Genomic DNA, 72,089 nt, shown 5'->3' on the forward strand with positions numbered 1-72,089 from the left:
CTCTCCCACTGTTAGGAGTTATCCTACAACCCCAAGCTAAACAACCACAACATAAATGCAGGGAATCTAGCACGGACACATGCAACCTCTATGACTGTTGTTTTACTCTCTGTGAGCCCCTCTACTTAGTAGATTCTGTGGGCCATGTACTCCTGGTATCTTCAACCCTCTGGCTCCTGCTCTTTGGACACTCTCCTCCTAGTGGGTTGCCTAGTTTAGCCTTGAGATGAGGGTTTGTGCCCAGTCTTCTTTCTTCTTCTTCTTCTTCTTCTTCTTCTTCTTCTTCTTCTTCTTCTTCTTCTTCTTCTTCTTCTTCTTCTTCTTCTTCTTCTTCTTCTTCTCCTCCTCCTCCTCCTCCTCCTCCTCCTCCTCCTCCTCCTCCTCCTCCTCCTCCTCCTCCTCCTTCTTCTTTTTTTTCTTTTTTTAAGATTTATTTAATTCAGGTATGTGAGTACACTGTTGCTGTCTTCAGACACACCAGAAGAGGGCATTTGATGGCCATTATAGATGGTTGTGAGCCACCATGTAAACACTGGGAAGTGAACTCAGGACCACTGGAAGAGCAGTCAGTGCTCTTAAGAGCTGAGCCATCTTTCCCCCACCTTGTGCCTAGTTTTATTGCATCTTGTTATTCTGTGTTTGGTTGATATCCCTGGGAGGTCTGCTTTTTTCTGAAGGGAAATGGAGAAGCAATGAATCTGAGAGAGAGGAAATGTGGGGCAGCATTCGAGGAGGTGCAGGGAGGAGTAGAAGTATGAGAGAAGAATAAATAAAAATATTTGGGGGATTATAATAAAATGTCAACATTTCTTCCTTTCCTTCTTCCAAACTTTCAAATTTAAATATTATTTTTATTATTGATTATTCCTAAATATATACAGAACAATTCTGTCTTTACCATGAGTTTTATATATATGTTTTTAGGGTTGACTACTTGGCAGTGATCAACCAATTGGTGTGCCTTCCCTGGGCACAAACACTTCTCCCACTTTCCTCAATTGCCTATATAGCTCTTTAAGGCCTAGGCATCGTGGGCTTATCCACATCTAGTTTGGCATGTTTAGTGTTCAGTTCACATTTGTGCAGTCTTGTTGTTGAGGCTTTGTAGGCTTAGCTTGGAATACTGTTAGATATAATCTCAGAGTAAACTCCTTTTGGTTTTTACCATCTTTAGGACACCTCTTACACAATACTTCCCAAGGAAGAGAATCCACAACCAATAATTTACTAAACCAGCTTAATTTCTAAAACATTTGTCTTTCTTTCCATAGCCAAGTACAGTCTTTGCCCCTTATCAAGAAAACTGCTCTCTGCCATGGATGGAATCACTGAAGAAAAACAATGAATCAAAATACAATGTTTTGGGAGTCATTGCCAATCTATATCTACACAACACTATTCTAACTAAGTTCACTTTTAATAGCCATCACTATTAAATAGTTCACTGTAAATAGCCATCATTTTTTACTGATTCTTAATAGACAAGGGGATGAAACATGAAGTGATGAAATACAATTATTTGTATTAAAAGATTAAAATATGTTATGTGCTATATTGCCCAGCAACATTTTGATATGTTTGCTACCTATCGGTCTGATACACAGACAGATTTAAAATTCAAATAAACATATTCTATGTAATGCTTTGAACCTACTGATATAGGAACTTTCAGAAGAGATGTAACTTTGAAGACATACACTCATACATGCAAGCAAGGAAATGCACATGCACACAAACACAAACACACACACGCTAACACATACAAGATTAAATGAGAGAAGGGATTCAGTGATAGAAAAAATCAATGACAAAATATACATTAATAGACTGCAATAACCATCTCAGTTAGGACAACTTGGCTAATTGAACAATATAAAAATATTTCTATACTGCATTATGGTAAAGAACATATCAAAATACTTTAAAGTCCTAAATCCTAAGAAATACTTCTCAATACATTTAGTTCATTTTGTATATAAAACCAAATATATTAAAATTAATATCAAAATTCTTCTTTGTAGTGCAGTTTAATTTTATGTTATTTATTACATTTAATTAATATCTCCAGAAAGTTGTCATTCTAGAGTGAATACATACTGTTCTACAAATAACAACATATTGTTATCCTCATTTATAAAGTACTGTTATGGAATTTTAATTTGTGAACTGCAGTTCCTGGGGCAGAGGAGTCATACGTACATTAAACATTCTACAAAACTGATTAAATCACTCCCTAGCTTCCATCAACAGCAGGCCAAGAATGTCATCAGACAGTCTCAGAAGACAGAGATGCCCCCACTATGTAATTACCCAGTTACCTGATGTTAGCCATGAATTACAGAAGTGTTATTATTTATGACTTCCTTTGTGCTTTTACCATAAAAATTTCATGAAGCCGTTGTCATTGGAACAGGGCGTTATGGTAACTCATTCCTAGATTCTGTTTATTACATGTGTTTGGTTACAGAAAGAAAATATTATCTTTGAATTGAAAGTTGTGATTTTGTATCACTTTTACCCAACACAAATGACAAAACTGAGAATTTTAACTTGTAGTTCTCTATTTTTTCTTATACCAGGTTCTGATCTTGTTGCTATTGGCCCTTGGGAAACATGACCTGAGATAGTCTAGTTTTCTGCTTCTATGACATCCTAAGTACATAGCAATCATCACAGATTGGGAACATGATCTCCTTCCTCTAGGAGAGTCTCAGTCACAATTCCATTGAGTTTCTTACTCATTCACTTGATTGTGGTAAGGTCAGTGAGGTAGTGCATGCATGCCCATAATCAAAGCAATTAGCAGTCAGGCATAGGACAATTGTATATTTGAGACCAGTCTGTACTACATAGCAAGACTCTAAGATTCTATTTAAAAAAGAAAAAGAAATAATTGTGATATATATGTGTTCATGAACATATATATCATATATATCATGTGAGTATATACATAAATATATGCTTCATGGGATGAAATTTAAACGTGGTAATTTTTAAAAACCACGGATATTGCCCCAAATAATTGAGACAGAGATTTGTAGATTTATTCAACAAGCTTTAAGCACAGTAACTAAGCAGATATTCCTAATGCTCTATGCTACCTAGCAATTTCTCAGCCATATGCCCTAAGTTACTTGCTCTCTCATTGGCCTGCTCTGCTGTTACTTTCTGTCTTCACAGAAAATTCTCTTGGTGACCCTTCCTGACCTTGTAGCTACCTCCTCCCCCCCCTCCTCCTCCCCCTCCTCTTCCTCCTCCCCCCCCTCCTCCTCCTCCTCCTCCTCCTCCTCCTCCTTCTCCTCCTTAAGTGGAGGCCCTTTTGCCGTGTACCCTCACCTGCCTCATAGAGATAAACCCCTTCTCCCTGTCTCTTCTCCCTGGGACTCCTAGATGTTCAGCCTTTTACTAACCAATCCAAGATAATTGGGGAACACTCTTTATACTACTTTGATAGAGGAGACTCTTCAATTTCGTGACAACTAGATCTCAGGGCATATTAGTCAGCATCTGAATACACAGTGCATGAGACCCTCCACCAACACATATGTAAATAATTAAATTTATAGTTCCGTGAACAATTTAATTCTGTAATAACTGTAGCTAAAATGATTTCTAAATCATCCAATTTTGCCTCCATTTTTTTCTAATAAACTTTTTTCATGAGTTAGATTTGATTAAACAAGTCTTAGCTTTTGTAATTTTATTTTTTTTGGATATTTTATGTATTTACATTTCAAATATTGTCCCCTTCCCCTCTCCGAAAACTCACATACTACTTACCCCCTCACCCTGCTTCTCTGAGGATGCTCCCAATCACACGCACCCACTCCAACTTCTGTCATTCCCCTTGGGGAAACAAGCCTTCACAGGACCAAGGGCTTTTCTTCCATTGATGCTGGACAATGCCATCATTTGCTACTTATGTGGATGGAGTCATGGGTCCCTCCATTTGTACTCATTGGTGGGTAGTTTCGTCCCTGGGAGCTCTGGTGGGGTCTGATTGGTTTATATTATTGTTCTTCCTATAGTGTTGCAAATCCCTTCAGCTACTTCATTCTTTTTCTAACTGTTCCATTGGGGTACCCATGTTCAGTCCAATGGTTAGCTGCAAGCACCCTCATCTGTATCAGTAGGACTCTAGCAGAGCTGCAGTTCTTGGCATCAGCAATAGTGACTGGGTTTGGGGGCTCCATATGTAATGGATCCCCAGATGGCACAGTCTCTGGAAGACCTTTCCTTCAGTCCCTGCACCATTCTTTGTGCCATTATTTCCTCCCATCAGTATATTGTTCTCCCTTCTAAGAAGGAATGAAGCGTCCACATTTTGGTCTTCTTTCTTCTTCAGGTTCATATGATCTGTGAATTTTTTCTTAGTTATTCCAAACTTTTGGGCTAATATCCACTTATGAGTGAGTACATATCAAGGGTGTTCTTTAGGTTTCCCACTAGGTATGATATTTTCCAGTTCCATTCACTTGCCTAAGTATTTCAGGTAGTCATTGTTTTTAATAGCTGAGTAGTACTCCATTTTATAAATGTACCACATTTTCTGTATCCATTCCTCTGTTGAAGGATATACTGGTTCTTTCAGGCTTCTGGTTATTATAAATAAGGCCATTATCAACATAGTGGAACATGTGTCCTTATTATATTTATATTATATTTAGAACATCTTTTCGATATATGCCCAGGAGTAGTTTATCTGGGTCCTAAGGTAGTACTATGTCCCATTTTCAGAGGGAAAACAAGACTGATTTCCAGAGTGGTTGTACCAGCTTGCATACTCATCAACAATGGAGGAGTGTTCCTATTTCTCTACATCTTTGCCAGCATCTGCTGTCAACTGAGTTTTTTATCTTAGCCTTTCTGATTGGTGTGAGATGGAGTCTCAGGGTTGTTTTGTTTTGCATTTCCCTGATGACTAAGGATGTTGAACATTTCTTTAGGTGCTTCAAAGCCATGTGGTATTCCTCAGTTGGGAATTCTTTGTTTAGCTCTGCACCCCATTTTTAAATAGGATTATCTGATTCTCTATAGTCCAACTTCTTGAGTGCATGGTATATTTTTAATATTAGCCCTTCATTGGATGTAGGACTCCTAAAGATCTTTTCCCAATCTGTTGGTTGCCATTTTATCCTATTGAGAGTGTACTTTGCCTTAAGGAAGATTTGCAATTTTCTGAGGTCCCTTTTGTTGATTTTTGATCTTAGAGTATAAGCCATTGGTGTTCTGTTCAGCAAAGTTTTCTCTGTGCCTATGTATTTGAGGCTCTTCCCCACTTTCTCTTTTCTTAGTTTCAGTGTATCTGGTTTGATGTGGAGGGCCTTGATCCACTTTGACTTGAGCTATGTACAAGGAAAAAGTAATTGGTCAATTTGCAGTTTTCTAAATGCTGACCTCCAGTTGACCCAGCACCATTTGTTGAAAATGCTGTCTTTTGTCCATTGGATAATTTTAGCTCCTGAGTCAAAGATCAAGTTACCATAGGTGTGGGTCTTCAATTCTATTCCATTGATCTACCTGCCTATGTGTGTACTAATACCATGCAGCTTTTATTACAATTACTCTGTAATACAGCGTGAGGTCAGGGATGGTGATTCTACCAGAAGTTCTTTTATTATTGAGAATAGTTTTCTCTATCCTGGGTTTTTTGTTATTCCAAATAAATTTGCAAGTTGCTCTTTCTTTTTTTTTTTTTTTTTTTTTTTTTTTATTAACTTGAGTATTTCTTATATACATTTCAAGTGTTATTCCCTTTCCCGGTTTCCGGACAAACATCACCCTCCCCCCTCCCCTTCCATATGGGTGTTCCCCTCCCAAACCTCCCCCCATTGCCACCCTCCCCGCATAGTCTAGTTCACTGGGGGTTCAGTCTTAGCAGGACCCAGGGCTTCCCCTTCCACTGGTGCTCTTACTAGGATATTCATTGCTACCTATGGGGACAGAGTCCAGGGTCAGTCCATGTATAGTCTTTAGGTAGTGGCTTAGTCCCTGGAAGCTCTGGTTGCTTGACATTGTTGTACTTTTGGGGTCTCGAGCACCTTCAAGCTCTTCCAGTTCTTTCTCTGATTCCTTCAACGGGGGACCTATTCTCAGTTCAGTGGTTTGCTGCTGGCATTCGCCTCTGTATTTGCTGTATTCTGGCTGTGTCTCTCAGGAGCGATCTACATCTGGTTCCTGTCGGTCTGCACTTCTTTGCTTCATCCATCTTGTCTAATTGGGTGGCTGTATATGTATGGGCCACCTGTGGGGCAGGCTCTGAATGGGTGTTCCTTCAGTCTCTGTTTTAATCTTTGCCTCTCCCTTCCCTGCCAAGGGTATTCTTTTTCCTCATTTAAAGAAGGAGTGAAGCATTCACATTTTGATCATCGGTCTTGAGTTTCCTTTGTTCTAGGGATCTAGGGTAATTCAAGCATTTGGGCTAATAGCCACTTATCAATGAGTGCATACCATGTATGTCTTTCTGTGAGTGGGTTAGCTCACTCAGGATGATATTTTCCAGTTCCAACCATTTGCCTACGAATTTCATAAACTCGTTGTTTTTGATAGCTGAGTAATATTCCATTGTGTAGATGTACCACATTTTCTGTATCCATTCCTCTGTTGAAGGGCATCTGGGTTCTTTCCAGTTTCTGGCTATTATAAATAAGGCTGCGATGAACATAGTGGAGCACGTGTCTCTTTTATATGTTGAGGCATCTTTTGGGTATATGCCCAAGAGAGGTATGGCTGGATCCTCAGGCAGTTCAATGTCCAATTTTCTGAGGAACCTCCAGACTGATTTCCAGAATGGTTTTACCAGTCTGCAATCCCACCAACAATGGAGGAGTGTTCCTCTTTCTCCACATCCTCGCCAGCATCTGCTGTCACCTGAGTTTTTGATCTTAGCCATTCTCACTGGTGTGAGGTGAAATCTCAGGGTTGTTTTGATTTGCATTTCCCTTATGACTAAAGATGTTGAACATTTCTTTAGGTGTTTCTCAGCCATTCGGCATTCCTCAGCTGTGAATTCTTTGTTTAGCTCTGAACCCCATTTTTTAATAGGGTTATTTGTTTCCCTGCGGTCTAACTTCTTGAGTTCTTTGTATATTTTGGATATAAGGCCTCTATCTGTTGTAGGATTGGTAAAGATCTTTTCCCAATCTGTTGGTTGCCGTTTTGTCCTAACCACAGTGTCCTTTGCCTTACGGAAGCTTTGCAGTTTTATGAGATCCCATTTGTCGATTCTTGATCTTAGAGCATAAGCCATTGGTGTTTTGTTCAGGAAATTTTTTCCAGTGCCTATGTGTTCCAGATGCTTCCCTAGTTTTTCTTCTATTAGTTTGAGTGTGTCTGGTTTGATGTGGAGGTCCTTGATCCACTTGGACTTAAGCTTTGTACAGGGTGATAAGCATGGATCGATCTGCATTCTTCTACATGTTGCCCTCCAGTTGAACCAGCACCATTTGCTGAAAATGCTATCTTTTTTCCATTGGATGGTTTTGGCTCCTTTGTCAAAAATCAAGTGACCATAGGTGTGTGGGTTCATTTCTGGGTCTTCAATTCTATTCCATTGGTCTATCTGTCTGTCTCTGTACCAATACCATGCAGTTTTTATCACTATTGCTCTGTAATACTGCTTGAGTTCAGGGATAGTGATTCCCCCTGAAGTCCTCTTATTGTTGAGGATATCTTTAGGTATCCTGGGTTTTTTGTTATTCCAGATGAATTTGCAAATTGTTCTGTCTAACTCTTTGAAGAATTGGATTGGTATTTTGATGGGGATTGCATTGAATCTGTAGATTGCTTTTGGTAAAATGGCCATTTTTATTATATTAATCCTGCCAATCCATGAGCATGGGAGATCTTTCCATCTTCTGAGGTCTTCTTCAATTTCTTTCCTCAGTGTCTTGAAGTTCTTATTGTACAGATCTTTTACTTGTTTGGTTAAAGTCACACCGAGGTACTTTATATTATTTGGGTCTATTATGAAGGGTGTCGTTTCCCTAATTTCTTTCTCGGCTTGTTTCTCTTTTGTATAGAGGAAGGCAACTGATTTATTTGAGTTAATTTTATACCCAGCCACTTTGCTGAAGTTGTTTATCAGCTTTAGTAGTTCTCTGGTGGAACTTTTGGGATCACTTAAATATACTATCATGTCATCTGCAAATAGTGATATTTTGACCTCTTCCTTTCCGATCTGTATCCCCTTGATCTCCTTTTGTTGTCTGATTGCTCTGGCTAGAACTTCAAGAACTATATTGAATAAGTAGGGAAAGAGTGGGCAGCCTTGTCTAGTCCCTGATTTTAGTGGGATTGCTTCAAGTTTCTCTCCATTTAGTTTAATGTTAGCAACTGGTTTGCTGTATATGGCTTTTACTATGTTTAGGTATGGGCCTTGAATACCTATTCTTTCCAGGACTTTTATCATGAAGGGGTGTTGAATTTTGTCAAATGCTTTCTCAGCATCTAATGAAATGATCATGTGGTTCTGTTCTTTCAGTTTGTTTATATGATGGATCACGTTGATGGTTTTCCTTATATTAAACCATCCCTGCATGCCTGGGATGAAGCCTACTTGATCATGGTGGATGATTGTTTTGATGTGCTCTTGAATTCGGTTTGCCAGAATTTTATTGAGTATTTTTGCGTCGATATTCATAAGGGAAATTGGTCTGAAGTTCTCTTTCTTTGTTGGGTCTTTGTGTGGTTTAGGTATAAGAGTAATTGTGGCTTCATAGAAGGAATTCGGTAGGGCTCCATCTGTTTCAATTTTGTGGAATAGTTTGGATAATATTGGTATAAGGTCTTCTATGAAGGTTTGATAGAATTCTGCACTAAACCCGTCTGGACCTGGGCACTTTTTGGTTGGGAGACCTTTAATGACTGCTTCTATTTCCTTAGGAGTTATGGGGTTGTTTAACTGGTTTATCTGTTCCTGATTTAACTTCGATACCTGGTATCTGTCTAGGAAATTGTCCATTTCCTGAAGATTTTCAAGTTTTGTTGAATATAGGTTTTTATAGTAAGATCTGATGATTTTTTGAATTTCCTCTGAATCTGTAGTTATGTCTCCCTTTTCATTTTTGATTTTGTTAATTTGGACGCACTCTCTGTGTCCTCTCGTTAGTCTGGCTAAGGGTTTATCTATCTTGTTGATTTTCTCAAAGAACCAACTTTTGGTTCTGTTGATTCTTTCTATGGTCCTTTTTGTTTCTACTTGGTTGATTTCAGCTCTGAGTTTGATTATTTCCTGCCTTCTACTCCTCCTGGGTGTATTTGCTTCTTTTTGTTCTAGAGCTTTTAGGTGTGCTGTCAAGCTGCTGACATATGCTCTTTCCTGTTTCTTTCTGCAGGCACTCAGCGCTATGAGTTTTCCTCTTAGCACAGCTTTCATTGTGTCTCATAAGTTTGGGTATGTTGTACCTTCATTTTCATTAAATTCTAAAAAGTTTTTAATTTCTTTCTTTATTTCTTCCTTGACCAGGTTGTCATTGAGTAGAGCATTGTTCAATTTCCACGTATATGTGGGCATTCTTCCCTTATTGTTATTGAAGACCAGTTTTAGGCCGTGGTGGTCCGATAGCACGCATGGGATTATTTCTATCTTTCTGTACCTGTTGAGGCCCGTTTTTTGACCAATTATATGGTCAATTTTGGAGAAAGTACCATGAGGAGCTGAGAAGAAGGTATATCCTTTTGCTTTAGGATAGAATGTTCTATAAATATCCGTTAAGTCCATTTGGCTCATGACTTCTCTTAGTCTGTCTACATCTCTGTTTAATTTCTGTTTCCATGATCTGTCCATTGATGAGAGTGGGGTGTTGAAATCTCCCACTATTATTGTGTGAGGTGCAATGTGTGTTTTGAGCTTTATTAAGGTTTCTTTTACATATGTAGGTGCCCTTGTATTTGGGGCATAGATATTTAGGATTGAGACTTCATCTTGGTGGATTTTTCCTTTGATGAATATGAAGTGTCCTTCCTTATCTTTTTTGATGACTTTTAGTTGGAAATTGATTTTATTTGATATTAGAATGGCTACTCCAGCTTGCTTCTTCTGACATTGGCTTGGAAAATTGTTTTCCAGCCTTTCACTCTGAGTTAATGTCTGTCTTTGTCTCTGAGGTGTGTTTCCTGTAGGCAGCAGAATGCAGGGTCCTCGTTGCGTATCCAGTTTGTTAATCTATGTCTTTTTATTGGTGAGTTGAGGCCATTGATATTGAGAGATATTAAGGAATAGTGATTATTGCTTCCCGTTATATTCATATTTGGAAGTGAGGTTATGTTTGTGTGCTTTCATTCTCTTTGTTTTGTTGCCAAGATGATTAGTTTCTTGCTTCTAGGGTATAGCTTGCCTCCTTATGTTGGGCTTTACCCTTTATTATCCTTTGTAGTGCTGGACTTGTAGAAAGATATTGTGTAAATTTGGTTTTGTCATGGAATATCTTGGTTTCTCCATCTATGTTAATTGAGAGTTTTGCAGGATACAGTAACCTGGGCTGGCATTTGTGTTCTCTTAGGGTCTGTATGACATCTGTCCAGGATCTTCTGGCCTTCATAGTTTCTGGCGAAAAGTCTGGTGTGATTCTGATAGGTCTGCCTTTATATGTTACTTGACCTTTTTCCCTTACTGCTTTTAATATTCTTTCTTTATTTTGTGCGTTTGGTGTTTTGACAATTATGTGACGGGAGGTGTTTCTTTTCTGGTCCAATCTATTTGGAGTTCTGTAGGCTTCTTGTATGCCTATGGGTATCTCTTTTTTTAGGTTAGGGAAGTTTTCTTCTATGATTTTGTTGAAGATATTTACTGGTCCTTTGAGCTGGGAGTCTTCACTCTCTTCTATACCTATTATCCTTAGGTTTGATCTTCTCATTGAGTCCTGGATTTCCTGTATGTTTTGGACCAGTAGCTTTTTCCGCTTTACATTATCTTTGACAGTTGAGTCAATGATTTCTATGGAATCTTCTGCTCCCGAGATTCTCTCTTCCATCTCTTGAATTCTGTTGGTGAAGCTTGTATCTACAGCTCCTTGTCTTTTCTTTTGATTTTCTATGTCCAGGGTTGTTTCCATGTGTTCTTTCTTGATTGCTTCTATTTCCATTTTTAATTCCTTCAACTGTTTGATTGTGTTTTCCTGGAATTCTTTCAGGGATTTTTGCAATTCCTCTCTGTAGGCTTCTACTTGTTCTCTAAGGGAGTTCTTTATGTCTTTCTTGAAGTCCTCCAGCATCATGATCAAATATGATTTTGAAACTAGGTCTTGCTTTTCTGGTGTGTTTGGATATTCCGTGTTTGCTTTGGTGGGAGAATTGGGCTCCGATGATGCCATGTAGTCTTGGTTTCTGTTGCTTGGGTTCCTGTGCTTGCCTCTCGCCATCAGATTATCTCTAGTGTTAGTTTGTTCTGCTATTTCTGACAGTGGCTAGACTGTCCTATAACCTGTGTGTCAGGAGTGCTGTAGACCTGTTTTCCTCTTTTCTTTCAGCCAGTTATGGGGACATAGTGTTCTGCTTTCGGGCGTGTAGTTTTTCCTCTCTACAGGTCTTCAGCTGTTCCTGTGGGCCTGTGTCTTGAGTTCACCAGGCAGGTTTCTTGCAGGGGAAAAATTGGTCCTACCTGTGGTTCCAAGGCTCAAGTTTGCTCGTGGGGTACTGCCTAAGTCCTCTCCGCTGTGGCAGCAACCGGGAAAATCTGTGCCGCTCCTTCCGGGAGCCTCCGTGCACCAGGGTTTCAGATGATGTTTGGTGTTTTCCTCTGGCGCCTGGATGTGCACAGAGTGCAGTCTCTTCTGGTTTCCCAGGCGTGTCCGCCTCTCTGAAGGTTCAGCTCTCCCTCCCACGGGATTTGGGTGCAGAGAACTGTTTATCCGGTCTGTTTCCTTCAGGTTCCGGCAGTGTCTCAGGCGCAGGGGTCCTGCCGCTCCCGGGCCCTCCCCTACGGGAACCCAGAGGCCTTATACAGTTGCCTCTTGGGCCAGGGATGTGGGCAGGGGTGGACAGTGTTGGTGGTCTCCTCCGCTCTGCAGCCTCAGGAGTGCCCACCTGATCAGGCGGTGAGGTCTCTCTCCCACGGGGTTTGGGAGCAGAGAGCTGCTGCGGTCCGGGATCCGCCGGTGTGGGACTTCCCCAAGTTGCTCTTTCTAACTCTATGAAGAATTGAGTTGAAGTTGTGATGGGGATTGCATTGAATCTGTAGATTGTTTTCAGCAAGATGGCCATTTTTACTATATTAATCCTGCCAATCCATGAGCATATGAGATCTGATCATCTTCTGAGATCTTCTTTGATTTTTTTTTTCTTTAGAGACTTGAAGTTCTTGTCATACAGATCTTCCCCTTCCTTGACTAGAGTCACCCCAAGGTATTTTATATTATTTGTGTTTCGTGTGAAGGAGGGTGTCATTTCCAGAAGTTCTTTCTCAGCCTGTTTATCCTTTGCATAGTGGAAGGCTACAGATTTATTTGGGTTAATTTTATATTCAGCCACTTTGCTGAACTTGTTTATCAACTGTAGGAGTTCTCTGACAAAATTTTAGAGTCACTTAAGTGTACTCTCAGATCATGTGCAAATAGTGATATTTTGACGTCTTCCTTTCCAATTTGTATCCCTTTGACCCTCTTTGTTGCCTGATTGATCTGGCTAGGAGTTGGAGTATTATATTGAATCAGTAGGAAGAGAGTAGACAGCCTTGTTTAGTATCTCATTTTAATGGGATTACTTCAAGTTTCTCTCCATTAAGTTTGATGTTGGCTACTGTTTTGTGGTGTGTTGTTTTTAATATGTTTAGGTATGGGTTTTGTATTTCTGATCTTTCCAAGATTTTTATATTGAAGGGGTGTTGAATTTGGCAAAGGCTTCCTCAGCATCTAATGATCTTGTGTTTTTTTTTTCCTTGAGTTTGTTTATACAGTGGATTATGTTGATGGATTTCCATTTATTGAACCATGTTTGCATTCCTCGGATGAAGCTTACTTGGTCATGGTGAATGATCATTTTAGTATGTTCTTGGATTTGGTTTGGGAGAGTTTTATTGAGTATTTTTTATTGATACTCATAAGGTAAATTGGTATTAAGTTCTCTTTCTTTGTAGAGTCTTTGTGTGGTTTAGATATAAGCATAATTGTGGCTTCAAAGAGTGAATTGGGTAATGCTCCTTCTGTTTGTATTTTGTGGAAATAGTTTTTATTTTTTTTTTCTTTTTTTCGAAGCTGGGGACCAAACCCAGGGCCTTGCGCTTTCTAGGCAAGTGCTCTACCACTGAGCTAAATCCCCAACCCCATTGTGGAAATAGTTTTAAGACTATCGGTATTAGTTTCTCTTTGAAGATCTGATAGAATTCTGTACTAATTCCATCTGGTCCCGGGCCTTTTTTGGTTGAGAGAATTTTACTGACTTCATTTACTTCTTTAGGGTTTATGGGACAGTTTAGATGTTTATATGATTTAACTTTGGTTTCTGGTATCTGTCTAGAAAAATATCCATTCCCTCGAGATTTTCCAGGTTTGTTGAATATAGCCTTTGGTAGTAGGATCTGGTAATTTTTTCAATTTCCTTAGTTTCTGTTGCTATATCTCCCTTTTCATTTCTGATTTTGTTAATTTAGATACTCTATCTGTGCCATCTTTTTTTTTTTTTTTTTTTTTGGTTCTTTTTTTCGGAGCTGGGGACCGAACCCAGGGCCTTGCGCTTCCTAGGTAAGCGCTTATCTGTGCCATCTTGTTAGTCTGGCTAAGTGTTTATCTATCTTGTTGATTTTCTCAAAGAACCAGCTCCTGATTTTGTTGATTTTTTTTTTGTATAGTTCTCTTTGTTTCTGCTTGGTTGATTTCAGTCACAAGTTTGATTATTTCCTGCCTTCTAATACTTTTGGGTGATTTTGCTTCTTTTTGTTCTAGAGCTTTCACGTGTGTTGTCCGGCAGTTAATGCCATTTTTTTTTTTTTTGGAGGTACTCAGAGCTATGAATTTTCATCTTAGCACAACTTTCATTGTATCACATAAGTTTGGATATGTTGTGCCTTCATTTTCATTAAATCCTAAAAATTCTTTAATTTCTCTCTCTCTCTCTCTCTCTCTCTCTCTCTCTCTCTCTACCAAATTGTCATTGAGTAGAGCATTGTTCAGCTTCTATATGTATGTGGGTTTTGTTTTGTTTTGTTTTGTTTTGTTATTGAAGACCAGCCTTACTACATGGTGAATTTTTAGAATGCATGGGATAATTTAAATCTCCTTATATTTATTGAGACCTGCTTTGTGACCAATTATATGGTCAGTTTTGGAGAAGGTACCTTGCGGTGCTGATAAGAAGCTATATTCTTTTGTTTTAGGATGAAATGTTCTATAGATATCTGTTAAAACCATTTGGTTCATTACTTCTGTTAGCTTCTCTGTGACTCTTCCCATGATCTGTCCATCGATGAGAGTGGGGTGTTGAATTCTCCTACTATTATTGTATGAGGTGCAATGTGCAGAATTGAGAGTTAATTTTCATAGATTTTTCCTATGAAGAGTACGAAGTGTCATTCCTCATCTTTTTTGATAACTTTGGGTTGATAGCTGATTTTATTCCATATTAGAATGGCTACTCCAGCTTTTTTGGGGGGTCTTCATTTGCTTGGAAAAATCTTTCCCAGCTTTTTACTCTTAGGTAGTGTCTGTCTTTGTCTCTGAGATATGTTTCCTGTATGCAGCAAAATGCTGGGTCCTGTTTATGTATCCAGTTTGTTAGTCTGTGTCTTTTTATTGGGGAATTTAGTCCATTGATGTTAAGAGATGTTAAGGAATAGTGATTGTTGTTTCCTGTAATTTTTGTTGTTAGAGGCAGAATTATATTTTTGTGGGTATCTTCTTTTAGGTTTGTTGAAAGAAGATTAATTTCTTGCTTTTTCTAGGGCATAGTTTCTCTCCTTGTATTGGAGCTTTCCATTTATAATCCTTTATAGAGCTGGATTTATAGAAAGATATTGTATAAATTTGGCTTTTTTTTATGGAATATGTTCTTTTTTCCACCTATGTTAATTGAGATTTTGCTGAATATAGTAGCCTGGGCTGGCATTTGTGTTCTCTTAGGGTCTATATGACATCTGCCCAGCATCTTCTGGCTTTCATAGTCCCTGGTGAGAAGTCTCATGTAGTTATGATAGGTCTGCCTTTATATGTTACTTGACCTTTTACCCTTACTGCTTTTAATATTCATTCTTTGTTTTGTGCATTGGGTGTTTTAATTATTATGTGATAGGAGCAATTTCTTTTCTGGTTGTTTTAGTTAGGGTTTTATTGCTGTGAACAGACACCATGATCAATATACATTTTGTAAAGGACAATATTTAATTGGGGTGGCTTACTGGTTCAGAGGTTTATGGCAGCATTCAGGCAGGTATGGTGCAGGAACTGAGGAACATCTTCACCAGAAGGAAACCAGGAACAGATTGAGCATTGTTAGGTAGCTAGGATGAGGGTCTCCAAGCCCACCGCCCAGGGGCACAATTCCTCCAACAAGGCCACACATTCTAATAGTGTCACTCCCTGGGCCAAGCATATACAAACCATCACACTGGTGTTTGGAGTTCTGAAGGCTTCTTGTATGTTTATGGGCATCTCTTATTTTAGGTTAGGCAAGTTTTCTTCTATACTTTTGTTGAAGATATTTACTGGATCTTTTAACTTGGAAATCTTTTTTTCTTTTTTATACCTAATATCCTTAGGTTTGGTTTTCCCATTGTGTCGCAAATTTCCTCGATGTTTTTGGTTAGGAGCCTTTTGCTTTTTGTGTTTTCCTTGACATCATGTCAATATTTTCTATGGTATCTTCTGCACCTGAGATTCTCTTTTTTATCTCCTGTATTCTTTTGGTGATACTTGGGTCTATGACTCTTTATGTCTTTCCTAGGTTTTCTATCTCCAGGGCTGTCTTGTCTCCTTTTGTGATTTCTTTAGTGTTTCTATTTCCATTCTTAGATCTTGGATGGTTTTGTTTAATTCCTTCACCTGTTTGGTTGTTCTTTCCTGTTATTTTGTTAAGGGATTTTTGTGTTTCTTCTTTAAGGGCTTCTACTTGTTTATCTGTGCTCTCCTGTATTTCTTTAAGGTAGTAATTTATGTCCTTCTTAAAGTCCTCTATCATCATCCTGAGGTGTGATTTTAAATCCAAATCATGTTTTTCTAGTTTGTTGGAGCAAACAGTATTTGCTGTGGTAGAAGAACTGCGTTCTGATGATGCCAAGTAGTTTTGGTTTCTGTTGCTTAGGTTCCTGTGCTTGCCTCTGGCCATCTGGTTATCTCTGATGTTAGTTGGTCTTGCTGTCTCTGATTGGAACTTGTCTCTCCTGTGGGCCTGTGAGCCTGTGAGCCTGTGAGCCTGTGAGCCTGTGAGCCTGTGAGCCTGTGAGCCTGTGAGCCTGTGAGCCTGTGAGCCTGTGACATTAGGAGTGAGAGTGCTCCTGGCACATAAGCTCTCAGAGGGCAGTTTTTGGGTCAGAGGACTGTGGATCAGACCCAGCTCTGGGTACAAATGGAAACTGGCAGTGTCCTGTCCTAGGCTCCTGTGTGCTTTAGGTGGGTCTGTTTTTGGATAGTCGTTGGAGAAAAATTGTGGTCCTACCTGTGGGCTTTGGAGTGAGATCGCTCTTGGCTGATCAGCTCTCTGCAGTCAGGTTTTGGGTCCGAGGGATATGGGACAGCCCCTGCTCTGGGTACAGATGGAAACCAGAAGGATCCTGTCCTAGGACGCTCTGTAGCTCCTGCACCCTGTGCGCTCCAGGCGGGTCTCTCTTTTGACAGTCAGTGGAGAAAAAGTGTGGTCCCATCTGCGAGCTGTGGGCTTAGGAGGAAAAGTGCTCCTGACAGACCAGCTCTCTGCTGGCAGGTTTGTGGTCAGAGAGCTGTGGGACAGCCCCAGCTCTGGATGCAGATAGAGATCAGGAGGAAGTCCTAGCTTTTAAAAAACTTTCTTTAGCTTACTGCTTGCGAAGTTTTTCACATTTGCAAATAGGCAGTTGATTTGACTCTAGGGCACTGAGTTACAAAGTTTTGTTATAATCAAAAGTCTTAATTTGAATTATTGGGCTATTATTACTTTAAAACCAGATGAAATAAGTTGTTTTCATAACACCTAGAATTTAACAGCTTAATGCTTTGAATTTAATTTATACCCCTAGATAATCATTTTTTTCCACATTGCTTTAACAAACTATAATATAAATAAAATGTTTAACTTAAGTATTAATGAAACAAATTTAAGGAAATTCAACTGTATAATTCATATTTGTATTCCCCTATATATATTTAGATGTGTCTATATGTTTAACATAATGTACATATATGTTTTTACCAAATATCTACTGGCTCAGAATGTAAAATTCCCAAACATTGTCTGAGATATTCTAGAATTCACACTCCATCATGTTTTCCCTATGCTTCTTGAGCCTTTCCCCAGCATTTACAATACCTTAGTTTGTATTCCTTTGACATGTGCAAGCATCCGTGTTTACCTGAGCTTTGTTCTCTCCTGAGAGATAGGAAATATCATCCTTTTTCCTTTAGTGTTTTTTTCCCAGAGACTGCAACAGAACTGTAAACATGAAAGTTGAATAGATATTGTATGGAATGGACCTGTCTTTTGTCAATTCCCTGATTCAGCAGGGCATGTCACATTTTGACTGATAGTTAACTGTTTTGATGGAGTACTGACATCCTATGTACTATGAAGGCAAATGGGACTGGCTTCAAGTTTGGAGTTCAGTATCCATTGTATTAAATATTAAAATGAGCTCTCTGTAGAGTACTGCCTCTTACTGTCAGTTGATTAACTGCCCTATAAAGTTATTTTATAATGCCAGAGAAAGTGCTAAGTATTCAAGACATCAAAGACTTTTCCATGGATTTTATTGCATAGAGGCACTTTGATTTTAAAGCTAGAATGAAATTAACCGTGGAGACAGAGAAGACAGAACACTTTTCCACATACTGGTCTCTCAAAGTTTTCTACTCTCTTTAATTTATCCGTGTTACAATATAAAAATCCAGTCTTTTTTTTAATTTTAATTTCTCACATGTACTCAATGCAGAAGAATTAATAAAAAATATAATAAGTTACACGGATCCAACAAGACCATTGCTAAAACAGGCCAATTAGGAGCAACAGAAGCATGGTTTTCTTATTCCTTGTTTACAAATAACTTTTATATTGAATATCTAACCTTTCATTCTTCAATGTTTTATCCCCATTAAAACCTCATGTGATAAATAGTTCTATGTTAACTTGACACAAGCTAAAGCCATCTGGAAGAAGGGGAAATCAATTATGGAAAAGCCCCCATAAGACTGGGTTGTAGGGTAGGCCTGTAAGGAATTTTCTTAATTAATGTTTCTTGGTAGAGGGCCAATCCCATTGTAGATGGTGCCATCCTTGTGCTGCTAGGTCCTAGGTTCTATATCTCCAGATTCTTGTCCCCCTTGAGTTTCTTTCTTGACTTCCTTTGGTTATGAGCATCAATACTGAAGTATAAGGCAACTAATCTCCCCACAAAGTAGCTTTTTGGTCATGATTTTTCATCATGGCAATAGAAACCCAAGTAAGAGACCTCATATGGCTATTCCTGGCCACTGTTTCTTGAAGGTTTACTACAGCCTACTTTAGACCTTAAGTTGTTGTCACATCAACAAGTTGCTCTCCCTATTGTCGGAAACATATTTATTACTCTCAGTGTACTCAGTTAAGCCAACAGCCTCTTCAGGCTCTCTGAAACTCTATTTGAATATCTTCAGTATTCATCCTCTATTCCTGGGGTATATTTCTTTTCAATTTACTTTGAAAACATTTATTAAACTCTTACTAATTGGTGGAAAAAGATTACATACTTGGTTTATTGGCTTAAATGACACAACATTCTTTTTCAGTCTTTGCCTTTTTCCAATATAGAAGCCAAGATATTTCTGAGCTTTTATCCTTTATCTGAAGGTGTTCATTCCTTTGCCCCACATTCCATAGACTTTGCTTTGTTCATCAGTTGTACCTGTGATAAAAGATTATCTTTGTGAAATGCTTTGATAATGTTAAGATGTGATACATATGTTCAAATTTCCTGAAGTGATGTTATTTGATATGCAAAAAAATCTTTGTGCTGAGACTTTTTGGATGTTTAACTGTTAGTGTACCACCTAAAAGCTCTAGAACAAAAAGAAGCAAATACACCCAGGAGGAGTAGAAGGCAGGAAATAATCAAACTCAGAGCTGATATCAACCAAGTAGAAACAAAAAGGACCATAGAAAGAATCAACAGAACCAAAAGTTGGTTCTTTGAGAAAATCAACAAGATAGACAAACGCTTAGCCAGACTAATGAGAGGACACAGAGAGTGTGTCCAAATTAACAAATCAGAAATGAAAAGGGACACATAACTACAGATTCAGAGGAAATTCAAAAAATCATCAGTTTTTACTATAAAAGCCTATATTCAACAAAACTTGAAAATCTTCAGGAAATGGACAATTTCCTAGACAGATACCAGGTACATCAGGAACAGATAAACCAGTTAAACAACCCCATAACTCCTAAGGAAATAGAAGCAGTCATTAAAGGTCTCCCAACCAAAAAGAGCCCAGGTCCAGACAGGTTTAGTGCAGAATTCTATCAGACCTTCATAGAAGACCTCAAACCAATATTATCCAAATTATTCCACAAAATTGAAACAGATGGAGCACTACCGAATTCCTTCTATGAAGCCACAATTACTCTTATACCTAAACCACACAAAGACCCAACAAAGAAAGAGAACTTCAGACCAATTTCCCTTATGAATATCGACGCAAAAATACTCAATAAAATTCTGGCAAACCGAATCCAAGAGCACAACAAAACAATCATCCACCATGATCAAGTAGGCTTCATCCCAGGCATGCAGGGATGGTTTAATATACGGAAAACCATCAATGTGATCCATTATATAAACAAACTGAAAGAACAAAACCACATGGTGATATCATTAGATGCTGAGAAGCATTTGACAAAATTCAACACCACTTCATGATAAAATTCCTGGAAAGAATAGGAATTCAAGGCCCATACCTAAACATAGTAAAAGCCATATACAGCAAACCAGTTGCTAACATTAAACTAAATGGAGAGAAACTTGAAGCAATCCCACTAAAATCAGGGACTAGACAAGGCTTCCCACTCTCTCTCCCTACTTATTCAATATAGTTCTTGAAGTTCTAGCCTGAGCAATTAGACAACAGACGGAGATCAAGGGGATACAGATCAGAAAAGAAGAAGTCAAAATATCACTATTTGCAGATGATAGTATATTTAAGTGATCCCAAAAGTTCCACCAGAGAACTACTAAAGCTGATAAACAACTTCAGCAAAGTGGCTGGGTATAAAATTAACTCAAATAAATCAGTAGCCTTCCTCTACACAAAAGAGAAACAAGCTGAGAAAGAAATTAGGGAAACGACACCCTTCATAATAGACCCAAATAATATAAAGTACCTTGGCGTGACTTTCACCAAGCAAGTAAAAGATCTGTACAATAAGAACTTCAAGACTCTGAAGAAAAAATTGAAGAAGACCTCAGAAGATGGAAAGATCTCCCATGCTCATGGATTGGCAGGATTAATATAGTAAAAATGGTCATTTTACCAAAAGCGATCTACAGATTCAATGCAATCCCCATCAAAATACCAATCCATTTCTTCAAAGAGTTAGACAGAACAATTTGAAAATTCATGTGGAATAACAGAAAACCCAGGATAGCTAAAACAATCCTCAACAATAAAAGGATTTCAGGGGGAATCACTATCCCTGAACTCAAGCAGTATTACAGAGCAATAGTGATAAAAACTGCATGGTATTGGTACAGAGACAGAGAGATAGACCAATGGAATAGAATTGACGACCCAGAAATGAACCCACACACGTATGGGCACTTGATTTTTGACAAAGGAGCCAAAATCATCAAATGGAAAAAAGATAGCATTTTCAGCAAATGGTGCTGGTTCAACTGGAGGTCAACATGTAGAAGAATGCAGATCGACCATGCTTACCACCCTGTACAAAGCTTAAGTCCAAGTGGATCAAGGACCTCCACATCAAACCAGATACACTCAAACTAATAGAAGAAAAACTAGGGAAGCATCTGGAACACATGGGCACTGGAAAAAATTTCCTGAACAAATTAACAATGGCTCATGCTCTAAGATCAAGAATCGACAAATGGGATCTCATAAAACTGCAAAACTTCTGTAAGGCAAAGGACACTGTGGTTAGGACAAAACGGCAACCAACAGATTGGGAAAAGATCTTTACCAATCCTACAACAGATAGAGGCCTTATATCCAAAATATACAAAGAACTCAAGAAGTTAGACCACAGGGAGACAAATAGCCCTATTAAAAAAAAATGGTGTTCAGAGGTAAACAAAGAATTCACAGCTGAGGAATGCCAAATGGCTGAGAAACACCTAAAGAAATGTTCAACACCTTTAGTCATAAGGGCAATGCAAATCAAAACAACCCTGAGATTTCACCTCACACCAGTGAGAATAGCTAAGATCAAAAACTCAGGTGACAGCAGATGCTGGCGAGGATGCAGAGAAAGAGGAACACTCCTCAATTGTTGGTGGGATTGCAGACTGGTACAACCCTTCTGGAAATCAGTCTGGAGGTTCCTCAGAAAATTGGACATTGAACTGCCTGAGGATCCAGCTATACCTCTCTTGGGCATATACCCAAAAGATACCCCAACATATAAAAAAGGCACGTGCTCCACTATGTTCATCGCAGCCTTATTTTTAATAGCCAGAAGCTGGAAAGAACCCAGATGCCCTTCAACAGAGGAATGGATACAGAAAATGTGGTACATCTACACAATGGATTATTACTCAGCTATCAAAAACAACGACTTTATGAAATTCGTAGGCAAATGGTTGGAAGTGGAAAATATCATCCTGAGTGAGCTCACCCAATCACAGAAAAACACACATGGTATGCACTCATTGATAAGTGGCTATTAGTCCAAATGCTTGAATTACCCTCGATGCCTAGAACAAATGAAAGTCAAGATGGATGATCAAAATGTGAATGCTTCACTCCTTCTTTAAAATGGGAACATGAATACCCTTGGCAGGGAATAGAGAGGCAAAGATTAAAACAGAGACTGAAGTAACACCCATTCCGAGCATGCCCTACATGTGGCCCATACATATACAGCCACCCAATTAGACAAGATGGATGAAGCAAAGAAGTGCAGGCACACAGGAGCCGGATGTAGATCGCTCCTGAGAGACACAGCCAGAATACAGCAAATACAGAGGCGAATGCCACCAGCAATCCACTGAACTGAGAATAGGACCCCCGTTGAAGGAATCAGAGAAAGAACTGGAAGAGCTTGAAGGGGCTCGAGACCCCATATGTACAACAATGTCAAGCAACCAGAACTTCCAGGGACTAAGACACTACCTAAAGACTATACATGGACTGACCCTGGACTCTGACCTCATAGGTAGCAATGAATATCCTAGTAAGAGCACCAGTGGAAGGGGAAGCCCTGGGTCCTGCTAAGACTGAACCCCCAGTGAACGTGATTGTTGGGGGGAGGGCGGCAATGGGGGGAGGATAGGGAGGGGAACACCCATAAAGAAGGGGAGGGGGAGGGATTAGGGGGATGTTTGCCTGGAAACCGGGAAAGGGAATAACACTCGAAATGTATATAAGAAATACTCAAGTATTTCTTATAAAAAAAAAAGTGTGAGTGCACATGTATAAATGTTTGTATTTGTGTATTCAGGTGGATGTGTAAGCCCAGAATTAATGTAGGGTATCTTCCTCAATTTCTCTGCTGTAGCAAGAACCTTTCTCTAATGAATATAGCTTTCAGGGGACGAATCACTGGGTGAGGAGAATGCTTGGGGTAGAGGATATAATGAACTAGAGGCCCCAATTAGAGGAAGATTTAAATTAGTATGGTTTAAAGTTAGGATGTTAGCAGTTGTGCCCAGTGATTGAGTTTCTGGTTGATTCTAAATTTAGTTTGTGTGGTGTTTTCCTTCACCCAATGACTCAACTGAATTCAAGAGAAAGGTATGGGGCACACGGAATTTGGATGCGTGGGGCTGGAGTGGTAGTGACCTGCCAAGGGAACTTAGCTAGTCAGGTGGAAATGTATTGAGAGCAAAGGTTCAGAGTCTATGGAGATGAGAACATGCGGCTGTTGCCATGTGGCCTGCTGGTGCCCAGCGTAGCGTGGGAAACAAAATCCTTTTTCGGTATTTACCACTACATGCTGCACTTTAGTGAGGCAGAATCTCCTATTGAACCCAGTGGTCTCTGATTCTAACTAGTCTCATTATCCAGTTGCCCTTGGGATACTAAGTCTCAGCCTCCTTAATCCTAGTGTTAGAGGCAGCCTCCATGTCTTTCTAGTTTTGCATGTATTTTAAGTATCTTGTCTCCTGTCCTCAAACTTGCATGGCAAGGAATTTTCCTACCAGGCCATTTCTTCATTCCTTATTCAGTGAAAATTCCACACATAAAAATTATATACTAACTAATTTCTGGAATAGATTAAGTCAATCCATGGTGACATAAGCATACCAGTACTGGGGTTGGGAGGGGGGACTTCTCTGAGAAGACACATAAGGTGGATTCTGGATTGAGGCAATGCTCTGCATCTGACTTTCTATTATACTGGTCTTTGCTTATGTTTAAGGTCACTGCCTATAAATGTCTACTTTTTTTTTTTTGTCTGCTCCATTCCCTCAGTCCTTTTACCATCAGGAAAATCTACCCTTATCCAACTTGTAATTGCAAAGATTATTGTACTTCTTTTTTCTGTTTGGAAAAAAAAAATCCCTTCTCTATTCGTTTTTAGTTGTTTAGTTTCTAAATCAAGGAATGTTTTCTGCTGTATTTACAAATGTTTCATTTAATTTCATATTCTTGGCCACATTTGCAGTGTTAGGTGTAGGTTCCACTTAAAGGAATTAGTCTTAAATACAATTTTAAAAAGTGGTCAGTGACTCGCATAGCATTCATGCCTTTATTGCACCAGTATATCAGAGACATGTCTTTGTTGCAAGTTTCAGGGTTTACAGGTGTGTAAGACTGATGTTTGTTCAGTAGCATTGAAAATACCTTCAGCACAATGAAATTTTGCCAGTAGGCCTGAAGCTTATAGTAGGACACCCACTCAACTACTCCTTGTTTTATAATAAATTAAAGTAAGCAATAGGGCCTTACCCTCATGTTGTGGAGGTTAACCAAGTAGTGGCAAGTCTGTGTTGTTTGGAGGAGGTCATTCTACAGGACCCCTTTGTTCAACAACTCAACAAAATATAACCCATTCCTCACACTGTGATAATGGTTGGGACATCTTTCCATTATATGAACTCCACCTAAATCCTTTCACACATGTGTAGAATCTATAATACTGGGTTTACATGTGGAAATTCGCAAGTGCTTTAATGCTAGTTGTCTCTCCCAATCTCCCTCTTACTCTGTCTCCTATTCCTTCCTCATTCAATCCTACTCCAGTTTCTTAATCTCTTTATAATTATATTCTATTTCCCCTTCCTTGGAAGTTACCTTCCTTGCTTCTGATCTCTGTGATTGTTGGGATTGAAACACACATATCTAAAAGTTTAAAAGCTAATATTCACATATAAAAGAAAACATGCAATATTTGTCTTTTTTACTTTGTTTTATCCATTTACCTGTAAATTACATAATTTTATGTTTCCAAACACCCGAAGAGTATTTTATTGTACAAACATTTCATATTTTCATTATTTACTCACATATTGATGAATATTTAGGTTATTGCCAAATTCTCGCTAATATGAATAGAGCCTCTAAGGACATGAATGGCATACAGTAAGTGAAAGAAGTTAGGGTTGAGATGTGAATCCAATAAAATTATCAGCATGTGGCCTTTTCTCTGGGAATCAACGAAGGAGTGTGAAACTTTCTTCGGCAGTTTATATCTTCTTAGAAGTTTTATTGAAATCAGTATTTGTCCTTAACACAATTTATCTAAATTTATTTGTTGAAAACCCAATATTTATTATGATAGCACATTTTAACTCCAGCAAAAAAGGCACACGAAGCTTATACTAAAGTACACAGAATCCTGTTAAAACCTTGGATAACTTTCATCTTTCACTGGATCAGAGAAACTTGGGAATGGACATAAATTTTTGAAGGAATAACAGAAAAATTCAGTTAAAGTAACTACCGAGGAAAGCAAAACAGATATGCATTGTTTGCTAATATACCAAAAATCACAGTATTAGAAAGCCAGTGTATGCTGCTATGACGTTGTCACAATGAGAAAGGAACTTATATTTCTAATTTTTATAAAGGGGTCCAATAGCGAATAGGGTCTGTGAAAATGAAAGAGTAGCAAATCCTAATAGCCGCACCTGAAACAAAAACCCCTTGAAAGTCCAAGGCTATTTACCCTCCATGGTTCTGACTCCTATTCAGAGACAGAATGTTTAAGAGGTTTTTCCTATCTCTGATTTAGCCTGCTGTGCTTCCTTAGACGTAATAAGAGATACTTACTTTAAATTAAAAATGGCCTTGGGGATCTATTTGCCACATTCTGTGTTGCAGAAGTAGAGAAGTAAAGAAGCTGATCTCTTAAAAGGAAACCCCATAGATTTATAAACAAATGCGTTCTTTGCTCCCTCCATATATTTAACAAAAAGCCCTACTCTCTACTCTCTCTCAGAGACCTAGACTGGTGGAGACTTACTTCCCGAATCAGGAAGCTGAACAGTGCATTGCCTTTCAACAGCCTGTTGAATAGTTCTGTTCTTATTTTTCCTTTGCCAAAACAAAGGTAGAGTTTGTGTCTCCCATATTTATAAAAAGTCCTATGGACCTACCTGTAAGTCTGGGACTGATCAGGTTGCTTGAACCCATATTTAAATATGAACTCAAGTCTATCCAAAAGCAGCTTTGTCTTATTCTAAAAAACCCTTCCCTTTATTAACATAGATTGCACGTTTTTCTTCCTTTTTGTATACAAATTATGAGAACAATTTGCTAATATATCAAACTTTTAAAGATTTTGATGTGTTGACAGCTAAAATCATAGGAATTTCAGTTATGGGAAACCTTAGGGACTCACTTTAAAATTTTGTATACATGTGTATAGTGTAGATAACTACACAAAGGTCAGAGGACATTTGGTGTCTTCTACTGCACTCTGGCTCATTCCTTCGAAGAGAATTCTATTGTGGCTTTTGTTTGGGCTGGCAACTCAGAGAGCTTCAGTGATGCCCCAGTCTATTCAGCTGTAGGTTCTTTTCTTAGAATAATATCAATCTCTACCTTTTGTCTGCCAGAAGATAAATCAATGTATCTTTCTATCATCCGTGAAGTTCGGGCAAAGAAAATTAAGTGAAATGGAATAAACCATACACTCATAAGCTACATTTTGGTAAAAATCCTTTGTTTCCAGATTTGAATGATTTCAATAAATTCATTTTGGGAGACCCTAGTTCAGTTTTGGGGGACATTTCTACTTATGGCACATTGAAATACAAAAGCTGTGAATTTGTCTCTTAAGGGAGTTATCACTTCTGGTTCTGATTCTCTTAAGATGTTCATTCACCACAGATCAAATACATGAACAAACCTCTTAGATCTCAAAAGATGACAAATTTGTATGGAATACCCACACACTGAAATGAATAATTTCAATAAATGGCTATTATAAAACTATTGATAACAGTTGGAGACTTAATGTGTAATGTTTTGGAGTACGGAAGGCCTCTACAGAGACAAACTAAATCAAGACATTAGAGTGATACAGAAACCCTGAGCCAAGGTGCTAGCATGAGGCTGAAATTACTGGGATGTGACTAAATGCTATGTATGGTTCATACTGGATTTTTATTTTCAAGAGGATCAGAGTACATGAAAGTACACCACATCCCCTTAAGACATGGTAAGGTTTAAGTGTCATTCACAGTATGAACTCAGGCACATGTTGGAAATAACTCTTGTACAAAAGTTCTAGGACCACTTTCAATAATGCATTTAGTTACCCACCCCATTTCAGTTTTCTATACCCAAATCCTAGAAATGTTTTCATTCTTGTGTATGGATGAATGTGGGTGCCAAGACTTTGAGACACGCCTCTAACTTGAGATTCAAAAATAAAAAGGTAGGTTGGCTGTTCCAAGAGCCCGAGGGATCTATTCTCTGGCCAGCATTCTCTTCCCTCAGCTTTTACAGGGAGCAGCCTTCATGTAGGCTTTGGATGGATTCTAGGAATCTCATGCTTGCACGCCAGGCCCTATACTCATATACCAGTCCACATTTTCTTGTTATCGCAAGCTAGTAGTTTTGATACTCATACTTAAACCTTTAGCCCCTTGCTAATACTGAGTTTGATTTTTATTTTTTAAGCCATGCATGCCTTTATGCCAAATCTACATTCCTTCTGTTCTTCCAGACTACCTGCTCACTTAATATCTGTTGTGGAGTCTGAGAAACACTGCAAGTCTGTTTACTTGTTTCTAGTGAAATGCAATTTTTTCTGAAGTCAACTTAATTTTAGTTATTAAAGCCATCTAATGGCAATTATACTAATCACAAGTATATGCGAAATTAATGTTAAGTTACTGAGTATGCCTCCTCACCATTTTTTCAAATACAACTGTAAATGGTATAATGTAGACTTTGGAGGTTAGACAGTGTACTATGCATTAAACTGCATCATATGAGCTAAAGACTTTTAACTGTTCAAGCCATGAATCCTTTCAGGTATGGATGGATTCTTCCCTCCAATCGTCCTTAGGCATATTCAATATTTTGGACTAAGTAGTCTCAATTATTTTAAGAATGCAGCAATTTTTACAGACCTAATGTTTTTGTTTTAAATACTATTATGGTTCAAAAATAGTGAAAACACTCTTTTGTCAAAACCTCTGTAAGTTTATTTTTTCTATTTTTCCATTGGTGGTATTCCAACACTGAAACTAGGGTCTAAAATATTCAGTAGCTACTCCTTTCCCTGCCAACAAGAAAGCCTTAGAAAGTCACTATTGCATTTTAAGTGCTAGTAAGTATTTTACTGCTAACAAATAATATTCACTGACAGAATTACTAATGGGAACTCTCTCTTACTTCCCACCCAGGATACTGCTGAAAAATTATTTGTGCTATATGTGTTGGTATATTCCCTTGGAATTATTCTACTCCTGTTCTAAGCAACTTATTGGTTAGCAGTACCATCAGGTACAAAATCTTCAATTTTACATTACAAATCTAGAAAGAAAATAGTCAAAGTACCCAATTCACTAGAACTTGTTATTTGTTCTTCAAATGATTAATCACTAAGAAACCAACTTCTATCTCCAAAGACTATTTTTAAATTCCTTTAAATTAGGATGAGCCTGTATATTCAAATTGTTACCTACATGTTCCTGATTTAAGAAACAAGTTAAATGAAATCAAATAATTTAAAATTATAGTAATGTCTAAACCATATGTATTTGTTTTTATGCACATGCATGTGCACCCTCATTTTGGAACACAAGTTTGAGCATGCACATGAAGTCCATAGTTACCTCAGGTATCTTCCTCTATTGCCCATTGAAGCAAGGTCTTTCACTGAACCCAGAGGTCACTGTTAATTCTAGCTAGCTTAGCTAACCAGCTTGACTAGGGATTCTATGCCTTCTGGGTGCTGGGATTAAGGGCAGGCTACTATGCTTGCCAGCTTTTCATCAGGGCCCTCCAGGATACAAAACCAAGCCTTATGTTTGGCCTGTAAGTATGGTATACCCATCACTCCAACCCCCATACACAGTTCTCAATAAAACAAAAGTAATTAGTATCACATTCCTTATGGCAGAGAAGAGGCATTAAATATTTATATCATTAGTTTATTTACATTTTTTTCTAGTATAAGAGTTCAAGAGTTTAATCCAATTTCCAGATCATATCTCTTAAACTTTCTTCATTCTGCAAAATAAAAGCAAAATTAATGGCATTAGAAGCTTGACTTTACAGGTTACAACAATTTCATATCATCTACCAATTTGATACATCAGAAAGCGTTTACAGTATCATTTTATTCATACTGATTTGCTTCATCACATGTACCAAAATGCTGGATAAATTTCGCTCAATAAACCTGTATGTATATGAAGGGATCTAGGCTATCACTATGCAACATTTCTGTGGACATGGAGGAACTTACTATTTCTCAACTTCAGCAGACTAACTTACTAATACCGCAGAACAGACACTAGCATTGGTAGAAATGAAACACCAGAACACTTCACGGTTTCTTCCCCATCAACTTTGTGGATGTCAATGACACTTGGTAATGTTAAAGGTTGGATATCCCTAGTGCATTTTTAATCCCAGAAGATTCAGTTATTTTTAGTAGAAGACACAAGACTGATTATGAAGTGTGATACACAGAACAAGGTTACCCCATGTAGGAAGCCTACACCAGTGCAATTAGCTATGGAACCTCAATCAACTGTGTGTCTTCCATGGGGTTTTAATATTACTTACCTTACAGGTGTGTTGCACAGATGTTCAGATCGTGTAAAGGAGTACTTGTTAAATACTGACCTTTACTGACCAAAACTTATTTTTTTATAGGTTTCCCAAATTGCCTCTACCAATATTTATACAATATACATTTATACTCACCTTCAGGAATCAGCAGACAACTATCCACTTTTATGTTGTAGGAGTGTATAGGGTACAGAACAAAAATTACTGTTGTAGAAAAATTAGAAACTTAATAATTACCTGTTAATGGGATGAATTAAATATCCTTATTTTTTAAGTAGCTGGTGCCTTACTATAAAGAAAGGAGCAGCAAATCCAGATCCAAAGTACACGGTCATCATAAGCAGTAACCGCCACTTGTTTTCCACTGAAAACGGCAAATTCTGTTAGGAAAGAGAAAACGCAGCAAAGACATTCGCCAAAAGCATTAGAACTTTAATAAAGGGGGCAGGAGCAATCGCGTGTTTTATAATCAGGTGCATTTGACAGAACATCTTAAATAAACACCCAGGTTTTCTGAATACCAGTCGGTAAGCCCTAGTAAGGGTCTTCTGTTTTTAATATTTGAAAAAAAATTACTTTCCAATGTAGCAACTTTAGAAATAAACACACCATTCCAGTTCGTTGTTATTAGAAATTCTCCACTCAGTACAGCGCCGTATCAATCACAACTACAGTTTCCCTTTTTCCTTGGTAGCTATTCCACATCCTCCCTCTTCCCTTTACCAGGCCTCGCTTAACAACTGCGGGGCAGAAACCACTAATTACTCGGTTCACTTACACTTGGGGATAAAGCTGCCTAGCTGAGGATGGCCGCTTCTAATGTAGCCTGCAGGTTTAATCGGCTAACCCACAGCCTCAGGCCCTTTTCTTTTGTTTCCAATGACCTTCACTCATCTCTGACGCCGCCCAGGTCCAACCTAACCTTCCAGGCCTGGCTCTGGGAAGAGGTGGCAGGCAGGCAGTGCTGAGGCAGCAGCTAGGCGCTGTGCTTCCCAGCCTTCACGGGGATGTGGACCAGAGGGCCTGCGCGTCGGCTGGCTAGGCACTTCCCTCCCCACACGCTCTAGGCCGGCCCTGAGATAGGCGGGTGGCGATTCTCAGCAGCCAGGCCTCACTCACCTTCCCCGGACCCTCCTCATAGTGGCTGCGACGCACCACGGAGGTGGTGAACCTCCGGATACTCTGGCCCAACATGCTGCTGCTGGAAGTTCTCCGAGAGTCGCAGAGACGAAAGGCAGAAGAAATGACCGTACCACCTCACCCTACTTTCTTCACGACCTTGCTATCCGGAACGAGAAGACCGAAAGGGAAGATGGGAACTACAGCACGGACTTCCTGGACGCAATCAACTGGCGGGCTCTGAGGATTGTGGGATTTGTAGTTTAGATAATACCTGGCCCCATATCGGTTCCGGTGGATTTTGGGAAATGTAGTCTGAATGAGCGCGCTCCCCCACCAAGTGATAGCTAGCTTATCATCTGTGTTTAGAACCTGAGCTGTTTTCTGAGTTCAGATCTCGGATTCTTGGGATTTGTTTCCGTAATCAATTTATTGAGGTAACTAAAGTTGTTTAACCGTGTGTGTTCAAGTTTATGGAACAAGAAATAAAATTATTTTCATGTATCACTCATTTTGATTATGATTTTTTGCCAACATTGAAAGATGTGCATTCTATTCCGAGGGGAACACAGGCAACTAATCAAACAGTATGTAGCACAAGGATGCCATGGTGAAAACTGGACTGAAGTGCCAAGAGCTGGATGTTTTTGAAAATACAGAAAATGGATATTTAAGAACATACAGATAAACGATATGTGAAGCATGATTAGATTATGGAAGAGATGAGTACCTTCTGACAACTGGAGCTACCCTGGATTAGGAATTGGTTTATTCCTCTTGAACATAACAATTTATGGACCGTCAACATGAGACAAGGCCACTAGACATTGATAGGTTATTTTTTAAAGGGGGTTACTGTATATCCCTAAATACATAAATATAACCTTTTCAGTCTGTATAATGTTACTTACATATGTAGCAACACCAAATGAAAAGAAGAAGTCATGAATTTGAAAGAGAACTAGGTAGGGTATATAATAGGGATTGGAGGGAGAAAAAGAAAGGGAGAAATGGTGTAACTATAATTAAAAATAATTTTTAAAAGGACACCATATGGACTTGTTAAATTAAGATAAGTCTAAACATGTTCCATGTTTGATGATAAAATCAAGCTGAAAGTACCCTCTATACATAGTGAAGTATATCCTAAGGGGTGTGTAAAAATATTTCATTCAGTCACTAAGTCTCAGCAAGTAACAGGAGTTAAGCAAATCACAGGACTACACTCTGTCATCTACCTCTCTGTCAGTCTGTTGGTCTGCCTATCTATCTATCCATCTATCTATCTATCTATCTATCTATCTATCTATCTATCTATCTATCTGTTGTCTACATATCTATGTCAAACATAGTTGCAAATTCTATCAAAAGTGCAGACCACCCTTACCTAATTTACATGAGTATTGTCACTAAAAGAGTAAAGCAGAAGTATCAGTGTGCCATTGTCTTGCCCATATATAATAGAAAGAGAGGTGGAGGGAGGGAGGTGGGTGGTGTGTACCATGTATGTAGTCTGTTCCTCATAAAAGTCAGAAAAAGGTATTAGATCACCTGAAACTTGATTCTTCTGCAAGAGTAGCAAGTACTCTTAACTACTGAACCTTCTCTTCAGTCCTCTCTCCAATTCTTAGAAGGGTTTTGTTCTCTCCTTTTCTACATTAAAAGATTTGTAATAATGTTTATATTTAAACTATGAGAATTCTATATATGTATGCATTTATTTTGCTGATGTCTATGTCCTCCCTCCAACTCCCTTTATACATCCTTTAACATGTTCTCCATCCAACTTTATGTCTTCTTTGTTTATGCTATCCCACTGGGTACATTGAGTATTGCCGACATGAAAATTATAAATGGGTTTTTAGCCATCTACTTGAGCATTGAAAGCCTATCAGTGGTGACGAGCTCAAGGCAAATTGACTCTTCTTCCCTCAGGAGTCATCCATTGTTAATTGCTCCTCAGTTAGGGCTAGGCTTTATGACCAGACCTTCACCCCTAAGCTAGAATTTGACTAGTTTAATCTTTTTCAGGTATATTCAAATAGCCATATCTGCTGTGAATATTCAACTGTAATGGTAATGTTATGCTGGGAAGAGAGCATTTCAAAGTATTTCTCCACATCCTCCTGTTCTTATGTTCTTTCCACCATCTTCCGTGGCATTCCCTGAGGCTTGGGGGAGAAGGTGCAGTAGAGGTTTCATTTAGGCCCTGAGTACTCACACTTGTTCTCTATGCTTTGAATTGTTAAAAATCTGTACTGACTAGTACTCACCGAAGAAAGACTTATCTCACCCAGGTTGTAACAGCTCAGTTCTACTGGTATAAAAACAAATATTCAGAAGGGAGTTTAACAACATCGCCATTTAGTGAAAATAACAACAGCAGTCTCTTCTGCCACATCCCTAGGGCCTAAAATCTCCAGACTATAAACAGGAACATTTTCTTATTCTGAATTCTACTTTTTAATCTACTATAAATACTGGTATATGTAGATTGATCTGTCATTGAATCTAATTTACATCAATGAGTCTTCTCTGTAATTCACACAGACCAATGACTAGAATTAGCTTTAGAACTGTAGCAGATTAAGCATAATTACACAAATTATTTCATAAGAATTGGGTGGTATCCTTCCTGGGACTTCTTTCACCAAGAGAATATGGCAGAAATTGGAATGTGTCAGTGTCCTTCCCAGATGTGATAATATTGAGAGCTGCCTTTCCTACCTCTTAAAACACTAAGCTCTTAAGGTAAAAAGCGTCCTCTACCCAAAAGCCTCCTGGGAAGTTCCTTAGAGTCCACAAATGGGGAGGACATTCATGGAATAAACAAATGAATGAAACCATCTTGTCCCCAGAGTCCAGTCCCACCACCCTTAAATAGCACTACCTGGCTGTATTCTGTGTGGAGTTGCACAGAAAAGCTTCTCTCAGAATGCTTTGGTAAAAATTTGTGGTCTATAATAATATGGTTATTCTTACAAACTATTAATGATTATGGGGGATGGTTAGAAATTAATAAATTATTACCCAGGTCTAACAACTGCTTGAGACTTCAAGCAATTGATGGGAGCAGATGGAGAGTACCAATGTCAAACACTAGGCTGAACTTCGGGAGTCCTGTGGAGAAGAAGGAAGGATAGGTGGAACCGTAAGAGGTCAGGGACATACCAAGAGAACATGGCCCCCAGAGTCATCTAACAGAAGCTTATGGGAACAAGAAGAGATCAGGGAGCCAGTAGAGGTCTAACCTTGGCCTTTTACATATGTATTATGACTTAGTAGTTTGGTGTGGTGGTTTGAATATGCTTAGCCAAGGAGTGGCAATATTAAAAGTTCTGACTTTGTTAGAATGGGTGTAGTTAAGTCAGTCTTTGCTGTGGATAGTCCTGGTGCTGTTTGTATTTTGATGTTGCCTGGGACTAGGAGTGATACACATACTCAGGTACTTTTATGTGAACCTTCTCCTAATGAAGAAAGATTTCTAGGAACCAATAACTGGGCAAGGGAAAGGAGTAGGCAGGACTTCCGGGTCAGAGAGAGGAAGAGGGAAGGCAGGAGAAAGAGACTTTCCTTTTGGACTGGAAAGACTATGTGGTCAAAATGTAAATAGGGGAAGCCCCCGGTTCAGGTGATGGATCCATAGGGATCCTCTACTGGAGGATTTATATCTTAGAATGGTTTCCAAATTAGGATACTAGTTGCTGCACCGAGCAATCATTACCTGTTCATTTTAAACTAAGATTGCGTGGTGTTTTCCTTCACGAAACGACCCAGCTGGGCTACAGAGAGAAAAAGTACGGTGGCAGGGCAACCCAGCCAGCCACGGGAATTGAAAGCATGGGGCTGGCGTGATAGTGACCAGCCATGGGAAAGTAGTGAGTCAGGTGGAGAGACTCAGAGATATGGGATCAGAGTCTGAGACCAGTCCGCTGGTGCCTTGCTGGCAGTAGCATGGGATGGTGCCTTTTTATATTTCACGCTACAAGTCTTCGCTTAGCTGCCTTCAGAACAAGAGGTAGAACTCTCAAGGTCCTCCAGCATTGTGCCTGCCTAAATACTGCCATGCATCCTGCTCTAATGATAATGAACTGAACCTTTGAATCTGGGAGCAAGCTCCAATTAAATCTCCTTTGTAAGAGTTGCCATGGTCATGGTGTCTCTTTATAGCAATGAAAACCCTAAAACACTTGGTGCTCTTGTGTAAATCCTAGCAATTGGAAATAGGGTTGTCCCAGACTCTTTGGCCTACTTAAAGGATTCCTTTCCTCCTACTGGGTTGCCTTGTCTAGTTTTGATGTGACTGGTCTTATTGTAGCTTGTTATATTGCATTTGGCTGATGTCTTTGGAAGGCCTACTCTTCTGTGAGGGAGGACAGAAGTTGTATAGAGGTGTGAGTGTTGGAGGAGGTGCCGGGAGTAGGGAAGTAACAGGGAAGGGAAACTGATATGAGAGAAAAATAAAATAAAATAGAATAAGAATAGAGATTAATCCTTTTTCTTTTTAAAAAAATTGTTTTATTAGACATATTTCTTTATTTACATTTCAAATGTTATTCCCCTTCCCCGTTTCCTGTCCATAAGCTCCCGTTCCCCTCCCCTCTCCCTCCCCTATACAGGTATTCCCCCCATACTTCCCCTGCACTGAGAGTCCAACCTTGGCAGGATCAAGGGCTTCCCCTTCCACTGGATCCCCAACAAGGCTTTTCTCTGCTACATATGCAGTTAGAGCCCTGGGTCAGTCCATGTATAAATCTTTTGGTAGCAGTTTAGTCCCTGGAAGCTCTGTTGGTTGGCATTGTTGTTCTTCTGGGGTTGCAAGCTCCTTCAACTCTTTCAATATTTCCTCTAATTCCGCCCCTCCCCCCCAGGGGGTTCTGTTCTCAGTTCAGTGGTTTGCTGCTAGCACTGACCTCTGTATTGGACATTCTCTGGATGTGTCTCTCAGGAGAGATCTATATCCGGTCCCTATCAACATGCATTTTTTAGCTTCATCAATCTTATCTAGTTTTGGTGGCTGTATACACATGGGCCACATGTGGGGCAGGATCTGAATGGCCTTTCCTTGAGTCGCAGCTCTAAACTTTGCTTCCATATCTTGTTAGATAATATAAAAAATAAAACGGTAATGTTGGTCTTTTACCCTGCTAGGTCTGCGCCGCGGTGCCCCAGATATCTGCTAGATATCTTGGCAGAAACACAACCCAGCCCCACACTTTCCTACATTCAAACCCTCATATAAAAGAACACACAACACAGTAATCTTAGATCCAATTGATAAGATATAATTGCCCACTTAAACATACAAAGCCCAGTACCATCTATCCCTTGCACCTTTTATTTGCCAGGTCTCCAGCTTCTTCTCCCACAACGACTCCTCGATTCTCCCCTCTCTCCATCTCCTGTCTCCTCTAACTTTTCTCCCAACTCATCCTCTCTCAGTTCCCCATCATGTCTTTAAACAGTCCCTTTCCCACTTTTTTCATTACTAACTCTCCCAACTATATCAACTGTTCCATGCTTCCCCCCCTGCTCAGGTTCTACTGGCTCAACTGTCACCAACTGTCTTCTCTAACCCTATTCTCTGAATCTAATCCCCCTCTCGCTCCTGACTCCTCTCTCTGCCCAAATCTCGAGCTCTTGCCTTTATTTTACAAATTCAGAGAGAATTCCAAGGCAAACCACAACATTTCTCCACATCCTCGACAGCATCTGCTGTCACCTGAGTTTTTTATCTTAGCCATTCTGACTAGTGTGAGGTGGAATCTCAGAGTTCTTTTGATTTGCATGTCCCTGATGACTAAGGATGTTGAACATTTCTTTAGGTGCTTTTTGGCCAGTCAATAATCCTGAGCTAAGAGTGTTTTGTTTAGCTCTGTACCCCATTTTTTAATAGGTTTGTTTGGCTCTCTGGAGTCTAACTTCTTGAGTTCTTTGTATATTTTGGATATTAACCCTCTATCAGAGAATTGGTAAAGATCTTTTTCCAATTGATTGGTTGCTGTTTTGTCCTAATGACAGTGTCTTTTGCCTTACAGAAGCTTTGCAGTTTTATGAGGTCCCATTTGTTGATTCTTGATCTTACAGCATAAGCCATTGGTGTTTTTTTCAGGAAATTTTCCCCAGTGCCCATGTGTTCAAGACTCTTCCCCACTTTTGCTTCTATGAATGTGAGTGTATCTGGTTTGATGTGGAAGTCCTTGATCCACTTGAACTTTGTACACGGTGATAAGAATGGATCGATTTGCATTCTTCTACATGCTGAGCTCCAGTTGAACCAGCACCATTTGTTGAAAATGCTATCTTTCTTCCATTGGATGGTTTTAGCTCCTTTGTCAAAGGTCAAGTGACCATAGGTGTGTGGGTTCATTTCTGGGTCTTCAATTCTATTCCACTGCTCTATCTGCCTGTCTCTGTACCAAATCCATACAGTTTTTATGACTATTGCTCTATAATACTGCTTGAAGTCAGGGATGGTGATTTCCCCAGAAGTTCCTTTATTGTTGAGTATAGTTTTCGCTATCCTGGGTTTTTTGTTATTCCAAATGAATTTGCAAATTGCTTTTTCTATCTCTGTAAAGAATAGTGTAGGAATTTTGATGGGGATTGCATTCAATCTGTAGATTGCTTTTGGCAAAATGGCCATCTTTACTATATTAATAGTGCCAATCCCTGAGCATGGGAGTTCTTACCATCTTCAGAGATCTTCCTCAATTTCTTCCTTCAGAGACTTGAAGTTTGGTCATACAGATCTTCCACTTGCTTTGTTAAAGTCACACCAAAATATTTTATATTATTTGTTACTATTATGAAGGGTGTCATTTCCCTAATCTTTTTCTTGGCCTGTTTATCCTTTGAGTAGAGGAAGGCTACTGATTTGTTTGAGTTAATTTTATATCCCAACACTTTGCTGAAGTTGTTTATCAGGTTAAGTAATTCTCTCGTGAAAATTTTGTGGTGACTTAAGTACACTATCATATCATCTGCAAATAGTGATATTTTGATTTCTTCCCTTCCAATTTTATCCCTTTGACCTCCTTTCGCTGTCTGATTGCTCTGGATAGGACTTCAAATACTGTATTGAATAAGGAGGGAGAGAGTGGGCAGCCTTGTATAGTCCCTGATTTTAGTGGGAGAGATTAATCCTTTTTCAGTTATCCACTAGAACAACATTTCTCATCATAGATTGGAATGGCAGCTTTGTTTTGTCATTAAAAATATTTATACTAAGTTAATGCCTGTCTCTGTTGTATTGCTGAGATGATTTTTCAGCTTTGCTAAGAATTGAACATAAAGCAGTGTTCTTTGGCTGTCTTACATCATTTGGACTATATTAGACATACTTAAAAATTCACATTCCAGCTTTCTGATACTCAGTGTTTGTGACTATTATTACCCTTAGGGTATATACATGACAATTATTTCAAAACATTGGATTAAAATACTATTTTAATTTTTTCTTTCTTTTCTTTTCATGTGTGTATGTTTTTCTGTGTGTGTGTGTGTTTATGTTTATCTGTATGTGTGTGTGTTATTGCTTGCTTGTATGTATGTATGTGGGTGTTTTAGTGACACAGCACACATGCAGATGTAAGAGGATAGCATTTAGGCTCAGTCCTTGCCTTGCATTTAGACCTTGCTTTGAGAAAGTATTTCTTCACTCCTGCATAAGCCAGGTCAACTAGCCTTTGAACTTCTACAGTGGTTTTAGTGACACACATACACACACAGCACCACCACCATCACCACTACTACCACCACCACCCAAAGAAAGGAAAAAAAAAACTAATCATAAGTGAAGTTTCACAATAGTTATGTACTGTTCTCTTTAACTAGTTAAGTACTTATAGCATATTTTGAGAATGTATTTTATCCTTATCTTGGTCTCTTTTAAATTCACTATAAGGGAAAGGGGAAAAGCTCAAACAAATCTTGTGGTATTCTATTGTTTAACCAACAAGTTAATGAAATAAGAATCGCTAACTACAGATTCTTGCTAAATTCAGACTGAGCAGTGAGAACCATAGTATGTCTTTTCTTGACTTTTGTTATGAGCTTGACCAGAGGAATCCAATAGATCATATTCCAATATTTCTGAGGCTTGCAGCTTCCATCTAGGAATGTTTTCTTAGAAGTTCATCACCTTATTAGAAACTAATCCTTAGCCTTTGAGAGCTCAGAAAATGGCCATCGATATGGGGAAATCACAGGAGGTTCAAGAAGTGGGGATGGGAAGAGAAAAGAGATCAGTATCCCGGAGAAATGGATAGAGCCAGAAGGCAGATGGGAAAAAGAAGTGAGAAACAGTCTTTCTGCCAATCACAGATGTTCCCCTTCCCACCCACACTTCAGGCCCATGAATCAGGGGCCCTGGGTGACTCTCCCCACAGTTTTACTCATCCACACATTTATAAAGCATGTTAAATATTTTCCATATAAATCTGGCATCCCCAGATTCATAGAGAATCTTATACACTGCTGACTTAGCCTCTAAGCTGTGGGGTGATTTGGGACAAATGTAGAGATCTGCAGCAGGGAAGATGCTCTATTTCTTCTAAAGGAGACTTAACAATCTGTATTCTTATTGTAGGAGCTAGCCAGACAAATGTCAATTACCTTGGAAAAACTTTGGAAAAATGTAATATATTTTTACTGTAAAGTTCATTGTAGAGAAATGAGACATTTCATGAATCGGTTAATATAACATAAAAATTATCCTTAGGGACAGGAGATTCACTTCAAAGTCATATTTTAAAAATAAAATCCAATTGCTTCAAGTAGTGAGAAAAGTGTATATCACAAAGTGAGTCAGGCATCTTTAGACACATAAGAATATTTGGAAACTAAAATACATTACATAGAATGGTGAAAAATTAAAATACAATATTTGTCACATAAATTCAACTTTACTTAAAAATAAATTATATAATGAGTTGTGTAATAAAGAAACTTTTCAACATAAATTGAAAATCCAAATAAACAAATTTCTTTTGGTCTTGAATTTATATAACTTCTAGACACCGTGACATCTGTTTATAGTTTCAGATCTATAAGAAGAAAACCTGATATTAGAAAAAGGAGAAAACCTGATATTAGAAAAAGGAGAAAACATGATGGGACTGAGTTAATTAAAATTTACACATATGCTGCCAAGTTTCTGAATGGTTGAGGGATGCTACTGGGAGACAAGTGTATGAGAAGAAAGAAGAACTATTTTCTGATGATTAAACACAACTTCATTGTGTTTCTTTTGTTTGAAGTTTCCTCCTTTCCTTTCCTTATCCCCTAGTGTCCTCTTCAAAATGCTTACCTCATACTAATTTCCTACAGAAAAAATTAACACCTTCAAAATCACCAACTTCATGTGCTGTTCACTTCACTTAGAAAAAGATGTATTAAATTCTATGGAAGTAATGTCATGTGTTATAATCAGTTATATCTTATGCCATTACTATACCACGGCAGTATTTAGAATAAAAATTAGTTTTTATATTATCTTTGTATTCTTCCACAAGGTGGATACTTAACATTATGAAGTAGAAGGAAGTTGATAAGGAATGAGGCATTTGGTAGAAAGTGTCATCAGCTTTTTATGACAGAGCAATCCTTAATCATAAATATTTTCATATATATATATGAAACACACACCTTAGAGCAGGCAACCAGTTGATATTGAATTATTTATCTAACTTGTCTTGATTTTCATCAGATCCTATATAGCAGAACTGAGATTAAAACCAAACTTCTGATTTCAAAGTTACTGGTATTAGTCACTGCATACAGTGGCCTAAAAGAGTTACGTGTGTGATAAAGTACTCATTGGTATTCATAGGCTCATAAGTACTCATAATTGGTAGAACTTAGATAATATTTACTGTGTATTAATGAATCTTCCCCACCCCATGTATGTGTGTGTGTGTGTGTGTGTGTGTGTGTGTGTGTGTGTTGTGGTAAATTTCCAACCCTAGTAAGCCCATACAAAGACCACACAACTTAGTTATAATAGTTATAAGCTGCATGCTAGATTGGGATCCCTTGCTGCTTGCAGCTTCTCCAGGCCACGTGTTTGTTCTCCATCTTCTACCTCCTCTTCCTCCATCTTCCTCTCTCTCCTGTCTCATCTCCTTTTCCTCCTTTCTCTCTCTCCTTTAAATCCTCCAGCCTTTCCTTTTCCTTCCACTGTGCAATCACAGATTCTAGCTGTTATTTGGCCAGTTAAAGTGGAGAGAAGGTTCACATGAAATCAGTTGAGTGATCTACTCTTAGTTGGGGCACACCCCCTTGAGGAAGCAGAATCAGCATCAAAATACAAACATCACTAGGGCAATTCACAGCGTGAGTGTGTGTGTGTGTGTGTGTGTGTGTGTGTGTGTGCATGTGCGTGTGCATGTGTGCTTGGTTGGTTGGTTGAGTAGATCTTTCAGAATATTGGAAGCTGGTTGGAGATGATGGTCAATTCTCCAGCTTCAGGAGTAAGCTACACAGTTGAGTGTTGGAAGGGAAGGTCAGATGGCAAGGTTCATACGGTCACTGACAATTACAGCGACACGCCCACACTGTGCTTCTACCATATCTTTATTGTCTTCCAACGGATTAGACAGAATTTCAAGCCAATAAATACATAAAACTTTGAAAATGACATTTCCCAGGGAATTCAAGCCTGCCAAAGCATAGCTCTAGAGCTCAATTCAGCACTTCATGTTTCCCTCATTGCTTTTCTAAATTACTCAAATGACTTTAGGCTGGATGTCTTCTTTGGCAGATACCCTGTCACATTTGTGGTGCCTCTCCAAAAGTCAGCTTCTGTATGAAAACTCTCCTTTTACTGTTCCAGAGGTAGGGTACATAAGGCTCTTAGGGGTGTGGGTGGAAAGGGTTGATTGTTCACCACACAGTACCTAATTATCATAGGTGGGAAGCTAGAGAAGGACTTGTGTGATGAGTCATGCATTGCTTGTAGAAAGCTCTGCATATGGTTATTCTTCAAATAATGTCAGTTACATGTGCTGTAAGGCTCTCCAAGTAAGATTAGACAGAGAAAAGGAAGTCCCACTGAGAAAGGGAATTCTATTTTCATCTAGCTCAGAGTGTGGAGGGAAGAGAGAGAGTAAGAGAGGAAGAGGGAGAGGGAAAGGAAGAGAGAAGGAGTGGGGGAGGGGGAGAGGAAAGGGAAGAGGAAGTGGGAGGGGAGGGGAAGAGAGAGATCAGAAACGGGACCAAGACTGAGGTACTTTCTATTGAGATTGGTTGGTTTCTTGGCATCCTATGGGTTGAAGGCATGCATGTGTCCCCAGGCACAGTCAGGAGCTTATCATGTTCTGTTCATCTAATGAACTCGATTTTGGTTGGTTTGTTAGATATAGACCTTGATTGAGTTGGTTAGCCATGCATTAAACTATGTTCTTTTTGGTTCTAGCTGGTAATTTCCCTTGGCCCCAAGAATTACTGGCTATGCAAGAGTAACATTTATCTTAACTATGAAGGGGTAGCTGAAATTTATCTTGATTTCCTCACATCTATTTTCTTGTGTAGGGCAGTCCCAGACATACTCCTTCCTGGAATACATGCAGGCCTTGAGCTGTCATCTTTATTCATAATATAGTCTTTTCCAATTAGATGAAAGATGTGTGAGATGTCAACAATGCTTTGTATTGTGTTCTTGGGAGTTCGAGAAGGGACTATCTTCAAGCCCGTTGGAACTAGACAAAACTGCCTTTCTCATTTTATTATTCCAGAGTTCTGTCTTCCCTCTAAACAAAGCATCTGTTATCCTATATCCATTCTCAAGCCTCCTTATTTTAGTTCCTTTACATATGTTTTCAACACAGCACTGAGAAATCATTTTACAATCACGTAACTATCCTGCTTCTAAGAGAAAATTCCCCCAGGTATAGCATCATTGATGATTCTTGACTAACTGTTGCCCTAATGGTATGAAATGAGTTTCCATCTCTAAAATTCCTCCAGTTTACTAGTTGCCCTTTAGCATTCAACTAAAAGCAAATTTCCTCTCTCACTGTTATTTATCCATTTATTATTGATGTAATCTAATGATATTTATATTTTAATGGTTTATAATTCATGACTTCACTGAAATTTTATACTGTTTTCATCATTTTGCATTGGGTGAGTGGCAACACCATCTAGCTGCTACCTGTGTCTCAGTTATATGCTTTCATGATTTTGTGTTATTTAATGTTTTCTTACAAGAAATGTTCCCAATCCTATCAAACCTATATTGTTTAAATCCTGGGAAGCAAGTGGTATTTCATAGATGAACCCCTCTTTCTTTAAGTAGGAAGTGATAATATAGACCAAGGTCTGTATATCAGGTGTGTTTAGTTCTCGTAGGATGCATGTGCTTTGTAGTAGGTATACATGTACACATTTGTGTATATAAACATGAAAATGTGTCAATGAGGGTGCTGAGGGTACCTGGAAGAGAATGGGGGACAAGAGACACAAAGAAGGATGCCAAGACAAGAGTCTGATCAAGATGACAATTTTATTTTTTCCAAGGCTAAATTTATACCATAACAGGGGTAACAGAGGGAGGGGGGGAAGTGTGAAACATTTCCACAGACCAAGGACACAGTATTCGAGTGCGGTCAGCTGATGTTGACAGGATGTCAGAAAGGCCACAGGCTTGTCATATCTGTTAGTCAGCAGGATGTTGGTTTTTCAGAAAGGTCATCACATTGGGTACCTTGACGTCAGATATATTTTCAGCAAGGTCACAACTTTATCATATCATCAAATCACCAGGTTTGTATTAGTCTTCTGCAACTGGCTGGGAATTTTCCATGAACCCAGTCATAATTAATTCTAACCATAATAATAACATCAATAATGGAGGGTTTCAAGGGCATCGATCCTAACATCTCCCCCTTCCTTATAGTCAAATGAAAAGGTGGCCAAATGGCCGTGCTGTCCTGGAATGAACCCCTTAGGAACTGTGTCTGTCTTAGGTTGGAGTGATATTTGTCACATGGCCAAGAGAATCTTGTGGCCAGGGTCCATCATGGGTTAAGGCAGCAGCTAATGGCGACTCTCCTGTCTTAGGCCCTTTATTTGTGAATATATCACTCTCTTACCCATCATTGACTGTCCAGCTCAGCACACAGGGGTGACAATGTGTTGATGTTTCAACAAAGACATCAGGACAACAGGCAGAAAAGCATCTTGGCCTCATTTGGCTTAAGGAGAAAAATGTCCTTGCCTGGGCTGGGAGGAGATATGTAGGTTAGCTTGGCCAATAATATACCTGAATAGGTTTTGCTGCTATATTATCTACCTGTTGTTTAACAAAGCTGGTTAAATGATTAAATGCCCAAGGGCCAAAAGATATAAGCAAAAGAAGGCCTACTAGGGGGCCCAACAGGAAAGGAAGCAGGGTGGACAACCAAGGGACAATCAATTTTGATATCAGCTCTCAGCTTTTTCTCTTCCTCATTTTCTCTTTTCCAAGCCTTTTCTGACTTTTTTCATGCTCTCTTTAACCATATTCTAAGACACAGGAAGTATTTAAGCACTGTCTTTCTCTCACAAACTAGAATTAAAGGTAAAAAGCCAATCAGAAAGAAGTACACTTGTTAGCATGTATGGTTTATGTAAAAGGGGGGACAGACAATTGTTCTTTCTGATTAACCTCTCACTCTTAAAGACAGTGTGGGTCAAAATTAAAATAGTCAGATATACTTAAAACTCTGCTCCATTTTGGATAGATGTGGAAGTTTAAAAATTGAATGAATTTATATGATTGCAAATGTTTACCGTGAAATATCACAGAAGGGATGCCACCAGGCAGGGAATTACAATTTAACTGATATTAAACATCTTAAATAATTTGGAGAAACCTCAGCATTGAATTACAACCATCAGGAAAAAAACAATAAAGACATAAATAGGTATCCCGTGCATGTTATGTAAGAAATAAGCAAAGCCCATGTCAGTACAGTACAGTATCAATAACTGAATATTAAATAATACGTTGATACATAGAAGGAAAAATAACATGTTGATTGACATTGTTGAAATTCTCAAAATAAATTAAATAGATAATTCAATTTGAGTTCCTGCAACAATCATATTTGCATTATCCAAAAAACCAAACCTTACGAAAGGTATCGCATTGTGGAAGAATACATATCTCAACTGTCCTGGAGTGGGCAGTAGAGCTTACAATTTTTCTTATACGATGGCAATGATCTCGAAGTGGTGCAGCTCTTTGAGCAAGCAGCTCCACTCAGTGGAATGGAGGATGTAGATCAAGTTGTATGTGCCCTGGGCCGTGTTCGGCGCCTCCATGGGCTCCTTCTTGGGATGAGTACCCAGAAGCCGGGAGTAGGAATGCACAGGCTCTTTTAACAATTTTATGATAAATATTATCCCTGTACCAGAACCTGATTGAAACATTCTAAGACCCCAAGTATATCCACGTGTCCAGTCCTGGTTTCAAACCACAGAGGTAAATTTAATATTTAGGGGAATGCACCATCCCCTGGTTTTAGAATTAGAACTTTCACAATGGGAATCTGGGACATGCATATTAGCAGGGCAGGAGGTATTATAAGTTAAACAACGCAGTGAATTAGGTGATAAAATTCTTAAAAACAGGAGAAAGGGGCCAGGCAAGAAAGCTAGGGGATGGCCCGGTGAGAGCTGGTGGAACAACCAGATCAGGTGACAAATACCTTTCAGTCACATAGCTAAATGAGGAGACTTTCTTGGGATGAAAAGGCCAGTGCAAAAACAAGCGCAAGCTTTGTTCCTGTGGAACAGAAAGGCAAGCAGAGGGGCAGCTGGAGTCTGTTACTGGTTGTCTCTCTGGACTTAGAGTTTCCCTTAAGGAATACCTACCTTCAGTGTGAGCTTGGTGGCTCTGCCTCTCAAGAGACCCAGCCTCTAAATGATGCTAGGCTTCTAGTAAGAACTAATAACAAAAGGATGGAGAGATGGTTAGGACCTGGGTGCTAGATGCCTAGTAGCTGACAAAAGAATTGTATGGTTCATCCACTTTTAGGGGGAAGTTTCTTCCAAGCTGTCAGACATGAGTGGCCACCTTGAGCCAAAAGACCAGGAGAAAATAACTTCTGAGTATTGAAGGTAGGCTTGCCCAGGGGGTTGTGATCTGATTGAAGCCTTGGGTAGTAGAGAGTAAGCTATAGTCAGAGATAACTGGTTCACCTGGGGCTATAAGGACTCTTTCTGCTGCCATTCCTGAGGCAGGTGTCCACAGTTGAGTGGGGCTTGCAGCCTCTTACATCCAATAAAGAGATTGCTAACACTGGAGTACTGATCTTTAATAGAAGTAAAGCCTTCCACGTGCCTCTGAATTCCAGGACTTCAGCAGCAGTCCCTCACCAACCTGTCTCACTGGGTTAGAGGGCTATGGAAAAGAAAACATTTATCCTGACCTTGGCCACAGCCTCCAGTTGGAGTAAACTGCAGAGCCGGTGCCAAGACTTTCTCCTCTTATCATCCTAGAGTAAAGCCTGCTCTGTCTGGAAAAACAAAGTTCCTCACAGTTTGCTGTAGACTCTTTCTGAAACTACTTTAAGGGCTCTGCCCCGCAACCTGGGACATTTTGACCATAGGGGCAGGAACTGACTGCTGCAGGGATAGGATCAGAGGCACTCTCTATGTCAATGATGACTAATGGGAAAGGTGACTTAATGTTGGAGATCAACTCCTCTCTTGGTATAGGGCCAGCAGATAAAGCAGGCTCTCTTAAAGAACTCTTAATGAACATTCTCCTTCTGTGAGCAAGTGTTGAAGGTCTGGCCACTGAAGGCAGTGACAGGAATTTTTTTCAGGGCCAAAAGTCTCATAATAATCTTTAAAATAATCACTAACTCTCCACTATCTTTTTGCTGTTAAAGCGTCAGCCCCGGCCAGCCTCATCACATTGAAACTCCTCTTACACTGACTTGGCCTGAGCTGTACTGCTGCCCATGCACAGCCTGCAGCTTGCTTGCTAGCAGGCCTGCACACTTGCCACCCGCAGCCCCACACTTCCCTACTCTGTGCTGTCTCTTCTTTAGAAGCTGTGAATGTCTAAGCAACAGGGAGTTCCTTTCTTCAGGATCCAAGGCAAAACTTTCAGGTTCTTGTTAATACCTGTTTCAGACAGGGTCACTCACTAACTTGGAGTCCTTCATACACATGTGTGATGAACTGTTAACAGCAGCTAGACTGGACAAGGGGAGCAAAGGGAGGGGCATCTCTCCTTGGGAAGGAGGCTTAAGAGAGAAAGACAAAACTCCCTGGCAGAAAACAATTTCTCTCAAGCAAATTATTTCCAACTTCCAAGTTAAGCACCAAGAGAACCAAGTAAAACTCTTTGACAAACAAAACAAACAGTCTCATGATTTCAAAAACAATCTTAAGTCCATGATTTCAAACACAGTCATAAGTCCATGTCCCCAAACAAAAGAAAAGCCAAAAAGACACTCAACAATACCACAGAAAACAAACTAGACAAACAGGACCAAGACAAGGCATCTTATAAGCGATTTCCACAGATGCCTGATACCTTTAGTACCTGGCCCAAACTGCAGGTAACCTTAGCTGCTTCCGGGATGAGGCAAACTGTCTGATCCCACCTCCCAACGGGATTCCAGAGTGTCCTCTAGATTCCTTTCTCCTCCTAGAGCATCCTTTAGTGCCTGTGGCCTGTGACAACCAACACGTCTGCCTGTCACAGCCCTAAGCCCCTCATGGGACCCATAATGACCACCGAGGGGACTCTAATCCCTCTCGGGGGGGACTCAAACTCCTCTCTGAAGGGACTCAAATCCTTCAGACAGCAGATGTGGACAACACAAGACAACGTGACAAAAAGAGAAAACAGAAAGTAACACAGAACGAACACAAAACACAGATTTACTCGAGCTTACCTCCAATCTCCTCACCATTTGTGGTCTGGGGGAGTGCAGTTCCCAGCTGATGCACCAAAATGTTGTACGACCCCATAGTGGCCTTACATCAGAGGGGAGCAAAGACTCCGAGGGGAGAGCAAAAGCTCCGAGGGGGAGCAAAGGCTCCGACAAAGAAGGAAGACAGGCCTGTCTATTCACGGGATATGATGTTCTCCTCCAGGAGACTTCCAAACAGCCATACTCTGGGTGCCATTTGTCAACGAGGGTGCTGAGGGTACCTGGAAGAGAATGGGGGACAAGAGACAGGAAGAAGGATGCCAAGACAAGAGTCTGATCAAGGCGAAATTTTATTTTTTCCAAGGCTGAATTTATACCATAACAGGGGTAACAGAATGAGGGGTAAGTGTGAAACATTTCCACAGGCAAAGGACATCGTATTCGTGTGGTCAGCCAATGTTGACAGGATGTCAGAAAGGTCACAGTTTTGTCATATCTATTAGTCAGCAGGATGTTGGATTTTCAGAAAGGTTACAGGTCATCACATTGGGTATTTTGACATCAGATGCATTTCTCAGCAAGGTCACAACTTTATCATATCATTATTCATCCTGACCACCAGATTTGTATTAGTCTTCTGCAGCTCGCTGGGGATTTTCCATGAACCCATGTATTAAGTCTATGACTATACTTAATTCTAACCATAATAATAACATCAATAATGGAGGGTTTCAAGGGCATCACTCCCAACAAAAATGTAGGTGAATATCTATAGTTTGGAAGACATCCACAATAATAATATTTAAATAGTAAACTTTTATGTTCCTTCTTTCAAAGCGAGGACACAGAATCTGATATTTGAAGTATATTTATTCCTGTTTATGTATAGCATAGTTTCAGAATTTTATCTATGATTTCAATTCACAGTATGCTTGACTTCATTCCCCACACAGTCTCTACCTGAATACATACAGTTCAATTTATATTCTCCTTTATTCAATATTTTGTCACTTTCGACTGACCCATATTACTTTTTCTTTTTTTCCTTTTCCTTTTCTGATTTTTCTTATCTCAACTCTTTTGCTTGCTATCCTTTCTTCTTTCCTTCTTTGTTTCCTTCCTTTCTTCCTTCCTATATGTTTTTCATGGGTGTTACCAACTCACCAACAAAATGCAATAATTTTGGTGGCCCATAACCATTCCAATTTCTCCTCTCTCTCTCTCTCTCTCTCTCTCTCTCTCTCTCTCTCTCTCTCTCAATTGCTATGGTCCATTCTCTTCTATAATTCTGTTACTTCCAAGATTTTAAAATCTCTACTTATTAATGCTTTTTGTAATTACTCTCTGACAACAATTTCCCAAAGTTCTATATTTTGTGCCTCTCTTCCTTGTGTCTTTTACATTGTATACGGAGATTTCTTAGTCGTTGTGTTACTCATTGCGGTTGGTCTCTTGCTTAAATCTTAAGTCAGAGAAGCAGAATAATTATTTCAGTGTCTTCTCACACTGCTTGAAGGCCTCCAAGTGTTTCAACGTTTTTGATTAGCTTTTGCCTCTTTCCTGAATAAATTGTGTCCAAGAAAATAGAGACAATTGTTAAAAATAAGGTAGTCTATAAATAAAAAAAAGCCGATTCCTGACATTTTCTCAAGAAGGAAATACAGAAACTACAAAGGCAAACCAGGGTGGAGAGCACTGTAAAGTTCGGTGTCCTCTAAATGTATTATTTATCCAAAGTAAGAAACTGATGTAGAAGTGCTTCTTAATTATTTATCTGGTTGCATTATTTACGTGTAAAACATGATAAATATGTTAGGCAGAGTTTCCATTGATGTAGTAAAACACCATGACCATAAGCAACTTGGGGAGGAAAGGGTTTTTGTTGTTCTTTTCTTGTGTTTTTCTTTTCTTTTTTTTTGCTTATAGTTAAAAATTTTTGTACATCACTGAGGGAAGTCAGGACAGGAGCTGACACAGAGGTCATGGAGGAGTACTGATAACTGGATTGCTTCTATGGCTTTTTTTTTTAGCTTGCCTTCTCATAAAATTGAGGACCACTTGCCCACGGTGAGCTAGGCTTTCCCACATTAATCATCAATCAAGAAAATGCTCTAGAGACTTACCACAGGCCAATAAAATGAAAGCATTTTCTCAATGAAGACTTCCTCTTCTTGGATGGCCCCAGCTTATATCAAATTGACATAACAACTAGCCAGTCCAGAAATAATATATACTTTTTTCATTCATCATTTTATTCGTTTATGAAGTAGAGTAACCAGGAAATTAAAGGGACTTAATTTTTAGAGTTAGTTATATGCATGAGTATTTAATAGCCCCACAGGAAGAAATTGAGTCTTTTTAATGTTATGTTACTATAAATATTTCAAAGGAAGGTTTGTAAAAAATATGATAAATGATGCCGTTTTCTCTATTGGAGCTTTCTTTGTGCCATAAACAATTTCCCTTGACTTAAGTGGTATGAGAGAAACTGAGATCATGTTTACTTAATGAGAATTGATGGAAAATTAACACAATTAAGTCATTAAGAATATAATATATTACAATGAACATTCTGATGAAAAGTTAATCATCTCAAAGAGCATTTAGAACTAGTCACTGGACAAGATAGTTCAAAGTTTCTGAAATTTGATAATTCATATAAGAAACTTGATATACTATTTATCGTATTTTAAAACAATCAAAATGTGTATAATATTGCAACAAGGAATAAAGAAGCTGAAAATTTCCAGGATAGATAATAAAAGTTAGTTTTTATTTTTGTCTGTTAAACATAAATAAAATGTCTGTATTCCTCATGGATGTACTGTTCTGTTCTTTTTGTAGGAAAGTCTGTTTTAAAATGGTAGACATCTGCCCACTCCCTCTTAAAGGGTAAAAAAAGTGTCCATAGGAGGGGATATGGAAGCAAAGTTTAGAGTAGTGACTCAAGGAAAGGTCATTCAGAGCATGCCCCACATGTGGCCCATATATTATACCAGCCACCAAACTAGATAAGATTGATGAAGCTAAGAAGAGCATGTTGAAAGGGATTGGATGTAGATCTCTCCTGAGAGACACATCCAGAGCATGTCCAATAGAGAGGTCAATGATAGCAGCAAACCACTAAATTGAGAACAGGACCCCTTTGGGGGAAATTAGAGGAAATATTGAAAGAGTTGAAGGAGCTTGCAACCCCATAAAAACAACAATGCCAACCAACCAGAGCTTCCAGGGACTAAACCACTACCGAAAGACTATATATGGACTGACCGAGGGCTCCAACTGCATATGTAGCAGACAATATCCTTGTTGGGGCAGCAGTGGAAGGGGAAGCCCTTGGTCCTGCCAAGGTTGGACCCCCAGTACAGGGGAATATGGGGAGCAGTTAGGGGGATGTATGGGGAGAATACCCACATGGGGGAGGGGCTGGAGGCTTAAGGACAGGAAACGGGGAAGGGGAATAACATTTGACATGTAAGTAAAGAAATATATCTAATAAAAAATTTAAAAACAACAACAAAAACCAAAACAAGCAAGCAAACAAAAATAAAATGGTAGACATCTGAAAGGATAATCAGAGCCAGGTAACCAAAATTCAAAGAAAACTGTAGTGTAGAAATGTGTCAGGAACTTAATGAATTATATACTATTTTATTTCTTAGTATCTGTGAGAATTCTGTTCTTTATTTTTACTTTGTAATTTTAGAAAATTTTGTAATATTTTATTTAATAGCTTGTGCCTTTTTCATGAAAGTCCTCTTCTATGAAAACATTTATCTATATCTTTTACCCAGAATATTTGAATAAATTGATGTTGAAAGGTACAGGAATTATCATATTATTAAAATATTTCATCAAAATTGAAATTTAAATATGTCACATTCTGGAAGTACTTTTAAATGTATGTACTTGTAACAAAAATTAATGAAAAAGAGAACATGAATTTGAAAGAGAGCAAGGAAGAGTATGTATGAGGATTTGCAGGGAGAAAAGGCAAGAGAGAAATATGTAATTATATTACAATCTGAGCAAATATGATGTGTATGCTACAGGGTGATTTGAGGGCTTGTAATGTGAGTTCTAGTTGCTTTAGAACACCAATTTCATCTCAAGAAAAATTTATAGGTTAAGGTATTTATAATTTTACAAGAAGCTAAAATAATTTAGGATACAAGGAAGTAAAATAAACAATAAAAATAAAGGTAATATCCCAGCCCTCTACATATATCTTAAAGACTTTATATCTTATTACTGAAGTTCTTGCACATCCGTCTTCATAAATGTGCTATTCAAAATATTCAGGAAATAGAACCAGCCTAGATGTTCATAAACTCATAAGGAACGAAATGTGGTACATATTCACTATGGAATTTTGATTCAGTTATTAAGAAAAATAAAATTATGAAATTTGTGGAATTTAAAACATTGCATTGAATAAGCTAAACCTAGACAAAGAACAGCAAACACCATGTGAACCATATCTCATGTAGAGCCTAGCTATGAATTCTTGAGTGCTATGTTAATTGAGGTGGGAAGACTCATCTAGTATTGGTGATCCCTTTTCAGACTGTAGATGAAGAATGTCAATTGAGTAGCAATGTGCAAAATTTACTCTGTTGTGACAGCAGTTGAAATGTGACCAGCTGCTTCAAGCTTCTGCAGCTGGGACTTGTCTATCAGCATTTCCTTAAGTTGTTTGTGTCAACGTATTTTAAGATAGCAAAAGAATTAAGATATACGTATAATTTACAGAGTAAACTTTTCCACAGCTACATGCATGTAGTAGAAATGTAGCATCTATGGGGTTAGTACTATCTGTATTTAATAAGTCCATTGGACTGTATTGAATGCAACCCTTTAGATAAGAGGGGACTAATTTAAGAGATGAACCAAGCTTTTGCTTAATGAATGATGACTGTAAACATTTTTGCAAATAAGTTTCTTAAATTTTGATTTGTAATTTTGAGCTTAATTAAGCTGACATAATATTTGTGTTGTGTAGGTGAGAGTTCAAAAACCCAGATGGATCCCCTCTGCCATAGGACAATTAAAGTACATTAAAATATAGCCATTTATAAAAAAATATGTTTTGTATTTGGCTTTTTCAGATTGTACTTAAAAGATTAAGAAAACAGGATTTGCTTGAGGAAAACATTTATACCCTTGGAGTAAATTATTACTACATTCACTAGAGATGTTTCAATTGTGCCAACTAATTACAAAATTATTACTCAAATCGGATTAGGTTTAATTACCAGTTCTTTTCATATTCTTTATTGAGTAGCATTTTAAACTGTATCACTGTCTGTGAATTGTACTCAGCCATATTCCTGCCCCCTTGTACTAATGGATTTTGTAAATGAAAGACTTATAAAGCTCATTGCTGGGTTTATTGTAACTTTTTCTTCTTCTTTCTGAAGATGTACTTTAATATATTTCACAGTGTTGTTTTTATGAAGACCCATAGGAGTAATATCTCTCTGGTCTTCATACTAAGACAAACAGGCTTTTCCTGGGTATCTGATTTGCTTTTGCCTTATGGGTACTGTGAATAACAAACTTCACTATGATTCCCTGTTTATACTGCTTCCTAGAAAGCTTAGAGCCAAACATGTGATCTACCTGCAGATGGAGATGGATATATTTTGTGTACTTTACTCTTGGCTCTATCTTCTTTCTTAATTTATTTATTTTTGCTTTGCTTTTCCTGTGAATTTTAAATGTGTTTTATCTTGTTTTATAGTCTTTGTCTTTGTTTTGCACTTCAGATGTTTCCTGGAACTGTATTAGCATGCAAATAAAATAATAAATCATATATTTCCTCACATAAAATTGTTCCAGTGTTATGTATCAACTTTTCTTGTTGCTTTATGGACCTAAGCAAGGCAAGATAATTATAGCTTAACTTGATGCAACGAAGGGCTGCAAAATTTAGTGGCTTAGAAGTAAACTCATAGAGCTTGCATACATGATGACATCATAGTCGGGATGGTCTATTCAGCATACACTCTGTTTCCCTAGAGTTTTCAACTCACTCCTCTAGACTAACTCTGCCAATGTACTAGACAAGAGATAAATAAATTGCTGAGCAGAAGGATTCAGGGGCAGGTCTACAGGAGACATATACTACTCATGCCTGACAGAGGAGGTGGAAGGAAGAAGGAACAGAACCAAATGGCCCAGAGAAGCCACAAGTAGCAAGGGATCTCATAGCCAGGAAATAGAGTAGTGTGGCGGTGAATCTGCCCAGTCTAGGCATGCAGCTTATCAATATTGTAACTGCACTGTGTGTTTTTGCACAGGCTTATTGGGGTTGGAGATTTACTTTAACATTCAAATACGTAGTGTAGATATAATACAGAAAAAGTGAGGGGTAGGGATGTAGCTCAGCTGGTAGAGTGCTTACTAGAAGCCTTGAGTTCAACCATCAGCTTTGCATGCATTGGCATGATGGTCCATTCTTGAGACCCCGAGTACAAGAGACACAGTGCGTGGAGACAGAAGTTCAAGGTCATTCTGTGCTCTATAGCATGTTCAAGGGCAGAATGGGATGCCTGAGAATTAATTAGTGCACACATTCATAAATATAAAGAGGCTTATTACAACTAGAACATGAACTCTTGGAAAGAACGTTTTAAATCTTTGATTATTGAAATCCTAACTATCCTGCACAAACACATTCAATGAATATTTACCGGAAATAGTGATTTAATAAGATGTGCATTTGAATTTAATCAAATGCCTTATTCTGAGTGTGTGAGCTTATGAATTTTTTTATAAAATCAGTTTCAATAAGGCATAATTTACATTCAATAAAAAATCATTCTAAATATATCTTAAAGGGACTTACCATTGTAGATTCCTATCAGGCAGAGGCATAATTTAAGACAGATGATTAATTACCTGTAATAATTTTAATTTTACGTGTTTATAGATTTTGTGTAAGATTTTATATGCATATGCAATGTGAATTATTCAACCCATGTATTATTTTTACTAGCATAATTTAGGATTATGTATTAATTGCCTTTGAGTGCCTGGCTTTCCTCAGGGGAGAAGAAGTTCACTTAGTGCCATGTAAATGAAGTCATACAGTTAGGTTTGTTCATACCGAACTGTCAATATTATGGGCCTGATAATTGTTTGCCAAGGAGAATGTTCTTTGTTATAGAATATTTAACTGACTTCCCTAAGTCTTTTTTGTCCTTGCTTATACAGTATTACTATTCTGTAAATGTGTTTTCTGTGAGACTTGATCATTTAGAAGATAATGAATAATCAGGTAAGGTAACTTGTTCTTTGAGTCTCAGCACTTTGGAGAGGATTATTGCTTATGAGGTTGTAGCCAGTCTGGGGTAAATAGTAAGTTTCACGCTATACTGGGTTACAGGGTGACTGTCTTAAAGAAAAAACAAAACAAGATGCAAAAAATAAAGCAGTAAGCATGTCCTCAGTTGGTTTTTGGAAATAGACAATTCATTTCTTGTAACCATGTGTATCTATCATTGAATCAAGCTAGCAGTTATGCTCAGCATAGGATCTTTCATTCCACACTAGTGCTTCTCTAGGATGCTGCTCTTACATTATTTTCTGTGCTGAGATCATGTGTTATGGTGGTGTTTTCTTCATCATACAATAGTCTCAATATTTGTATCATCTGACTTGTGCTAAGTCCTTGCAAAGAGACTTTAAAAATATATTCACTGCTTAAGGTGCCCTCATTTTTGCCCTCCTGGACTTTTAGGTTTTTAATCACACTTTTCTCAGGTTTTGATTTTAAAATTTCTTTTACTTTCTTTCTTTCTTTCTTTCTTTCTTTCTTTCTTTCTTTCTTTCTTTCTTTCTTTCGTGTGTGTGTGTGTGTGTGTGTGTGTGTGTGTGTGTGTGTATGTTGGCGGGGCAGGAGAGAGAGAGAGAGAGAGAGAGAGAGAGAGAGAGAGAGAGAGAGAGAGAGAGAGAGACTTAAAAGCAGAAAGAAACAAGAATATGTAAATAGCAAGAGAAGGAAAGGGAGATAGAGCTTGTGTTTTTGTCTTAGGAAATCCTATCATCATTTAATTGGGAGTAAACTCTTTTCCTTTTACTAAGAAGATGTTCAATAGGATAAAAACAGTAATGATATTCTGATTTTGATAGTTATCTATTTTTTCACTGACTTTGTCTAGTTATTTTTTTGTAACTTACAAATGTTAAAAGAACTTACTTCAGTTTGTAAAGATAAATCAATACTCTTAAAATATCAAAATGTAAAGGTGTAAGTAACTGGAGAGACGACTCAGCAGTTAAAAATGCTTACTGCTTTTTCTGAAGACTCAGGTTCAGTTCCCAGTACCAAACACTGGGATGCTCATAATTGCCTGAAAATTTAATTCATCTCCAGGATACCAAATGGCATATTCTGTTCTCCTTCAGGACACTCATGTATGTGACACACACTCACAGATGCCGAAGCAGACTAATATTTATTGTGAGCAAGATTCCTAAAGCACAGGGACGTTTTTTGACAAGTATTGATAACAGAAATCTGTCTCATTAAAGTCTATATTATTTGTTATTGTGGTCAATATTCTTTATGATAAACTTTATATAATTCTATTATGCACTATTTAAAATATACAGACTACGAACATGGAAGAGTGTATTGAAATATTGTTGAGAAAATTCTATTTATTTATATAGCACAGCTATCACCATAAACCTGCTTTTGCAATTCAATATCGTCTCCAATTCCAGATCCTTCCTTCTTCATCCTAGCTCTCACAAGAAATTTCAGTTTCAGAACTCAAATGCAAGTATCATTTTATTCTCCCTCTTTTCACTTTTTCTGTAGTGTAGTCTGAAGGAGGCATGGTAGGAGTCAGTGTAGTTATAGTGTTGTTAATGAAACAACAGATGATAAATGAAGCCTTATTTTCCCTAGACGTAATAAATAAAATCAGAAATAAAATAACTGATTATCATTGTACTCACATCTAAGCATGTCTGACTATATATCTGGAGAAGAGACTGTGATGACCTGAGGAGAACAAAATATCCAACTACTTTTCCTATAATTCTCAAGAGGAAAGAAAAACTTTATTTTTAAATTAAAGGCAAAAATTTAGAAACATATTTTAAAATAGAACATGAATTGGCCTTTAATTTTTACTTTATGACCTTTCTAGGAAGCTTAGTTACCTGGGGGAAAGTAGGTATGATTGAAGCTTGAAACCTAGAAGTTATAGAGGTTAGTTGGAGTCAATTCCAGATGCAATATATACATAATATTTCCTTAACTGCATTGTTCTGTTAAGCTCTTATTCTCTGCCACTTTTTCCTTATTCTTTATCCCTTTCCCTGTTTCTCCTCCATACCTTTACTCTCCCCTCTTTTCTTCCTTCTCCTCCTTTTTTTCTTAAACGGGATCACAGGGAATTTGGTAGAAACTAAATATAAAATAAAAAAGTATTTTGGTAGAAACTAAATATCTAAAGTAAAATGCACTTTAATACTTTAAAGAAAACTTGAAAAACAAAGGGGAAAATAACAAAAACAAATTCTAAGGATAAATAAGCCAAAGCTAGATCCACATTAATAATATGAAACTTTTAATATCTGAAAATATAAAATTCAAAATGTATGAAAAGATGAGTGGATAACCATAACTATGCTACAGAAAAAAATCTTTTTACACAGTTTCCTCTTTTGTGCCAAACTGACCATCTTTTTCAAAGGCAATCACTTCTCTGACATTTAACAATGTTCTTTCCTCTTTATGTCACAATCTCAACCTAGTTTAAAAATAAAGAAAACATTACCTCTCTGAAACTCTGTCCTTACCACACATTTCCTCACTTTTCTTACAGCCTGTCTCTTTATGCATTGCTATCAGGAGCCATCTAGGATAACTTAAAGGCTAGCAGGCAACTTTCCTGAGGGTGACCCACTGATTTTGCATAGACTGCTAGTGGGTGAGCTCTAAGAAGCAAGGTCCAAAAAGAGTTCATCTCAGGATTAATTCTTGCAGCGGATATGCCTTTCTTGCCATCATTAAATTAGTATAATACTCCTTGGGCATTATCTCATCCTATTGGGCAGATTTTCTACATATCAATGAAGATGTACTCTTTTGTAGCATTGCTACGTAGGGAAATAGATGACTTCTTAATTACTAAAAGTGATTGTCTATAATTACTAGATTATATAAGTAATTTTGAGCCCTCTGTAATTTAAAAGTTAGAATTAGGATTCTGTAATCTGTTATGTGTCATGGGCTATTTACACTAGAATAGAAAAGCATGAAACAGATTTATCATCAAGGCAAACAAACCCTTATCTGATAACTAAAGGTCATAAAAGGGAAGGAATGATTTATTGTAAGAGAAATTACAGAGATAAAAATATTTACTGGGTTTATCTATAGAAAACTTCAATACTAATGCAACACTAGGTAGATGATTTATTTTGTGTCAAAACTGTGCTAAATTAGATATAAGAATTATAGTTTTAAACTTTTAATGAACCTGTCAAGCTAGTGGCAGATAATGAATGTTTAGTTAGATAACTAGTCTTACTGGAAACTCTGTTGCAACTCCTTATTCAATTTATTGTTTAAATTTATGTTTGAACTTGTTGTGAACTTTTGAAAAAGGGTGCTTAGAATACCATGTCATCATGTATTCTGAAAAAGTACAAAAACTAGAAACCATGATAATAAAGAGGTGAGAAGAACAAAAAGAGGAGTGGCAAAAAGGAGCAGACATAGTAGACAAAGCAGGCAGGTTTTTTTTTTTTTTTTTTTAACTGTAAGAATACTTTTTACTTTGGATTTTTTTTATTAAGAGCCTTTTCACTAACAGAAATAAAAAAGGTATAAGTTCTTTCTTTGAGCAATAAATGTTGGAGTTTATCTTTCATCCACAATGAGTGAGTTCTTTCTGTGCTTGCACTTGCTCAACGAAACCTGCTCATGGGGGCTTTTTCTCCATCCACCAAATATATAGGCTACCTAGTCTCTGGTTTGTTGTTAACCAAACAATCTCAGGTATGAGTACATATTCTGGAGTAGGCTTTAAATCAAATCAGATATTTCATAAATTCTGTGCCACCAGTGCTCTAGTATATACATATACATATATATATTAAATTTTATTTATTTATTTTTTTAATTGCACTTTTATTTACATTTTAAATGTTATCCCATTTCCCGGTTTCCTCTTCAGAAACATGCTATTCCACATACCGCACCCCGACCCCCACTCCCACTTCTATGAGGGTGCTTCCTCACCCACCTACCCACCCACTCCCTTCCACTTCTCCACTCTGACATTCCCCTACACTGGGGCATTGAGCCTTGACAGGACTAAGGGACTCTCTTCCCACTGATGCTCAACGAGGCCATCCTAGGCTATATATGTGGATGAAGCCATAGGTCCATCCCTGTGTTCTCTTGGGATGGTGGTTTAGTCCATGGGAGCTCGCGGGGTGGAGGTGGGGTGTGGTTGGTTGATATTGTGTTCCTCCTATGGTTTTGCAAACCGTCCAGCTTCTTCGATCGGTTCTCTAATCCCTCTATGGGGTACTCCATGCTCAGTTCAATGGTTGGCTGCCAGTATCTGCCTCTGTATTTGTAAGGCTCTGGAAGAGCCTCTCAGCAGACTAGGCTGAGCAGGCCTAGTCTATATAGTGTATATAGACTAGTCTATAAGACTAGGCTAAGCAGACTGTATCAGGCTTCTGTCAGCATGCACTTCTTGGCATTCACTATATTGTCTGGGTTTGGTGACTATATACAGGATGCATCCCCATGTGGGGCAGTCTCTGGATGGCCTTTCAGTCTCTGCTCCACACTTTGTCTCTGTATTTTCTCCTCTGAGTATTTTTGTTACCCCCTCTAAGAAGGACTGAAGCATCCACATTTTGGTCTTCCTTTTTCTTAAGCTTCATGTGGTCTGTGGGCTGTATTGAGGGTAATCTGAGGTTTTGGGCTAATGTCCACTTATCAGTGAGGGCATACCGTGTGTGTGTGTCTTTCTTCCTTCCTTTCTTTCTTTCTTTCTTTCTTTCTTTCTTCCTTCCTTTCTTTCTTTCTTTCTTTCTTTCTTTCTTTCTTTCTTTCTTTCTTTCTTTCTTTCTTTCTTTCTTTCTTGTAATTAGGTTACCTAACTCAGAATAATATTTTCTAATTGATCTATTCTTATCACCCTGTACAAAGCTTAAGTCCAAGTGGATCAAGGACTGCCACATAAAACCAGATACACTCAAACTAATAGAAGAAAAAGTGGGGAAGAGCCTTGAACACATGAGCACTGGGGAAAATCACCTGAACAGAACACCAATGGCTTATGCTCTAAGATCAAGAATCGATAAATGGGACCTCATAAAATTGCAAAGCTTCTGTAAGGTAAAGGATTTTGTCATTAGGACAAAACTTCAACCAACAGATTGGGAAAAGATCTTTACCAATGCTACATGCAATAGAGGGCTAATATCCAGTATATACAAAGAATTCAAGAAGTTAAACTCCAGAGAATCAAATAACCCTATTAAAAAAGGGATATAGATCTCAACAAAGAATTCTCAGCTGAGAAATACAGAATGTCTGTGAAGAACATAAAGAAGCATTTAGCATCCTTAGTCATCAGGGGCAAATCAAAGCAACCCTTAGATTCCACCTCATACTAGTCAAAACGGCTAAGATCAAACTCAGGTGACAACAGATGCTGGCCAGGATGTGGAGAAAGAGGAACACTCCTCCACTGTTGGTCAGATTTTAATCTGTTGCAAGTACTTTGGAAATCAGTCTGGAATTTCCTCAGAATATTGGACATAGTACTACCTGAGGTCCCAGCTGTACCACTCCTGGGCATATACCCAAAAGATGCTCCAACATACAACAAAGACACATGCCGCCCTATGTTCATGGCAGCCTTAATTATAATAGTCAGAAGTGGAAAGATCCAGCAATTTTTAAATTAGAGAAAATAGTCTCCTGTATATTCAAAATCTTTCAGCAAATCAGACACATTTCTGACTAAAAAATGGTGTAAATATTAACATGACTCATTCTAAATTGTTTTTAAGCTAATAATCCAAAAACATATTTACATCCTTTAAAACTCATTAGTAATATTTCAGTATATTTTACAAACTTACAAATAAGATGAATTTCACCACAAAAACAAAAATGATGTGTTATGACTTTCTTTTTTGTATTATGATTTTCTTTTAAAGTTATATTTTTAATGAGAGGGATGAATGGACTATGTATTTAAAGTTGAAGTGATGCAAGAACTTTCCCCCATACTTGTACTGCCTTAAGAGGCCACCTCTTTTGCTCACTAAGGTGGAGGATGAGGCTGGACTGTGTGATCTCAGTGATAATTGCAGCGCTTCTTTCCAGTAGAAGCTTTTGCAGCCAGAGGGAAAAAAGAAAGCTTTGGAAGATGTTCAACATTTAATTACCTTAATTATAAACATTTTCAAATGAATGCCAATACTTTTTAACCAATTACAGTAAGTAAGCTTTTTACTTTATCCACAGTACACTAAACATATAAGATCTAATAAAGAGTGTAAATAGGAGAAAGGGAATGTCTAATATTTTTTAGTATTCCATCTTTTTTACTACCATATTAAAAATGCCTCATCAGTTATATTAGGAAATATTCTTGCATATTTATGCATAAATGGTACCAGAAATCATAAAGAATTATGGGTGTTTTAATTGGATTTTAATTACAGTTTTTTTATACCTTTAAGCTATAAAATTATTTGGACTGATGGAGCAGAAAGTTAAGAAGAATAAGACAGCATAATGTTTGTAAAAGGAGCTTGCTCTACCTGCTGGCAATTCATTTTGAATATCTTTTCCTTATCCTTAAGTACTATATTTAAGAATATTAATACAAGAAGAAAGATTCAAGCTACATCAAGGGAGATTTCAAACCCATGAAGCACCAGGTAGTCCATGAACCAGTTGTCTTTCTCTGATAATGATATTGTGTTATTTTGTACAATCACATGAATACAGTCTGAAATACCACAGTTTTCATAGATTTCCCTAATGGAATTTATTCTGGAGAAATTTTCATGCACATAATGAAAGAGTTGCTAAAACTGCTAAATTTGTAATGATCTTTTGTACATCAATAGTAAATAGGCACAGACTTCAATACCTGAAGATAAGACACTCACAACTAGAGATCAAACAGTGGTCAAGCACAGTATGCTTCAGAAAGGCTGAAAAAGAGACTGGAGAATAAGATACACCTGTTAGTTACATTAAGTGTTGTCATACTGTGTGTTAGAAAAAATGTGAAAACAAAGTATATCATTAGCTTGGCTCACTATGAAAAATGCAGAAAAAATAAGTTATAGTACTCATTTAGTTTCCAAAGAAATAAGGAAAGTGAATCTATTCTTCAGATTTCAAGAAAAATGACTTTTTTCTTCAGTTAGTAACAATTTCAAAAATAAAATATTAGCTTATGGATCAAATCCAAGAAGTTTTTGAGTATGTTAAGCTTAGTAAAAATGTGATGAAGGTAAGAGTTTGCTATTAGTCTCCTTTCGACCATAAGATGATTTAAGAGTACATATCATTCTCTCAATTACACAAAGAACTTTTAAAATTCTAGAAACCCTACCTTGTAGTCTTGTTAAACACCGAGACTTCTAGAAAAGATGAGAACATTTTCAAGTCCTATGGGGAGACCTAAGGTAAACAATAACATATAAAGAGTTGTATGAATGGCCTTGAAACAGGTAATGTCCATACTGTTTTGAAGGTGTTATATTACCTTTGGTGATCAGAAACTGAATCCGCAATGAGAATAGGTTGTTGGCCCACTGATCTTCTATGTATATGAAGGTGAATAAGGAGCCTGTTTTGATGTAGATGTAGGGCATTTCTTCTTGAAAAAAAAAAAAAAGGACCTAAAGGTCCAAATCAAGAGTAGGGAATATCCTTTTCACAATGATATAGAACTGCCAAGGTTGAACCCCCAGTGCAGAGGAATGTCAGAGGGGGTTTGTGGTAAGAGGGGAGTCGAGGGAGGGAACACCCTTATGGAGGAGGGGGAGGGAATAGGGGCCTTATGGACAGGAAACTTGGAAAGGGAACAACATTTGAAATGCAAATCAAGAAATATATCCAATAAAAAATGATGTAGAACTGCTTTGAAGGAAGGAGGTTTGTTCTTTGTTCTTTTAAATGGGCACAAGAATCACACTACTGTGTATGTAGCAGATAGTTAACTCAGTTCTGTAGGTTTCCAGTAAAGGTACCTGGATCACAAGATTTATCTGTACCAAGATTGGGTTATGTAATATGCCTATTTTCCAAATGAGCCTATTGCTGTAACCTTAAGTCTTTGGAGAATCTTGGCAGAGGATGAGGGTATTTTTATGGGAGCCAGCAAATATATTTAAAATGACTTGTTACACAGAGTCAGATGTCAGAATGTTATTGTGCACATCTCATGTTGACTGGGAAATGATGCCATCACTCAAATATGGGTTTTAATGAGGATCAATTCATAAAATGATAGCCATGATAATTTAATATTTAAATTGTGTTCACCTTTCCATCATTGAACAGTACCATATAATTCCTTTGTATTCTATAACAAATTGCATCCCATCCCTATGTAAGCCTACAAGTTGCACAGCTTTACCCAGTATCATCATGATAACCTAAGTAAGGTTTTGATTTCTTGTAATTGATAAAAGGGCTAATGGCAATAAATAGGTATTTGGGAACTCTAAAGCTAGGCAGTGACTGACCAAGGAGAATGGATACATTTTTTATAGGTATTATTAACACCTGATTTTTGACTATAATAGTTGAGTTGAATAATTTGAAAAGACCTATTCTCGTAAGATTTCTTTTAGAGCCGCTTCTTAAATGTGCAGAAGGTTCAGTATCATAGGCACTGTCCTAGTGTAGATTCTCTCTGAGAGGAGTCTAAGGGTTGAATTCACATCTAAGGTTTTAATAATCACAGCAAAAGTTAAAAAGAATAAAGAAAGCAGGAAAGAAAGAAAAATAAGAGAAAAAGAAAAGAAAAGGGAAGAGCTGAAAAAGCAAGAAAAGGGTGAAAGTGAAGCCAGAAGACCACACTAAACGTCAGGCATTCATATAGAATAAACGATTGTTTCTAAAAATAATAAAGTTATGGTTGCTCACAGTTAGTAAATAATAAATCTACTAGAGTTTATGGTTTCCATACCAAAGTAATAGAAGCATGGTTGTTAAAAATATCAGAAATTGATTTTTTTACTCTTCTGGAAGCTAAAAGCTCCTATCAAAGTGTTAGTATGATCATAGACAATGCTTACCTCCACAAACATAGGCTCTCTTGGCTGGACTTGTATTTGGCTATTTGCTAGTGATTCTTGGTATTCCTTGACTTCCAGAAAGGATATTTAAATGCTTTACCTTCCTGACTTATTGCTGTCTCTCTAAGTGCCTTTCCTTTGTCACGTGCTATTCTTCTTGCATATCGTGTGTTACACTTCTTTCTTTTATTTTTTTTATTTCTTTCTTTTAAAGAGAACATCACTAAAAGCAGATTGGAGTCTGCCCTTACATCCATATTTAATTTGATTGTACTTGCAATTCTGCATTGCAGGCTCTTCACATTAAGAGAAAGCATCTACAAATTTTCTCTGTTTCTTCAAGGGTTTGGACTTTAAGATGATGCAGCAAAGAATTTCTCCAGTTGCAATTTTGTGTTTCTGTATTCTATTTTACTTTATTTTTTGGAAAATGTTTCCTTGTCTTGTAATTAGTGAATGTCTTCTCCTTACCAAGATGCAGGATGGCCTGGAAATAACCTTCTTGCTATGTCAATCTCTCTATATCAAGCCACTGCATTCCAGATGAAATTCTTCAATTTACTAAAAATTAATGGATGTTATTTGATACAAAATTAGATATTGGATACCACCGTGGGTTGTTCATAATGCAGACCTGGTCTTAAGATAGTTATTCTTGTATAGCTATTTCCTACAATCAAAACTTTTACTCCTGAAGAGGGGAAGGAGACTGTTAAAACTTAATATTTACTTAATTACAAGAAACTTACAAGGTGTAGGAAACTCCTGAACTTTAGGAGCCGCACATAACAACTCTCCTAAATTCTATGAACTGCAGCTGCTAAGGAAAGGAGATGCTTTGTTTGTTCATGCTGTTCAGGGGACTCCAGACATGCTGTGTTTTGTGTTACCACCTGTGGAAAAATGGTCTTTTCAGCTTTGGATCACACATTTTCTTGCAAGTAATCCCAGTAAATTCACTGGTTTTCTAAACTAGACTTGGTCAAAATTTCTTCAGTCATTGTCAAAATCCTACCTGGGGTAAACAGATATTTGTTTACTTTCCACAAGAAAAATCACACAGTTAATTATATATTAATATATATTATATATTACTGGGACAGTTTAATTAATGAAAACTACTATAGATGGTATATGACTGAGGAAAGAGCATCATGTAGGTCATGGCAGAGATGAGAAGTATGTCAGTACTCATGAAGATGTTGATATAACAAAGGTTAATATATAAAATAAGTGTTTTAAAACATGTCTTTTATAAAGCACTCAAATTTTGATTTTATGAATTTTTATCCCTAGTTACTTCCATATTTCTAAATTTACTCATGGAAGTTGACGACTTCTACAGGTCCATGCTGAGTGAGGTTGTGTCAGACATATGCCTTAGCTGTTATAAAACAAACAGGAATGAAACATGCTTGTTTTTAAAGTTAATATAGCAACCTCTTATTTCAACTGTTGATCAAGCTGCAATTATCTACAATTGATTTGTTCCCTAGGAAAAAATGTTGACTCTCTGTAATTTGTGTATCTCAAAGTAGTCTTTAAGTATCCTAAAGGTAAATTTCCTAAACAGATAATTCAGGATGTCTGCAATTAGAGTTGCAAGCAATGATTGTCTGCAACAGTAATTTCCTTGTCTTAACGGTAATAAACAGATCATTATATTTAAAACAGTATGCCACTTAATAATCCTGTTTAGAATACTGGCTTTGCTTCAGAAGGTGATAAAATACTTTCTATTAATAGTGTAGACAGTGTGAAGGGGAATATCAGCTTAGAAGACTGACTGGAGCTTTCAAACATAAAAGTTCACAACAAACTTTGAGGTTGATTTTAGTATCAACCTTGAAAAAATGATTTTGAGGTGACAGAATATTTGATCTTTGTTGTGCAAAAGTATACATTCTTTATATTATTGGTATTAATGGTATTATTGTACCAGTTCACTGTTTCTTATGTCTAAAAGTAGTAAAATGATAAGGTAGTCCCTTTAGCTGATTTCTCTTTATTATGGCCAAACATTGTAGAATGCAACAGTGATCAAAGGGGAAAATCAGAAAACTTGACTACTAATATGAATGTAAACTTTTTTCCTTCCAAATTACTTGAGAACAGGTTTTGACAGGTTTTTTTTTTGAGGAAAATCAGATGATAATTAATAAGTGGTTAGACCAAGAGATTCATAAAAATAAAATATTCTCTAAGTACTACTAGGAAGGTAGCCATAGGTAATTCATACACAAACAATCCTTGCAAATTTCTATTAATGATTGTAATTGACAATGGATATCAACAAATATGGCATGTCAATTTACAGTGACACTAGGTACCTGGGGTCACATCAAGGCTGAGGTAGGCAAACTAGTATGAGAAAAAGGGCCCCAAAAGCAGTCAAAAGAGTCAGCCCTTGTTCCTACTAGTAGGATTTCTACAAAAAGATCAAGCTACACAACTATAACATGTATGCAGAGGGCCTAGATCAATCCCATGCTGGCTTCCTGCTTGGCAATTCGGTCTCTTTGAGGGATTATAAACCCAGATTAGTTGGTTCTGTGGGCTTCCTTATGATGTTCTTGACCTTCTCTGGCACCTATGTTCTTTTCTTCCTGACTGCCACAGGGTTTCATGAGTTCCACCTAATGTTTGTCTGTGGATTTCTGCATCTGTTTCAGTCAGATGCTGGATGAAGCCTTTCTGATGACAGTTAAACTAGGTATCAATCAATGAATATAGTAAATACCACTATAAATTATATCATTGACATTTTAGGGTGGTGGAACGGTCACATTTGGTGTTATACTGGGTCTCTGAGATATCCAGCCTCTGGGTCTTGATACCAAAGGCGCTGTCAGGGATGGAGTACATCTTGTGACATGTGTCTCAAGCTGGACCAACCAGTAGTTGACCACTTCTTTATTTCAGCACATCTTATAAGCAGGACAAATTGTAGGTCATGGGTTTTGTGGCTGTGTTGGTATCTCAATCCTTCAGTTGGAGGTCTTGCAGGTTATAGGAGATGGTCAGTTCAAGATCACTATCGTACATTTCTAAGAGTTTTAGCTATGACCACCTTTTTAGATTCCTGGAAGTTTCCATTACTCACTAACCCACAGTTCCAGTTGTGTCTCCCAGGACACTTTACATTTATTCTTCCTCCACCTGATCTCTCTGTTCTAGTGACTCCCTCTTCCTTCCTCCTACAATGTCCATTCTATCTCTTCTTCTCTGGGAGATTTATGCCTCCTCCCTCCTTGAGCCTTCCCCATTACTTAGTTTCTCTGGTCTGGGGATTGTCCCATGATTATCCCTTACTGTACAGTCAGTATCTACTTATAAGTGAATATATACCATGGTTGTCTTTCTGTGTCTGAGTTAACTTAGAAAGAAATTAGGATGTTTTTTTTTTCTAGTTACATTCATTTATTTCCAAATTTAAGGGTGTCACTGTGTTTAATGGATGAGTAATTTTCCATTGTGTAAATGTACTATGTTTTCTTTATCCACTCTTCAGTTGAGGGACATATAAGTTTCCAGTTTCTAGTTACTACAGATAAACCTGCTGTGAACATAGGTAAACAAGTGTCCTTGTCCTATGATTGGGTTTATGCCCAGTAGTGATACCAAGCTGAGCCTTGACTAGATTGATTCTTGTTTTTCTAAAAAATACCACTATATTAAGTTTCAAATTGACAGTGTAAGTTTGCACTTCCATCAGCAATCGAGGAGCTCTTTGTATTTGCATTTCCCTCATGATTAAAGATGCTGAACATTTCTTTAAGTGGGTTTCAGCCATTAGAGATTCTTCTGTTGAGAATTCCGTTTAGATCCATTTTTAATTACATGATTTGGTTTATTAATGTATAGTTCTTGAATTCTTTATATATTTTGGAAATTAGCCACCTGTCAGATATGTGTTGCTAAGATCTTTTCCCATTCTGTAGGCTGCCAGTTTATATTATTGACAGAGTCCTTTCCCTACAGAAATTTTCACTTTCATGAGGTACTATGTATTATGTGTTGTTCCTACACTGTTGGATTATGTCAAAGGTTTTTATGTATTTAATGAGATGATCATGTTTTTCTTTCAGTCTGTTTATATGATGGATTACATTAATAGAGTTTCTTATGTTGAATCTCTGATACAACGCCTACATGACCATAGAGGATCATAGTTTTGATACATTCATGGATTTGGTTGGTGAGAGCTTTATGGAGTATTTTTGCGTCAATGTTTATGAAGAAGGTTGGTGTGTAATTCTCTTTCTTTGTTGGGTCTTTGTGTGGTTTGGGTATCAGAATGACTGTGGCCTCATAAAATGAATTTGGCAATTTTTCTTATGTTTCTGTTTTGTGGGATAATTTGAGTAGTATTTGTGTTAGCTTTTATTTGTAAGTATAGTAGAATTCTGAGCTAAAACCATTTGGGCTGGGATCTTCTTTATCTTTTAATTTCGATGCTTTTATCACCTGCTTCTACTTTCATAGGGGCTATAAATCTTTTTAAATTGTTCATTGATATCAATTTAAATTTGGTAAGTAGGATCTTTGATGAAAATTCTCCATTTCTCTTATATTTCCCAATTTTGTAGAGTTCAGGTTTTAAAAAAAATATGATGTAATGATTCTTTGGATTTCCTGATGTCTGTTGTTAATTTTGATATTCTTTTCCTGCCTTTTAGTTGATTGGATACAGGTTTGCGTGTCTTGTTGGCTTTCTCACGAAACTGACTCTTTGTTTCATTGATTCTTTGTAATGTTCTCTTTCTTTCTATATTATTGATCTCATTGCTCAGTTTGATTATTTCCTCTGTCCACTCATCTTGGGTATATTAACTTATTTTTCCTCTAAGGTTATTAGGTTTGCTAGTATGAGATTTTTCCAATTTATTATTCTTTTTTCCCCCAAAAAGTCACTTCTTTATTTGAACACATAATCAGACATTGTAATGAGCAATATCCTACCATTTAAATTTACAAAGTAAATTTAAAACTGGTGGTAGTAAAATAACTGGTTTTTTCATATGTAAAACAATATCTTGTTTATTAAGTTTCTTTTTTTCTTTCTCCTTTCTCCTTTTTTTTTCTTTTTTGGATATTTTCTTTTCTAATATTATCCCTTTTCCAGGTTTCCCTTCCAGAAACCCCCTATCCCACTCCCTCCCCTTGCTTCTAAGAGGGTGCTTCCCCACCCACCTACCCACCCACTCCTGCCTTGCCCTCTGGCATTCTCCTACACTGGGGCGTCAAGCCTTGACAGGACCAAGGGCCTCTCCTCCCATTGATGCCTGACAAGGCTCATCCTCTGCTACATATGCAGCTGCCCATCGGTAGCTCCTTGTGCACCCTTTTGTTGGTGGTTTAGTCCCTGGGACCTCTGGGGAGTCTGGTTGGTTGATATTGTTCTTCCTATGGGACTGTAAACCTCTTTAGCTCCTTCAGTCCTTTCTCTAACTCCTCTTTTGGTGACCCCCATGCTCAGTCCAATGGTTGGCTGCTAGCATCCTCCTCTGTATTTGTCAGGCTCTCGCACAGCCTCTCAGGAGACAACTATATCAGGCTCCTGTCAGCATGCACTTCTTGGCATTTGCAATAGTGTCTGGGTTTGATGTCTGTGTATGAGATGAATCCCCAGTTGGGGCAGTCTCTGGATGGCCTTTCCTTCATTGTCTGCTCCATACTTTATTTCTGAATTTCCTTTAGACAGAACAATTTTGGGTTACAAATTTGAAGATGAGTGGGTAGCCCCATCCCTCAACCGTGGACCTTGTCTAACCTCTGGATATGGTCTCTACAGGTTCTCCCTTCCCTTTGTTGGGCATTTCTGCTAGTGTAATTTCCACTGGGTTCTGGAAGTCTACTGCTTTCCTGGCATCTGGGACTTGCTGGTGGTTAATCCCAGTCCCCCACCCCCCATCGCTATATACCTTTGTTCAAATTTCCTGACCTTCTGTATATCATCTCTGTCTCCTCCCATACCTGATTCTTTCCCCTTCTTTTACCCCTCCCCGTCCTCTCTTCCTCCCAAGTCCCTCTCACTCTCTACCTCCTTTGAGTATTTTGTGCCTTCTTTTAAGAAGGACTGAAGCATATACACTTTGGTCTTCCTTTTTCTTGAGCTTCATATAATCTGTGAAGTGTATTTTGGGTATTCTGAACTTTGGGTTAATATCCACTTGTACGTTGAAATTTGTTTGTGGTAGAATATATGGTCAATTTTAGAGAAGGTCCCATGAGGAGTCAAGAAGAAGGAAGGTAAATCATTTTGTGTTTGGATGAAATATTCTATACATATCTGGTAGGTCCATTTTCAGAATAAAGTCTCTTAGTTCCATCATTCTCTGTTTAGTTTCTTTCTGAATGACCTTTTGATTTAGAGTTGGGTGTTGAAGTCTCCCAGTAGTAATGTGCAGGGTTCAATATGTGATTTAAGATTTAGCAATAATTCTTTTGCAAATCTGAGTGCCCTTGCATTTGGGACATAAATGTTCAGAACTGAGTCATTACCATGGTTCATTTTTTTCTTTGATAATTATGAAGTATCCTTCTCTATCTTATTTTAATTAAATTTGGTGTGAAATGTATGTTGTTAGATATTAGAATGGCTTTATCAGCATATTTCTTGACTTCTTGGGTTTATTAACTTGGAAGATCTCTTTCCAACCCTTTACTCTGAAATAATGTCTATCTTTGCTGTTGAGGTATATTTCTTGTATGTAGCAGAAGGATATATTCTCTTTTCTCTTCCATTCTCTTAGGTTTTTTTTAAATTGGGTACTTGAAGTACATTGAAGTTAATTCTGCTGTTGGTGGTTGGTGGTGGTAGTATGTGAGTGCCTGTGTGTGTGTGTGTGTGTGTGTGTGTGTGTGTGTTCTTCTTTTTTTTTCATTTTCCTAGTGTGAAATTATTTATTTTCTATATTTTTTGGGGTGTGTGTGGCTATATATTTAGCCTCTTTGCATTGTACTTTTTCTTCTAAAACCTTCTGCAGGAAGGGATTTGTGGATAGATACTGTTCATATTTGGTGTTCTGCTTGACATCTGTTGTTTTGGGAGCATGAATTGCCTCTGAGATTTTGAGGTTTTGGAAACTCATATATCCTCTGGGGTTTGCGGTACTGCTGTGGCCTCCGGGGTTCAGTGTATTGACATTTTCTCTTGAGTTCCTAGTATAGGCTTAGTCTCTGGTAGAGCAGGAGTTTTCAAGACTTGTAGGCAGAGTTGGAACTCAGAAGAGAAAGTGCTGTTGGTGATTACTGGGCTCTCAAAAGTGTTATCAGGTGGTGCGTAATGTCTAACCAGGGATTTCTAGTACCAGCATGGACATAGGTAAAACAGGACTCATCAGCCAGAGATTTGTTTTTCTTTCTCTCTTTCTTTCTCTCTCTCTTTCTTTCTTTCTTTCTTTCCTTCCTTCCTTCCTTCCTTCCTTCCTTCCTTCCTTCCTTCCTTCTTTCTTTCTTTCTCTCTCTCTTTTTTCTTTCTTTCTTTCTTTCTTTCTTTCTTTCTTTCTTTCTTTCTTTCTTTCTCTCTGTCTGTCTGCCTGCCTGCCTGCCTGCCTCTCTGTCTACCTATCTACCTACATATCTATCATCTGTCTATCTATCTATCTATCTATCTATCTATCTATCTATCTATCTATCTATTTATCTATCTATCTATCTATCTATCATCTATCTATCTATAGACCTATGAGTTAATTCAGGCCCATAGAACTGTAATTTCATTTCTGAAGTTTAAGACTTGGTATAGTTATTTTAATAACTATTCAATCTGGTTTAGTAAATCTTTTACCTAAACATAGATTGTGAAAATAATTTTTTATATTTTGTTCTTAAAGCATTTGAAATTTAACATTTAAATTTAAGTATGAGGCATCTAATATTTATTGTTTAGCCTAGTATTAGGTGATACTTCAAAATTTATTTGTTTGGTATGTAATTGCTTCATTAGTCCATAATCGTTTGTTGGAAAGCATTTCTTTGTTGTTGTTCTTAACAATTGACTGCTATTTTAATGAGAGTTAATTCCTCTCTTTTATTTTTCAGATTTAAAAGGACTCTCAGAAGATCAATAGATTCTAAGCTTTGTTTTGTGGTAATTTTACTTATTGCAAATATGTTTTTTTAATGCACTATATCTGATTATGGTTTCCTGTACTCCATACCTCCCAGATTCTTCCCACCTACTTTCCTTTCCATCTGAATCCCTGCCATTTTTCTTTGTCAATAGAATAATAAAATAAGATAAAGC

At 37.9% G+C, this 72,089-nt stretch overlaps 1 protein-coding gene and 1 non-coding gene across 2 annotated transcripts; both read right to left on the bottom strand.

Annotated features, from left to right (window-relative positions):
• Nucleotides 1-28,836: 28,836 nt before the first annotated feature.
• On the bottom strand, nucleotides 28,837-30,857 carry Cox7c (cytochrome c oxidase subunit 7C). The gene is given in 3 exon segments (NM_001134705.1): nucleotides 28,837-28,955; nucleotides 29,760-29,902; nucleotides 30,642-30,857. Coding segments are annotated over 2 exon segments (192 nt in total). The 5' UTR covers nucleotides 30,717-30,857; the 3' UTR covers nucleotides 28,837-28,955; nucleotides 29,760-29,785.
• Nucleotides 29,037-29,096, bottom strand: LOC252890 (Z39 small nucleolar RNA). Its single transcript, NR_002705.1, has one exon. It is a non-coding gene; the product is annotated as a Z39 small nucleolar RNA (small nuclear RNA).
• Nucleotides 30,858-72,089: the final 41,232 nt, after the last annotated feature.

Source organism: Rattus norvegicus, chromosome 2, assembly GCF_021556685.1.
Source record: "Rattus norvegicus strain SHRSP/BbbUtx chromosome 2, alternate assembly SHRSP_T2T, whole genome shotgun sequence".
NCBI classification, from domain to species: Eukaryota; Metazoa; Chordata; class Mammalia; order Rodentia; family Muridae; genus Rattus; species Rattus norvegicus.